Here is a 72,089-nt window from a genome sequence, read left to right as displayed (position 1 = left end):
ATACTGATATATTGGGTTTTAAAGGATAGTACAATTTTAAAAATATAATTTTCCCATAATTGAAACTAGTATCATTTTTAATTTTCCCTTTTAATATAAAAATATTGCTTAAAAAAGAATATATGTTCAGTGCAGGATATAAACATAAAAATGCACAAAAGGAAGAAATCATGTAGACATACAAGTCACACATAATGACTTTGAAAATATTTGTATATATTTGTGTGTGAATGTGAGCCTTTCTTTTAAAAACAATGTAAACATCATTACAAAATCTGCTTTTCTTTATCTAGGACTTTATACTAATTATTTTCCCACATTTAAAACTATACTTTTATGACATTTTAAAGAGTATTTTGTATTGTGTTCTATTAAAGTACAATGATTTATTTTAGTAATTCCCTGTTGTTGGACATTTAAATTGTTTCTGATTTTTCCTATTATAAATAATGCTTGTTGAATATTACATTTATCTTTATACAGCTCAGAATGAATTACTGTAAACAAGTGGTAGGTCAAAGGGTATACTACTTTTATCTTCAACAATTTTATATCACCTTCTACTATTCAAGGGCTTTGTTTATTTGTTACTTTAAATAATGCTTAATGGATGCCAACTCTATGCCAGGCACATGTTTGGTGGTAGGGGAAAATGTGTAAGGAAAATAGACACAGTCACAGGCCTGTAGATGGAAACACAGTCTAATAGAGAAAATAGGTGATTAATCAAATAATTACATCCTAATATACACTATGAAAGCAGAGTAAGGCTGTATGAGAACATATAGTGGAGAGACTTTATTTGCAGACTTTGTTAGAGACAAGGTACATTTCCCTGAAGAACTGACCAACAGGCCAACATGTGAAAGATGAATAAGGATGGATTCATTAGTTTAAGTGAGAAAGGGCTAAAAAGAAAGAATTCCAGGGGCAAGGAAGTATTCCCACCTTTCCCAAGACTTAAGATAGTTTACATCAGAAAAAGTGACAATATTATTAATTGTAAAATTAGCATTTTCCCATCACTCAGAGAATTGGAGGACTGGGGAAAAAATCAGTTATAAAGAAGAAAAAAGCTGCTTTTTCTTTGTATTATGTGTATATATTTATTCCCACTACAATGTATGCAACTTTTTCTTTTTTGTATTATTTGATTATTGGTGCAATTTAGTCATTTATAGATTATCTGGGAATGTCCTATGCCTTTTATGTTATTAGTACCAATTTTAAAATAATTTTTATATTGATAGGAATTAGTTATGTAAATACATTGGCCTTTTGTCATATTTTAAAATATTTTCCTTCTAGATTTTGAGGGAAGATTATGCTTATTTATATACAAAAATTCTATTTCATGCAGTCAAATCTATCATGTTTCCTTTATGTTTTATGACATACTTAGCATTTCCCTACTAAGATTACACAAACACTCTAACCCGTTCTTGAATTTACTGTTAGAAGTACTTATTTTTGGCTTGCTAAAAAGAATTTATACTTCTCAGGAGGTGATTTAATCTTTAGTTATATATATTTAGGCATTGTTACCACATGGCCTTAAATTATATATGGCTAACCCTTTATAATCCGTCTATAATATCTATCAAATAACAATCATACATGTGGAAATGACTTTAAAACTAATACCACTTTGTAAATCCATAGACATAACCTGGGTTGCTATTTATATCATGTGTTGGCCCTTACTCCAAGTAGCCATCCACACTTGACAGCGGATTTGCATGAACAGTCGATTGTGTTATAATGGAAAAAAACTAAGCTCCCTGCAAAGGGTTCTTTCTCAAGTCTACCATCAGCATTGTGAAATTATGGGTGTGAGTTTGACATCTGGGCCCCTAATTAAAGAAAAATTAATATCATGCCTCACCTGTTGCAAGTATTATATTATATTAGTTAATTAATTCAATAGGGATTTAGTGATTATTTTGGTATTTACTACGCTAGCTCATGGGAATGTGCATACATTAAAACAAAATCATGCACTTGAGAAACTCCAAATAAGACAAATGCAAAAATCCAAAAGACTGACCACAGAGTCTGTTCATAGGACAATGGAAGAAATGTGCTCTCAAGAATTGGAAGATGAGCTTGCATTCCCAATAGTGTAAGAGGATTCCCCTTTCTCTGCATCCTCACCAACATCTATCATTTTCTGACTTGTTAATTTTAGCCATTCTGACTGGTGTAAGATGGTATCTCATTGTGGTTTTGAATTGTATTTCCCTGATGTTGAGCATTTTTTCATGTCTCTCTTGGCCATTTGGATGTCTTTTTTGGAGAAATATTTGTTCATGTCTTCTGCCCATTGATTGACTGGATTTCTTGTTTTTTGGGTGTTGAGTTTCATAAGTTCTTATAGATCTTGGATACTAGCCCTTTATCTGATATGTCATTTGCAAATATCTTCTGACCATTTTGTAGGTTGCCTTTAGTTTTGTTGACTGTTTCCTTTGCTGTGCAGAAGCTTTTTATCTTGATGAAGTCCCAATAGTTCATTTTTGCTTTTGCTTCCCTTCCCTTTGGAGACGTGTCTAGCAAGAAGTTGCTGTGGCCGATGTCAAAGAGGTTACTGCCTATGTTCTCCTCTAGGATTTTGATAGATTCCTCTCTCACATTTAGGTCTTTCATCCATTTTGAGTTTATCCTTGTGTATGGTGTAAAAAAATGGTCAGGTTTCATTCTTCTACATGTGGCTGTCCAATTTTCCCAGCACCATTTATTGAAGAGACTCTCCTTTTTCCATTGGATATTCCTTCCTACTTTGTTGAAGATTAGTTGACCATAGAGTTGAGAATCCATTTCTGGGTTCTTAATCCTGTTCCATTGATCCATGTGTTTTTGTGCCAGTACCATACTGTCTTGATGATGACAGCTTTGTAATAGAGCTTGAAGTCTGGCACTGTGATGTGACCAGCCTTGGTTTTCTTTTTGAACAGTCCTCTGGCTATTCAGGGTCTTTCTGGTTCCATACAAATTTTGGGATTACTTGTTCCAGCTTTGTGAAAAGTTTTGATGGTGTTTTGATAGGGACTTCATTGAATGTGTAGATTGCTCTGGGTAGCATAGACATTTTAACACTATTTACTCTTCCAATCCATGAACATGGAATGTTTTCCCATTTCTTTGTGTCTTCCTCAATTTCTTTCATAAGTGTTCCCTATTTTTTGGAGTACAGATCCTTTACCTCTTTGGTTAGGTTTATTCCTAGGTATCTTACGGTTTTTGGTGTAACTGTAAGTGGAATTGATTCCTTAATTTCTCTTTCTTCTGTCTCCTTGTTAGTTTATGGAAATGCACCTGATTTCTGTGCTTTGATTTTATATCCTGTGACTTTGCTGAATGCCTGTATGAGTTCTAGCAATTTTGGGGTCTAGTCTTTTGGGCTTTCCACATAGAGTATCATGTCAGCTGTGAAGAGTGAGAATTTGACTTCTTCTTTGTGGATTTGGATGTGTTTTATTTCTTTTTGTTGCCTGATTGCTGATGCTAGGACTTCCAGTACTATGTTGAACAACAGTGGTGAGAGTGGGCATCCTTGTCGTGTTCCTGCTCTTAGGGGAAAAGCTCTCAGTTTTTCCCCACTGAGAATGATATTTGCTATGGGCTTTCATATATGGCTTTTATGATATTGAGGTGTGTTCCCTCTATGCCTACACTGTGAAGAGTTTTAATCAAGAAAGGGTGCTGCATTTTATCTTTTACTGAATCTATTGAGAGAATCATATGGTTCTTGTCCTTTCTTTTATTAATGTGATGTATCACGTTGATTGATTTGCAGATGTTGAACCACCTTGCAGCCCGGGAATAAATCCCACTTGGTCGTGGTGAATAATCCTTTTAATGTACTGTTGGATCCTATTGGCTAGTATTTTGGTGAGAATTTTTGCATTCATGTTCATCAGGGATATTGGTCTGTAATTCTCATTTATGATAGGGTCTTTGTCTGGTTTTGGGACCAAGGTAATGCTGGCCTCAAAGAACGAGTTTGGACATTTTCCTTCCATTTCTATTTTTTGAAATAGCTTCCAAAGAATAGGTATTAGTTCTTCTTTAAATGTTTGGCAGAATTACCCTGGGAAGCCATCTGGCCATGGACTCTTGTGTGTTGGGAGATTTTTGATTACTGCTTCAATTTCCTTGCTGGTTATGGGTCTATTCAGATTTTCTTTTTTTTTTTTTAAAGATTTTATTTATTTATTCGTGAGAGACAGAGAGAGAGACAGAGGCAGAGGGAGAAGCAGGCTCCCCGCGGAGCAGGGAGCCCGATGCAGGACTCGATCCCAGGACCCCGGGACCATGACCTGAGCCGAAGGCAGACGCTTAACCGACTGAGCCACCCAGGCGTCCCTCTATTCAGATTTTCTATTTCTTCCTGTTTCAGTTTTGGTAGTTTATAATTTTCCAGGAATGCATCCATTTCTTCCAGATTGCCTAACTTGTTGGCATATAGTTGCTCATAACATGTTCTTAAAATTGTATTTCCTTGGTGTTGGTTGTGATCTCTCCTTTTTACTCATGGTTTTATTAATTTGGGTCCTTCCTCTTTTCTTTTTGAGAAGTCTGGCTAGGGGTTTATTGATCTTATTAATTCTTTCAAAGAACCAACTTCTAGTTTCAAAAATCTGTTCTACTGTTCTTCTGGTTTCTATTTAATTGATTTCTGCTCTAATCTTTATAATTTCTCTTCTCCTGCTTGGTACAGCCACTCTGGAAAATGGTATGGAGGTTCCTCCAGAAGTTAAAAATAGAGCTATCTTAGACCCAAAGTTGCATTACTATGTATTTACCCCAAAGACACAGACTTAGTGAAAAGCCCAAAAGACTAGACCCCAAAATTGCTAGACTCATACAGGCATTCAGTGAAAAGAAGGGGCACATGCACCCCCATGTTCATAGCAGCAATGTCCACAATAGCCAAACTGTGTAAGGAGCTGAGATGTCCTTCAACAGATGAATGGATAAAGAAGATGGGTTCATATATACAATGGAATATACTCAGCCATCAGAAAGTATGAATACCCACCATTTGCATCAACATGGAAGGAACTGGGGCGTATTATGCTGAGCGAAATAAGTTAATCAGAGAAAAACAATTATCATATGGTTTCACTCATTTGTGGAATATTAAAAACAGGGCAGAGGACCATGGGGGAAGGGAGGGAAAACAGAATGGGAAGTCCTTAGAGAGGGAGAAAAACCATGAGAGACTCTTAACTATAGGATATCAACTGAGGATTGCTAGAGGGGAGGTGGATGGGGGGATGGGGTAATTGGGCGATAAGCATTAAGGAGGGCATGTGATGTGATGAGCACTGGGTGTTATACGCAACTGATGAATTGTTGAACTGGGTTTAATGATGTACTATAAGTTGGCTAGTTGAATTTAAATTAAAAAAAAAAAGAATGTGAAGCTGAAGCAACTCCTATGCAGAAAAATTTTGCAACATCTGTTGAAATTACAAATGCACTATCCTTTTTTTTTCTGCAATCTCACTTTTGAGAATCTATCCTGTAGATGTACCTGAACTGTACAAAATAACAAATGTATAAAGTTAATCATGTGACATTGTTTTCTTTGTAGCAAACTAAAATCTAAGGTACAACTCCATACCAAAATATTGTGCAGCATTTTTAAAAATGAGAAAAATGTCCTGATATTCAGTGATCTCAAAAAAATATTTTTAAATGAAAAAAAGCATTTGGACAGTATATTACAAAGAAGGGAAGAGAATATATATTAGTATTTCTTAGAATTTGCAAAAGGAAACACTGGGAAAATACACAAATTAAAAATGGGAGTAATTACATAGGGAGTCGGTATGATAGGACAAGACAAAGATTAGAACAAGACATCTTTTGTGTACTTTTTATAGTGCTTTGATTTTTATATGAATTATTCAAAATTTTAAAGTAATCTAAAGTAATAAAATACAGCCAAAATAAAAATACTACTTTATATGCTTATACAATGTTTACAAAATTTACAGACAACTGAAGTAAAAAATATATATAAAAAACAGAAAGAAGATCTGTAATTTATTTTTTAAGAGTATTTACCTTCATAGATGTTTTATGATGGAAGAACTTCAGACATTCATAACAATTATAAAATAATAAACATGGATGTCTTCTATACCATCTTACCCTCCTGTCTCTTGGGTATAGTTGGATTGTAAAATAGAACACATATCATAACAATGATAAAAGAATAATTTTGAGGCTGCATGGGATATAAGTTGAAAAAAAATGTTTACCTCATTTATATGACTAAGTTGAGCTTCCAGAGTTGAATCTATTTGTATATTATTAATATTGTAGAGATGGAATGTGTCAGTAGCTGTATGGTTTATTAAAAATAATGTTTAATTTTTTTGTTGCTCTGGGAAGTTTATTTTGGTTTCTTTTTATATACTTGATGAGAATTGCAAAGCTCCTTATAGAAACCAACCAAGGCTAAAATCAATAGCACCATCAGTCACTTGCTACTTTTCAGATCCAGGGTGTTCTGTTGTAGCATTCCAAGTCATGTCTGTGAGAAATGGAGCTTTAACCTTGAAAGTTAGAGCAATTGAATACTAAAATGGCTTTGACTACTTTAGAAGAAGTCTTTCAAAAGCCTTCAAGATTCTTCTGGTAACAAAACTATTTACTCCTACAAAGCTTCAACTCTGAATTGAATGAAAATGACAGACTTGGACAGAAATCATCAGGAAAATGTACAATCAAAACTGCCAACCCATGAATCACAGACAACCACAAAGCAACAGACAAGAAAACAACCATATCTATGGCCTTTATTGAAGGAAGGGTGTTGGATAATTAAGAGAGAGAAACCCATTCTGCCTAATATTACCTCACATTTTTGGTGGAGAGAAGAATGAATGTTCAAAACAAGAAAATAAAAGAGATTAAATTCTTCAAATTAGTAAAAGATGACAGAGGAAGGAGGGAGGAGGTGGGAACAGTAATTATTTAGTACATATTCAAATGATTCATTTAGCTTTCCAGCACAAATAGAACTAATTGTTTGTAGGAGGGGATCAAAGTTATAATCCAATGGCTTCATTGTTTTTCATTTAGTCTTCATTTTTTTGCTCCTTTTAAATAAGTCTTTAAAAAAAAAAAAAGGATGGGGTAGCAATAATAAAGATCTTGGCAAAGAAAATCAGTAATTTAGAGCTTGATTTACTAGCAAGTAATGGACCAGCTGAGGGATTCTACAAACAGCTGCAAGTCGCCATCTTATACATTGGTAGGGGGTTTTGATCAGCAATTAGATTTGTCAGTATCAATTCCCCAGACCTACATTTTGTTCTTTTTTCCTTGCTTGCTTTCCAGTAAAGGATCAAAACAGCAGAATTTCTTGGAAAACCATAAATAAATTAGTAGTTTCAAATAATTACTTCTAACATTTTCCTTTAATTTTTAAGCATTATTAGTCATCTGAAAGGCGATTGGGGCATCTAGTCATTATGTGTGGATTTAAATGAAATCAGTGACACTCTAAAGTGACAGATGGAACTTCAATCGTATACAGTGAGATAAAGCTGAGGGTTCTTGGTGCACTGAATTTCAATTTAGCGGTAATAAAAAAAATAAGAATTTGAAAAGTACTCATTTCTTTTTATGAAGATGGATGATTATGAAACTACATGGCTTATGTAAATTTTGAGAATTTAAGGCATTTCTAATTCATATTGAATATAGAGAGAATAAACTGACTTGGCTGCTGGGTAGCTTTATATAAAATCTTCTCTATATAAATAACATTGCCCCCCACCACAGCTGTTATTCTCTCTGCCATTGAGCTCTGAGTTTTGAGTTCGTGCCATGTATTAGAATTAGTCTTTGTAGATATATTTCTGTGTTTACATGTTCATTGTTTCTTTCTCCCTGTAAACTGAGAACTACATGATGAGAAGCATCATTTATGGTTTGTTTTTTGGGTTTTTTTTTTTTTAATTGAAGATTTAGCATAGTGTAAGTGCTCAGTAAACATTTGTTGAATTAATGATTGTTAATCAGGCAATATAATAATCAAGACAGAAAGTTTTTATGTTCTATTTGGAATCCAGATGTGAGATCATATAGTTGATGCTTTGGAGGCAAGTTTCCCAAGTTTTGGTCACTAATTTTTTTTTCTTCTGTCTTGCTTGACAGTTTTATGTACATTTTCTGCATTTATTGATTTTCAGTATAGTGTATATACTTACCTGGCACATGGAAAAGGATATGTTACACCAAGCCTTAGGAGTCCTTTTGTAATCTTCAGTATCTTTTCCAAGCTTATTATTTTTCTATTTCCAAGTTATTATTGGACAGTTAACCTCTGTCCTGAATATATGATGTTTCTCCTAAGAAAAATCATCCTGCCAAACCCTTTTTTTTTAAATGCTGAAAATATCACTTGCCCAGGAGAAGCTATGAGCTTATATTTTCCTACTGAGAAAAGGTATGCCCTTTTTGTGTCTGATTGCAGTTTATATGTAACTACTGTTTTAAAGCTCTGTGCAGACACTTTTCTAAAAATTGTATTTGTTACCACTGCTCTATTGGCTTGGGCATTATTTTCAACATTCCACAAAGGAATAAATGAAGCCTCTGAGAGGTTAAATACCTTCCCGAAATTGTTCAGCTGGTAACTGATGGACCTAACATTCAAAACCAGGTCATCAGGGCGCCTGGGTTGCTCAAGTTGGTTAAATGTCTGCCTTCAGCTCAGGTCATGATCCCAGGGTCCTGGGATTGAGTCCCATGTTGGGCTCCCTGCTCAGTGGAGAATCTGCTTCTCCCTCTCTCTCTGTTCCTCCTCTCTGCTCATGTGCTCTCTCTCAAATAAATAAATACAAATCTTTAGAAAAAACAAAAACAAACACACACACACACACACACAAAAAAAACAAAACAGGTCATCAAACTGAACAAAGCTTATACTCTTAACCACTACCTTACCGCATTTATAGTTGAAACATGTACCTCGTTTTTGTCTCTGAAATAGGTAAAGGTATGGGGTTTAAGAGTTATATTGTAACCCAGGTTTTTAATAGGTAAGACTGACGAACTGACCTCATTTAATGAGGAATATAAACAGCAATGGCCACAGATGGGTATTTGGCTGTAAAAAATAAAAAAAGATGAGGGGGGAAAACATGACTCTTTCCTACCTTTATGTCTCCGCATTATGTTTCTGACCTCAATGAAATTTCTACCTAGAAAGGAGTAATCTTGATTCAAATTGAGCAGAACTACATGAGCCTTAGTGTCCTCTGACCAATAATATGACATTGTGGCCACAGGGAGGTAATAGCCTCATTAAACCTAATTACAATGGAATTCACAGACATGTTCTCTAACAAGGACCTTGGCCATCCTTCCAATTAGTTCTTAAGGCACTTTATGTTGGTTAACTACTACCTAGATGAGAAGATGTTTCAAACAGGAAATCACTGCTGAGTCTTCATTCTAAGTGTAGAGACTCCATTTGGGCCATGTGGCTCTTTCTCTCTGCTGGCATGTTTCATTTGGAATTCATATAATCAGACATTATTGAGCACTTGCTGCATACAAAAAATTGAGTTACACAGCCCAAAAATACAAAGATGAATAGGTTATTCTAAAGCTGTTTTTAACTATTTTATATAGAAAACATAATTCATTTTCAGGGTAGCAATTTGGACACTGCAGAGGGAATCATTCCCCCCCTCCTAAAAATTCCTCTACCTTACCATTCTTGCCACAGTGTCATTCTCTGAATTACAGTTAGCAATTACTTCTCAATTAATAATTACTTCTCAGTTTCCTCCACCCAAAAATTGTTTTTGCAAGTAAGTGCTGTGTATATACATATGTATATTCATAATAAACTTATTTTATGTACATTAAACCATACCATAATGATGTTCTGCATCTTTTTCTCATTTAATGTAATAACAATAAATCTTGAAATACTCCAAAGCAGCACAGAAAGAATAAAATAAAATAGAATAATCCAATACATGGATGTGGCAAAATCACTTAATGCATTTCTATTGAAGGATATTTAAGTCCTTTATTGCAACACTGCAGTGAATATTCGTACTTATATCTTTGTGCTTTCATGCAAAAATATCTGTATGATCCAGTTTTGTTAGTGGAATTGCTGGGTCAAAGAGTATATGTCTTTTAATTCAAATAGTTATTATTAAACTGCCTACCAAATAGATTTTACCCTTTGTGCTATTTATGTGCAAGAGTGGTTGGCAAGCAACTATATAAATAGCTTTTTAATAATCAAAATAAAATATTTGCATCATTAAAAATATTTAATTATAAAGAAATATTCATAATAAAAACAAGCCATTGGTTTTTTTGTTTTGTTTTGTTTTGCATTCTCTATTCCATTTCAAAAAGGGATCAAATTTTAACCCTTTTATCTCTGTGTTAACTTATTCTGGTAATTACCTCCTTTGTTTTTGTGATTTATGATAAGAAATATATTTGGTCTTCATCCATGTTACTTGCACAGAGCTCCTAAAACCCTAAAACCCTTGAAATTTCCTAAGTAAACCAAACTATAAAGATGTCTTTGTTATGTTAATTAAGTGGCTTTTGGAAAGCATGTAAGGATGAACCTGGTTGCAAGTGAAGTCAACCATGTGCTTGAGGGTTAGAGCTTTCAGTCCTAACCCCCTGACTTTCAGGGAGGGGGAAGAGGTTGGAGTTTGAATTAATCACCAACAGCCAATGAGTTAATCAACTCTGCCTATGTAATAAATAAAGCCTCCATAAATAAACAAAATAGGAGAGGATTCAGAGAGCTTCTGGGTTGCTGAACACATGGAGGTTCTGGGAGAATGGCATGCCCAGAGAAGTCTTGACCTCGGCATCTCTCTCTTCTGGTTGTTCCTGAGTTATGTCCTTTTATAATAAAATAGTAATCTAGTAAGTACACTGTTTCTCTGAGATCTGTGAGTCTCTAGCAAATTAATCAAACCCAAGAAGAGAATCATAGGCACTTCTGATCGGTAGTCATTAGGTCAGAAGTACAGGTAAGAACCTGAGTTTGTGACTGGCATCCTGAGTGGCAGGGAGTCATTGGAACCTCTAGTTTATAGCCAGTAGGTCAGAAGCACAGGTGACAACTTAAGCTTGTGACAGGCATCTGATGGGGTTAGGGGAGAGTCTTATAGGGTTGAATCCTTAACCTGTGGAATCTGATGCTGTCTCTGGGTAGACAGTGTCAGAATTGATTTGGATGCTCTGACAGCAGTAGAGTATCCAATTGCTTAGTGGTAGTAGGAAACCTCTCCCCTCTAAGAATTGGAATTAGGCACTCCACATCTCTAAATTATGTTTTATTAAGATCACTGATTAACACATTTTAGATATTATGTAATCTACTTCTATTATGATAAATGGGGATTTTCATACATTCTTATATTCTTAGTCTCTCAAATGATTGCCAACTTCCTTTTCTCAACATAGCTGTTCCCTACAGTTAATAACTATAGTGGGTGATTTAATTGGTTAAGCATCCGACTCTTGATTTTGGCTCAGGTCATGATTTCTGGATCATGAGATCGAGGCCTGAATCGGGCTCAATGCTGGGCATGGAGCCTGCTTAAGATCCTCTCTCTCTCTCTCCTTCTGCCCCTCTCCTCCCAGCTCATGCATTCTCTCTCTCTCTCTCTCTGTCTAAACACAAACAAAACAAAACAAAACAAAAACAACCTAACAAAAAAAAAATTTTAAATAATTATACCATGTACTTCAATAACTTAATGCAGTATATAAACCTTATTTCTAGTTCTATCAAACATAGACATCTTCTCTTGAATTCACCTTTATTACTTGAAGACACTTCTCTCTTCCTTTCTTCTAGCCTTTCTACTGTCCACACATTGGGCTCTTTATTTTACTTCCATATCATAAAGATATATAATATACACATATACATAACATACACATACATAAAGATATGTAATGTAGGGCACACCTGGGTGGCTCAGTCGTTAAGCGTCTGCCTTCGGCTCAGGTCATGATCCCAGGGTCCTGGGTTCGAGCCCCACATTGGGCTTCCTGCTAGGCGGGAAGCCTGCTTCTCCCTCTCCCACTCCCCCTGCCTGTGTTCCCTCTCCCGCTGTGTCTCTCTCTGTCAAATAAATAAAATCTTAGGGGAAAAAAAAGATATGTAATATATATAATCTGTCATAACCATTTTAAGCCTCTTATATTTTGTTCATAAGCTAATTTTAGTTTTGAAAATTAACAAAGATTTCAATTATTATGACTATGAACATAGTTCGCTGTATAGCTAAAGAGTATATTGACTATATTTACTTTTGTATCAGTTTTACTTTTTCTTCTCTTTGAATATTATATCTTGTATTGTTTCTAACTTTTTCCCTTCTTTCTTTACATTTTTTGGAGTATATGACACTTCAGGCCAAATATCCCAGAGAAAATATAAATAAGAGCATGTACAAGGAGTAATACAAAAGAAGCAATCTAGATGTCCAGGATATGAATGGAGATATATATACACATAACATTACTAGCTTCTTTTACTCATTATTATGGTTGTGAGATGAATCTATGTTGTTACATGTAGCTACAGTTTATTGCTTTTATCCCTGAGTTATTATTCCATTGTTTGAAAATTGAGGAATATATCCATTCCCTCATTGAACATTTAGGTTCTTTCCAGTGTTTGCTTATTATGAAAAAAGTTGTTATGAACATTCTTGTATGTGTCCTTTGGTAGTGTAGGTAGATTATAAATTATTTATATGTTTAGCGTATTTTAATAGATATGACCAAACTGTTATGCAAAGTACCGTACCAATTTATAATTCCACTGGTAATGTAAATAAAAGAATCCCAGTTGTTCCTAATACTTGGCAGTAGTTGGTACTGGCAGACTTTTTAATTTTAACCATTCTAGTGGATGTGAAGTGGTATAGCAGGATTTTAATTTGAACTTTCCCAATAGCTAAATATGCTGAGGATCTTTTCATATACCTATTGGTTATTTGGATATTTTCTTTTATGAAGTGTCTAAGTATTTTCCTATTTTAAATGAAATTGTTGGTCTTTTGGTTTTTGACTTGTAAGAATTCTTTTTATATTCTAGATACAAGTCTTTTGTCGGATATATGTAGTATGAATATTGTGTCAGTTTACTCAGGCTGCCATAACAGAATACCAATACCATTGATTCTGTCACTTAAACAATAGAAATTTTTTTCTAATAGTTCTGGAGGCTGGAAGTCCAAGATCAAAATGCTGTTAGGGTTGGTTTCTGGTGATGTTCTTTTCTTGGCTTACAGATGGCCACCTTCTCACTGTGTCCTCATATGGCCTCTCCTTTGTGCACACAAACTCTTACTGTCTCTCTTAGAAGGAATGACCTATTAGATTAGGGATTCATTTATGATAAAGGATCGTATTTAGAAAACATAAGAGTGGCTGTATTTAAATATACAATGTGGAGAGAAAATGGGAGTGGAGTGTGGTTAAAGTATACCAGGAATCAGCAATAAAACAAACACACAAAGAATAAAGTATATATGATTATGACACATGTTAAATTGAGGAGTGTCATAGCAAGTAAATACTGTGATGGAGAAACTTAAACGGAAATTATTTTTTAAAAAAACTTGTGAAATGTCAAGAGTTTTTGCATATCTTAAAATATATTTACTATACCATCATATTTGAGTGAAAGATTTGAGTACAGATTTCACTGTTGATATTGGTTTCCTATAGTACTTTATTTATTTATTTAAATTGAGGTATAATTGATATATTGTATTAGTTTTAGGTGTACAACATAATGATTCAACATTTGTATACATTGTGAAATGGTCACCAGAGTAAGTCTAGTTAGCATCCATCACCATACATAGTTATAGAATTTTTTTTCTTATGATGAGAACATTCAAAGGAAGATACATGCACTCCAATGTTTATAGCAGCATTATCAACAATAGACAAACTATGGAGAAACCCAAATGTCCATCAACTGATTAATGGATATATATATATATATATATATATCTCACAAATGGAATATTACTCAGCCATTAAAAATAATGAAATCTTGGCATTTGCAATGACATGGATGGAGCTAGATTGTATTATGCTAAGTGAAATAAGTCAGAAAAAGACAAATCTGTATGATCTCACTCATATGTGGAATTTAAGAAAGAACACAGATGAACTTATGGGAAGGGGGAAAAGAAAAAAAAGGAGAGAGGGAAACAAGACATAAGAGACTCTTAATGACAGAGAACAAACTGAGGGTTGATGGAGGGAGATGCGTGGGGGATGGGCTAGATGGGTGGTGAGCATTAAGGAGGGCACTTGTAATGATGAGCGCTGAGTGTTGCATGTAAGTGATGAATCACTGAATTCTACTCCAGAAACCAATATTGCACTGTATGTTAACTACCTAAAATTTAAATTAAAAAATAATAAAATGAAATAAAATAAAAAATAAAAATAAAAGTTCCATAGTACTTTAAAAGGATTAATCTATTGGGTTTTAGCATCAAGTGTTTCTGGTGATATGTTTGATGCAGGACTGATTCTTTTCCTTTTGTAGACTGCATTTTTGGTTTATTTATTTCATTCATTTTGTTTAATTGTTTATTGACAGAGCTTGGTTTTTTAATTCTATACTCTAGAAGTTTGGTTCTCAAAATGCTATGTCTAGGTATGGCTTTTTGCATTACTGTCTGGGCATATGGTGAGCATGTCAATTGTACTTTAACTCTGGAACATTATCTTGTATTATATCTCTGATCATTTTTTTCCTGTTCTCGTTCTTATCTGGGGAACTCACATTTGTTATTTTGGACTTTAAGAACTGATGTTCTTTTTTTCTTTTTTTCAAACTGCATATCTAGGTGTCTCTTTTCCTGAGAGTAACTCACACAAAGACAATGCTAATCTTCTCTGTTTTGTTCCATTTCCTTCTATGATATGCCTTGTTGATATGATCACATGCTCAATGTAATCCTAGTTATTAAGTGAGATAATATATGTGATTCAAATGGTGTAGTCTAGGCACCCAATAAATTTTAATTGAATTTGTGAACAAAGATATGCATACCATATTTTACATACACATAAAATTCTATTTGTCCCTAAAGTAGTTCCAAAATAATATTTAAGTACATTCACAAATGTTGTGCATGCATATATTTAAATATATATGTACAGATATATCAGTATAGATATGAGAGTCAGACACAGAAAGAATATCTATGATTAAATGTATACACACACATGCTACTAAAGGACAATACCAACATATAATTTCCCTGTGCTTTGATTGCAGTCTTACATTCTTAATTAGTAATAGCTAGCCCAGGAGACTATACTGTAAGCTCTAAACCAGTGACAATCTGTACCCTATGTTGAAATGTTCTCTGCCAACAAGTGCTTTACCATGATATCCTATTTGAGTATATTCTCTTTTTTTTAGATTTATTTATTTATTTGAGAGAAAGAGAGAGAGAGAGAGCATGAGCTAGGGGAAGGGCAAAGGGAGAGGGAGAGGCAGAGAATCCCAAGCTGACTCCATGCTGAGTGCAGACCCCAATGTGGGACTCGATTTTATGACCTGTGAGATCATGACCTGAGCCGAAATCAAGCTGGCTGCTTAATCAACTGAGCCACCCAGGTGCCCCAAGTGTATTCTTAATATGTGTGTAGCTTCTATTGTGAGGTCTCATTCTGCCATGTATTCAGCATCCTAGCAAAGACTTTTGACTCATCAAGACTGAGAAAATACATGAAAAGAAACCCAAGAAGAGTATTCTTCTATATTTTCAAATACAAATTTTTCAGCATCTTCAGGTAGATTTAAAAAAATACAGATTAGAAGCCAAGTATAGATTGTGGGAAGACATTTGACATTATAAAGACACTTACAAACTTCCCTGGAACCTGAAAGGAATGTCAATACTTGTGTGAATCCAATACCCTGGAATTAACTTGGCTGGTTCCCCAAAGTAATTTTTTAAATTTTTAAATGGAAAAGTAATTGCCAACATATGAGGTCAGAAACAGCTCCATAGGAGCCATGGCTACTCTGGTTCAGTCCTTTCACTACTAGTAGCATTTCTCCTTTTGCCAAACAGGTGTTGTGTATTGGTTGGTTATGATTTCAAAGCAACTTCTTTATGACTCAGGTGAAGTTGTTTGCATCTAAGAGTGAATTTGTTTTCATTGAGGAAGCTGTATCAGGATGTAGTTATCAACATCTGTTCTTCTCATTAAGTACTCAATTGCTCAAATGTTAACAGGGGGCTGCTGGGGACTTACCAATAAGAACACATGGACGAGAAGCTAGGATATGGCTGATCTTTAAATTTTAAATCCCAGGAATTTGTGAGGACTCACCAAGAGTGTTCAGTCTGGGCAAGACTACCCTTTGCTGATCTATATAGCTCTCCAACAACTGTGGGGCATTTGCCCCTGCCACAGCAAGGCAGCTCTTTGCCAGTAGTGGTGAAAATCGTGCAGCGGCCCCTTGAAGGCAATCATCTTACCCACCAGCCCTGGCACCTTCATTTCCCTGGCCACCTGAACCTGCACGAGCAACGTTAGACTTTTGCTCTGGCACCAGCAGCGCTTGGTTGGCAAAGTTAACTCTTCTGAGAATCAACTTGAAAGGTACACGTCAACTAAATTTTGACTTTATTTCTTACATACACCCTTCACCTTGAACAATAGTGTAATTGATTTATTATCGGTTTGGAGTATGTTATTTTTATTGGCTTATTAAGATACATTATTGCCTTGTGAAATATTATCATAAATTATAATTCCTATGGTGAACCTGTGTTAAATTATTGGCAAAGACATTCTCAGTCTCTGAGAATAATTTGCCTTGAATAAAACAACAGGGTATATGTGAAGGAGTCCTAATACAAAAGCCAAAACATAGTTAATACGTAGGAGCCATTATTCATGAATAATAAACTTAGACATCTGAATTCTTGGACCTATGCTAGGCAACATAAAGTTCTTTCATGATTTATATCTACCCGTATTAATTACATAAGGATGTGTGTGCGTGTATGTATATACCATATACCACATTGGTCTTTTTTCTACTGGGGATGTTATTCCATCAAGCAGTTTAATAGAGAACTTAAGTATAAAAGTTGTGAGCTGAAGTATCCATATGTTAGTGAGTAAAAGGGTAAACCCCAATGTGTTTAAGTAGTAAGATGGTATAAGGATAAAGGGAATGAACAGAAGAGAATCTGGAATAAGGGCAAAGAGGCACTTGTAATAATAGAATTTAAAGTAATGCCAGAAAATATAAATTCTAAAAGCAAAAAAGAAAAAAAAAGTAGAGAAATGAGAAGTTTCTCTGAAGAGATGAGAAAATTAGCTAATTTTTTAAAGCCCATGATTCACAGGAAACAAGAAAATAAAAACTGGAGACAGTATAACAACCTAAGAAAGGAGTGCTGGCAAAGAAAATGAAGTTTGCAGAATTGGAAAGAAATGAAAAAATAACTACTGACTAAAATTCACCAGGGAATACTTTTTTAAAAAATGTGAACATACATAAACCAGCAGGACCAAATAAAATGGATCCCTGGGTGTTGAGGGAATTGACTAATGAACTTCCCAGCACAGTCACAATTGCAGCTGGAAAGTCATGGAGCACTACAGAGAACTAGAAAATTGGAAAACAACAAATGTGGCATCATTTCCTGAAAAGGGGGAAAGCATTGTTCTATCATGTATCTTCCAGTAAGCTGAATGCCAACACTCTAAAAAACAAAATAGACTATTAGAGCTGCGCTACTTGAGTTCCTCCAGGGCAAGCACTTTAGTGTGCATGGTATATGGCTCAATTTACACGACAAGGGGAAACTCCATAAATAATGCTGCCCAAGAGGGTAACTGAGTCACAGTGAACATAACCTACTTGGCAAATTCATTTTTTCCCACAAAATCATATACAGGATAACAAAAATTAAAAGCCCCATAGTTAAACATTCTTGATATTCACAGCATAAAATTATTCACCAAGAATAAGATTACTTTGTGATGCAATGGGATAGAGGCCATGAGTTTTAATTTTATTTCATCATAGAATTCTCAAGGGCTTAGATGTTTGGCTGGATTTCAGTCCCATCTCCCACAATCTGTTTTTTAACTACAGAAATTTATCATATCTCTGAGTCATAGATTGTTCATCAGTAAAATGTCTAACAATAAGGATTATTTATTCATGTGTGATGTTTTTCATAAAAAAATAGGGCAGCTACTGTGAAAATTAAAAGATAACATGAGAAAACAAGCTGATTATATAGAACAGCACCTGGAAAAATAGCAGGGATTCAATAAAATTTAGTTCCATTCCCTCTCTCCATCTCTCACACAATAACATCTTCAACTCTTTAGCACAACCATTAAGTTTTGAACATAATAATGGGATAATAAGCGGATCTCTATAGGAAAATGAAAGTTCAGCCTCTTGGTAAAATATTGCACAAACTTTTGTTAAGTCTGTTCGTCACAGAGGAACTAAATCTCTAATTGTGGTTTTAGCGTCTTGTATACATTTGGACTTGAGAGGTATCAAGAGAGAAATGTGACATATTTTAATGATAGCTGAAAAATACGGGCAGTTCATTACCGCATGCATGATAAAAATACGTATGTGTATAGTTTTTTTTCATTCTCTGTTAAAGGCAGCTATGTAAATTTGCTTTCTTTAAATTAAAGTTACTTCAGTTAATTCACAGGAAGGATAAACTATATAGAGTTCAAAGAAACTTGACTAGACTGTGCTCCCACTCAGATTTGTTTGGCTTTAATTTGTTTGGCTTTAATAAAAAGGCACTTCTAAAACTTACTTTAAAACCCTCCCAATCAACCAATGAGAACTTCAACTGTCCCAAAGGGACTGTCCCACACTGTGAAGGGCAACCAGTTGGTGTCAGTAACAATCCTCTAACTGAGGCCAAAAGTCATCCAATTTCTATACACTTCTGTTTCTACTAGTCTACCATTTTTTTGATGTCCATGTTTCCCAAAACCTCTATATAAGATCAGCAACATTCTTTGTTCAGAGATACTATATCTTCTAAGCACAACTCTCCATTGCTGAGCAAGAAATAAACAAGAGTTTTATTTCAAATATTGAGTGGCAATTTCTTCACATACTTAATAAAATCAGAAAAGTTGAAATTACTTTTTGAGTCATTTGTAAACAATTTCAGTATCTTTGAGTCACATTTTGGTACATTCTATTCACAATGATTTCAGAGACTAAATCAAAGACTAACTCTCCTAAGGTATATAAGCAACTTTATAATTTATCTCTTGCTTAAACCACAAATAAATGATATTTTTATGCACTATCTGTGAATCAGCATTTACTTAAATTCAAAGAAAGATCTATAATCCAAGAATTACACTTTTTACTATGTTAAAATTTTATCTGAAATGAAATCCTCAAGAAAAGGAACAGGAAATGGATTTGTTCAGAAAGGAGTTCTATGTGGTGCCTTTTGAGTTTCACCTCCTAACTTTACCTGGTTTAAAGGCAAAAACTAGCATCTAACCCCATCTTTGTAAGCTTTTATATGCTCAATAGTATCCCAATTTCTCCTAGGGTAATTAGGAAATCATTAGTCATCATTCAAACTTTGGGCGATACACACTGCAAAATTCATTATTTATTCACCTAATTTATATAGAAACTTTTATACTGGTGGTCACTCCACAGGATAGAAAAATTGAAATCTTCTAAATTCCTACCTGTTCAACTTCTGTCCATCACATCCTAAAATGGTAAATACTCTCTTAAACTGATGTGGTGAGGAAAATTGACACATCTGATCTTCTATGATAAGACAGATTCTAGAATTCAAGAGAGATAATTTCAAGCTAGGACCATCCATTCCAGATAAGTCAAGCAGAACTAGTATTCATTTTTTTGCCCCCTCCAGCTCTCTCTTTCCTCTCCTCTATTAAATAGGTGTTAATTTTTTCATCATATCATGTCATATAGACTTTACTGGCTTTTCCATTCCTTTTTTCCCCTCTCTGTGTTTCATTTGGGATATTTCCTACTAAGTTTCCTAATTATATGATTTTTAATAATAGTTATTAATTCCATCTGTTGTATTCTTAATTTTGTGTTTTTATATTTTAATAAGAATTTTTATTATTTCCACTTGAGAAAATGCATTCGATTTCTTATAGATTCCAGAACTTTCTTAACATTATCAATGTTTTCCTTTATTTTTTTAACAGTAATCTAAAGTTCTAGCCTGTCAATACCAAATCATCTGTCTCACCTTTGCTTAGTTATTCTGCTGGTTTTCTCTTAGTTTTGGAACATTTGGTCCTGTTTCTTAAAATTCCAAGTGTGTCAGTTACCAGTATACTGCCTATCAGCTCCCAATATACCCATCATTGCTCTGCTTGTGATACTGAAAAAGTTCTTCTTTGCCAGGTGGCATAATTTTAAGCTTTGTTAGTAGAGGGCACTAGAGGAATGCTGGAAAGGGAAGGGGAACTTCTTCCTGATTCCTTTGTGCACTCTTTTTATAGGCTTCTCATCAGGTAACAGTCATCAGTGCATTTCACCTCCCCATGGGCAGCAGTCCCCCCAAATCCCAGAAGGAATCCTTTCAGGTTTCTGCTACTGATTCAGTGAGTTCCATGAATGCCATTTCCCTGTGGACAACTCCCTTCAATACCCCCGTAGTTGCCAGTGGATTCTTGGTATGGCATCTCCCTACTGATGGCATGGTCTGGCACCCCAGAGGGCAGATCCCTAGCCACTTCCATAGAACAGAAACTTTATATGGTTGTTTTTCTCAAACCCAAAGGAGAGGTTCCTAGAGATTTCCACTAGTGCTGCAACTCAAAGAATGTCTTTACTGTCTCATGGATAATAGCTATACTGTCTCTCAGGAGGTCTGGAGCGGGAGTACTCTTACAGATTTGTTCCTTAAATATTTGCTCTGCTTTCACCTAAGAATGATGACTTCTTTTTATATCTGATACCCCTTTTTCCTTTAGAATTCTCTTTATACCTTGGTAGGTAACACCCCATTACTATAATTCCCTGTTATTGTTTAAATAATTCTTTATAAAAATATTTAGGCATTCAAATAGCTTTCTGGTTAGTCCTGATTAGCTCCTGACTAATACAGACTTGGTACTGGGAAGATAGGATTTGATCATGACTTTGGCTTCAGCATAGTTCTGAAATCCTTGCCAATCGGAAATGTGTTGCTGGTAACAGATGACATAAAGTAGGGGCACCTGGGTGGCTCAGTCGGTTAAGCATCTGTCTTCGGCCCAGGTCATGATCCCAGGGTCCTGGGACCAAGCCCTGCATCAGGCTCTCTGCTCAGCAGGGAGCCTGCTTCTCCCTTTCCTTCTGCCTGTCGCTCTGCCCACTTGGGATCCCTCTCTCTCTGTGTCAAATAAATAAATAAAATCTTTAAAAAAATAAAAAATAAAAAATAAATTTAAAAAATGACATAAAGTACTCTACAAGTAATCCAACTATAAACAATGGTTGTAATGAAACGCCCAGTGAAGCAAGTTTCTTGGGAGCCCATTTGGATGCCACATTTGACCTTTATGTTAGTCGTGATGACTATCAGGTCTGTGGTGTGCAAGGCATCAACTGAGTACATGGTGAATAGGATCACTTAGAGAAAGAAAATGACAAGATCCTTTAATTTCAATCTTAGAAACTGTCTGATAACCAGAGAACTTCCATGACAGCCCCAAATTAGTCTCTTATTTCTCCCACGCATGAGGCTAATATTGCTGAAAAACCAAACATAAAATCCAATTGTACTGGTTGCTGAATTACATTGTCAGTTGAATTCACAGTCTTCAGAATTTCTATGTGAAGGTTAACACATTCATTCTGAAAGAGAGGGATCTTGAAATGGTGAAACAATCTTGAACCCTCAAATCACTTTGATCCTTTCTTACCACTGGAAGTGCCTTGTTTTCTGAGTTAACTATCTTTCCTTTGCTCTAAAATCTATAGTAACATCACCTGGGACAGATGCCTATCTTAACCCTTGTTTGACTCATTTGGCCTTTGCAGGGATTGGGTAGGTCTCAAAATAACTGTGGACTGTTAGAAACTTAAGCAGATAGTGACTCCAATTGCAGCTGTTCTTCAAATGTGAAACTTTTAGTGGAACAAATAATGCCTTTTCGCCCATAACATTTTTCAAGGATTACCAAAAACAGTTTGCTATTGCTTGACCAGGCCAAGATGAAACCTTCAGTTTTGCCACAGACTGTGAAAATTCCCCTGTTCTATACCATAATATAGTCTACAGAGACCTTGATAATTTTTTCATTCCATAAAACATGACACCGGTCTTTTACATTAACAATATTATGCTGATTGGATCTGATGAACAGGAAATGGCAAGTATTTTAAATGCTTTCTTAAGACATGTACAGTTTATCAGATGGATGAGAAACCCTATAAACATTCAGAGGACCCACATTTCAGTGAAGTTTCCCACAATCTCACATCACTGTCTCCTGTCTAAAACTCTGGTGGTCTAGAGCATGTTGAAATGTCTCTTACACAGTAAAAGACAAACTGCTGTTCCTTATACCTCCTACCACAATAGTAGGCAAATTACTTGATAGATATTTTTAGATTTTAGAGATAACATATATGATATTTGAGTATGAGATTTAGATCTACGTAGAATGACACAAATGTCTACCAGCTTCAAGTAAGGAGCAGAGGAAGTGGAGGCTCTGCAATAAGGTCAGGCTGTACTTCAAACCACTCTACCACTTCGGCCTTAGGATCCAGCAGATCCAATGATAGTGTCTTTGGTGCATAGGAATGTTATATTGTACTTGCACAATAAGAGAATCATAGCACAGTTCTCTGATTACAAAACAGATTGGGCAGGTCCAGATGGTATAACTAACTTGCATAAGAAGTTAGCTCAGACACCTTTGATATCAATTCTTTTGGCATTGATTAATCTTCTTCAGTTTATATCCATGGGCTCTTAGGGTTTGGAGTATTCCTTAAGTCCAGTTGACTGAGGGGGGTGGGAGGGAAACCCTCAAGCCTGGTTAGGAGATGGCTCAATATGACATATCAGTATTACCCAAAAGTGGACAGATGAACATATAAGACACCATAGTCCCATTCAGGGATAATCCTTAAGAAGTATGGTAAAAATAATTAATAATAATAATAATAATAATGAAATAAATCCTCCCAATGGGAAAAACTTCAAACAATGCATTTACATTCGGTTGTCTACTTTGTCTGAGTAAGAGCCAGAAGCATGAATCCACACTAATTCGTGGGGAGTTGCTAACTGGTTGGTTAGATCATAGCCTCTTAATGCACCACTACAGTGAGTGGTGAGTTCTCTTTATACTGCTTCCTTTTTGACAACTTTCCCTTGCAATTTAGAGGGTGACTTTCACAGCACAACCGTTCCCCATATATGGCATCTCCATCATCCCCAAAGGTAGAGTCCCAGAAAATTCCACAGGGACAGATCCTCTACAGAATTTTCCTGCCTTTCTATTGGCTATAACCTTACTCTCTACATGGAAGTCTGGATGCCAACCGTTGGAGGCAGGACCCCTCTCTTAGATTTCTTTCTTGTTTTCTTAATCCTAAGGGGTAGTGGCTGCTCACAATGTCTGCTCTTCTCATATTCTTCAGAGTTCTCTTTATAACTTGATAGCAAATCTCTTGTTATAGTTCTTAATTATCATTAACATATACAAATTATTGTGTAGTTTATGTCTCCTGACTCTGTCCTGAGAAATTCACATGATACTTTCTCATTGATTGCCAGACATATGTACCAAAAATTAGAGATTTGGGAAGCTGTTAACTCTCTTCAGAGAGGTATTAATGTTCTCCTGGAAGACATATAGTATAGGGAAGGGTTGTATAATATACTTAGAAAAAATATATAACAAAACATCAGGAGTGATAAGAGATAGGAGGGAAAATTAAGTAGGGCAAGGAGATACAAAGAAACAGAGTGTGACTCTTTGGATGGGCTTGTCAAGTAATGCTTCTCTGAGGAGTGTCAAAAGAGCAGATACCTGAATGATGGAGCAATAATATTCCGAAAAAAGAACAAATGGAAAAGCCGTGAAGAAGAAAATAAACAGATAACATAGGATACAATAAACAAAGGAGGTAGATATAAACAATAAGATCAGAAAAGCAGGTGGGCTCCAGATCATGCAGGGTATATTAGGCCATATTGAAACCTCTCGTAACTATCTTAGGGTTCCTGCCAATCTCTCTTAACTACCCTTCTGTTTTTTGTTTGTTTGTTTGTTTTTTAAAGATTTTATTTATTTATATGACAGAGAGACACAGCGAGAGAGGGAACACAAGCAGGGGGAGCGGGAGAGGGAGAAGCAGGCTTCCCGCGGAGCAGGGAGCCCGATGCGGGGCTCGATCCCAGGACACTGGGACCATGACCTGAGCCGAAGGCAGACGTGTAACGACTGAGCCACCCAGGTGCCCCTTAACTACCCTTCTGTTTTGTTTTACTTTTTGTAATGTAAAATTAACATGTAATTAGAAGGAGCATTTATAAGTAATTAGTGCTAGACCTTCAAGTATCAAAAACATACAGTAAAACTCTGCTATTACAGTGTCTTAGTTTGAGTCTCTGCCAAGTCAGAGCCTGAAACAAAGACTTGGGAGCAGATAGTTTATTTAAGCAGCTGGTACCTAGCACAAGAGTGAGAAAATGAAGGAGTAAAACAAGGGAGAAATAAGAGAAGATAAAGTGTCGTTACAGAGCTAGTTACTTATATGGACAACTGGGATTCACTTCCACTGGGGAACCACTGCAGGGCAAGGGTTTACATTATGAGATTATATACTAGCTTTGCCCAGGAGTGCCTTCCAACATCCCCTCCCCTCCACGCACCCACAACTTCAGTGTATTAAATCTCGTGAACTAGGTTGCCTTGCATGGATTTGAGCAAGATCTCATGGTTTTGGAAAAACTGAGGCCAAAAAAAAAAAAAAATGGAAAGAATTGGCAGGCTTTTAAAATGGAATGCTCTCCCCCAGCATAGGAATGACTCAACACAGTTGCAGGTAAAATGAGTGTTGGACTGGGGGCACAAAAATACATGAGAAGTAGGGTTCATGAAGCACAAAACTTAAATCCAGGGTCTTATTATTGCGAAGTTAGTGAAATGCACCAGTGAAACTTGTTAAGTTGCTGGCTGGGAGTTCCAGGCCACGGATTTGGCTGAGCTATTTAAATAGCAGTCCTTCCTGCATTTGGGAGCAACCTGGTAGTCGGTTTCTGTTTAGAATTAAATATGAATGGAATGACTGTGAGTTTTCTGGCTGGCTGAGACTTGAAAAAGAGTAGCATCAATCCATTTGAAATCTTGGAACTTGTTTATTTCCAACCTTTGGCCTTATGTAGGGATATAAAGCCTAGAAAATACTGTAGACGGGGAAATCTACTTCCTGCCTCTCTGTTGATTGTCTTCTCCCTAGTCTCACTAACCCTCCCTTTCCACTAGTGCCCACCCATCCTCCAACTGCATAGCACAAGGTATTTGGAAGAGCGTTGGGTGGAGAATTCCAGCCAAACCAACTATATCCAAATTGGTATTGTTAAAAGACATGTTATGTTGGTCATCTACTATAGCTTGCATTGAATCTCTCTAAAAATTGCTTTGAAAACTGAGAACAGGGACGCCTGGGTGGCTCAGTCAGTTAAGCATCTGCCTTCGGCTCAGGTCATGATCCCAGGGTCTTGGGATCGAGTCCCGCATTGGGTTCCCTGCTCCGCGGGGAGCCTGCTTCTCCCTCTGCCTCTGTCTCTCTCTCTGTCTCTCATGAATAAATAAATAAAATCTTTAAAAAAAAAAAAAAAGAAAATTGAGAACAGTAAACATTTGCTTGATAATCTGAGATCATCACAATTAAATTCATGTGCTATTTTTTTTATGTCATTGGGTGACTGTATTATATAATATCTGGCCTCAGTTGTGGGTTTTTTTTTTTATTTTTAGGATGTTTACATTTTATTTTCAAATTTATAATTTTTGTCTTCTTCATCAATTTCTAGTTTTTCTTTTTCTTGCTCAAACTGTATGCTTCATTGTAAGACTCTCTTCAGAATGTACTTGCTAAGTTTTTTTAAGGCTGAGAAGCAGATGAGCAATAAATAGAACCTGTACTAAGGATCTAAATGAAAGTATTTTAACAGATATTTTACTCACTAGCAAATTTCTCTTCTGTTGATTTATTTTTATTGTTCCCCAATCCATATCTTTTTGTTTTGTTAACCAGGATGCCTGAGAAAAATAAAATCTGGATAAATTTCTATAGTTCAAACGTTTATTCGGTTAGTTTTTTTTTTTTTTTAACTGTTATATTTTTTAACATGTCTTACTTCACTTTTTGGTGTTTTCTCTTTCTAACACTGTCATCTTCCAAGAACATATACATATACATATTCACACACAATTTACTCCTACAAATAATACTATTTGAAGATATATATTCTTTTAGGTAAAACTGGTATTATCAAAAATATTTACGAAACTAATGTGCCTATCTACTGTTTCATGACCAAACACGTTAAAATTATTGTTCCCAGGTATTGTTCCCACTTAGAAAGAAAAGGTATTATTCAGAGGAAAGACAATTTACCATAAGAAGAACACTGTGATCTCAGAAATCTGCAAGCATCTCACAGTCAAACAAGCAAACAAAACAAAAACCTTTAATAATTATAAAATTATTATAATTTCTTATAATCCATCAGATAAAGAAAAATAAGTTATTAACAATTTAGGTCCAAGTAGGATAACACCAGCACCTTGCATTTATGATATGCTTTCGTATATTACTGCCTTTTATGTTTCACAACAAGCCTGAAAAGTGAAGGATTAGAGAAGTGAAGTTAATTAGAGAAGTAAGTATGTTTACATACTTATTTAGGGACTGGTGTAGCCAAAGATCAATTGAATGCATTTCTAACTAAAGTTAAACTTACAAATTTTCTAAAAAAAGTTGTCTTTCCACCGCCTTTTTTTTTTTTTTTTTTTTACACAGTTGCAGCCTCTTCCATTTGACTTCCAAAATAAGTATCATGGAAGTGTGAAACACTGCCTTTTTACAATAATGTATTAAATGTTCTGAATGGTCTCACTTGCAGGGAAAATTTAATTTTTTAAGCATGCTTCTTTCATTTAATTACATCTGATATAAAATATATTTCTTCAGTCAATTCTGCTTCCAACAAAGTGCTAATATAGAGTATAAATCAAATTTTGAAAATAATGGCTGTGAGGTCAGGTCCTCTAACAAGGAAAAAACTATATCTACTTCTTTACACTCACGATGACCAATAAATAAAAATTAAAAAAAAAAACACTTCTTTTGCTAATGTAAAACAAAACAAAAGCAAAGTAGTTGAACTAAATTTACTTTAATTCCTTTGAAATTCATTCGCAGGTACTGAAGAGGCATACAAGCAAAATCAGGTAACAACAGAATTAACTAGCTCCAAAAAACACATTCTCAGCATCTATTTAAGGGCATGATTTTATATTTATATTATTTATATCATATATGATATATTTATATCATATATATATGCAAATTTAAAAACACTTGAGAAAGTACATACTTTTAAAATATTTTTTGAAGGTTATATGATCAAAAATTTTCAAGGTAGCTGCTCTTCAGTACCATACACTGATTTATCCTGCCTGGTAAAGATCTGTAACTATTTTCTATTATCCATTAGCAAAATCCCTTATTTGAAATAAGTGACCAAAATAAATAGCATATACAAATATTCCCTTCTTTAATCATCATATGATTAAAAATAATCTGTTCTTGACTTTTGTTTCAATAAAATAGAGGAGGTCGTTAATTTGGAAATACCCACACATGTACAGTTCATACTTTACTAAATGAGTCAAAGTGAGGGAAAAATTAGCCTAGGCTTCAAGAGAGAATTGACTACAATTACAGATTCTTTTTCCGGCTCAGGGCAAGAATTGCTGGTAAAGTTCTTGCATTTTGCATTTGCTAAGGGAGTATTTGTTCAGAAACAACTTTTTACTTGTCAGCTGTCCCCTGGTGTTCTAGAGTGGTTTCTATGTTTGTTTGATTTGTTATGAAATACTTGAAATACACAAAACATGAAAAGAATAACATAATGAATTCCCACGTGCCTGTCACCCAGATTTAAGAAATGTTAACATTGTGCTGTTTTTGTATATTATTCTTATAGAAATAAAAGATTTACCAATACAACTTATACCTACTTTTCTCCTTACACAAAAATTACCTTCCCTTTCTCCTCAGAGAGAGTTGGTGCCTATTTCTATATTAATACCTTTACTACATATGCACATATGTATAAACATATAAAATAAAGAATATTTGGAGACTTTTAGGTTTTGCATATATTGCATCATACTATGCTGTTTTTCCCCATTTTCTTTTTCTCTGTCAACAGTATACATTCAAGCAGTATTGTTTTAGAATTAATGTAACTGTTTCTTTTTATCTACTGATTAATATTCTGTTGTATGAATTAATCACAATTTTATTTTTCCATTCTTTATAGATATTTAAGTTTCCCCCCTTCTTTATGTTTATTTATTGTTTAATTTTGGTATTACAAACTATGTTGCAATGAATACTGCTTATAAATAAAAACAAATTCAGACTTAGAAAGGAGAGGTATTATTCAGAGGAAAGACAATTTACCATAAGAAGAACACTGTGATCTCAGAAATCTGCAAGCATCCCACAGTCAAACAAGCAAACAAAACAAAAACCTTCTCATTTTATAGGGTAAACAAGAAAGGAGAGAGAAGCAGAATCTTGTAAGGGGAAGCTAGACATGTAAGGAGAAATGACCAATAGGGTCTGACAAGGAAAGGGTCTTGCTGTGGTCAGTTGAGTCCCAGGAGAAGCTGATAAGGAGTACAGATTTCATGTTTTGAGTGTTTGCGTGTGCTTGGGACATAGAGAGTTCAGGGACCTGTAAGAAGGAGAGAATCCTGACTGAAGTTTGGTTGAGACAAAGCCGAGGATAAGAAATGGGCAATAGTGAACATTTTGTCGGTTCTCCCAACTGCTTAAGATACAAATTTTGTCCTTAGACACTATTAGGAATGGAATAAGAGTCCTTGTGAGGTTGAGATTGGTCCATACAGTTTTCAGGGGTTGAGCACACTTCACATTCTTATTGGCCTGAAGGACTAAGCTATGATACATAGTGAGTGTACTGTCAGGCTGAGAACTGTTGGAAAGATATTTAATGAGAGATATATCTAGGAATAAAATTAAAAGAATAACTATTAAAGTTCAAACAAGTGAGTAAAACCAAGACATGAGATTTGGAGGAGCCAACTGAGAAGATTCCAAGATGCTGGGTCTGAAAGCATATTCATTCAGATGGTAGAATGAGGTTAGCAGTGGCAATCTGACAAATTTCCCAATTGACAGTCCGAATATTTTTGGTGATGGCATAGGACATCAGAGAGTATTCTAAAACAGGCACAGCAGTCTTCCCAAGCACTGTGTAAATGCCCCCTCAGAAGGCAAGGGGTCACGTGTGATGCCAAACAATTGTGAAGGGCAACTAGCTGGAGTCAGTGTAGTTAGCAGTGATGTTGGAACTTCTGGTAATAGCATCATGGATATTTCCTAGAGTACAGCAAAGATGCAAAAGTTTTGGCAACTTCTCAAGTGGCCTACAAAATAGTAGTTCCAGATACAGACTGTCCACCATGATTTACGGCAGCAGTCAAGTCTTTTAGGTTTGCTGTCACTCTCTTAACCTCTTCTTCTAAGGCTTCTTGAGACCCTTGTGAGAATTTCACAGCCTCCTTATAGGACTGGCAATCTGTTTCTAAGTTTCTAGTTAATATGGTTATATAGACATTTGGGCTCATCTGGTCCCTAGAAAACTTACAGGTACAGGTATCCTCACTTTTCAAAAGTTTGAATTAGGCCATTTGTCTTCTATGAAAGACCTATATTAGTACCTGTTTTCACTAACTGAAAGAAATCCAGAGGATTTTCACTTTAAAAAAAAAAAAAAAGGCAAAAGCAAAGATAGTGTTCGGTGTATTTATTTTGCCGTGAGCTGTTGCACAGAGACATTGTGCACCCCAGCAGCTACAGTGGCACCACCAAGCTCCTTTTCCAGGAACTACACTCATCGTCTCGCTGCCATAGCTTTGGACTGTGTCTATGAGCATCTGTGCTTTATCTCAATTTATTTTGTGCATCTGTTAGCAAGACGTGTCCTCAGGTATCAAAAAAACCCAAGAGAGGTTATTTTTGGGGTCTTGGAATGTTAAAAAAATTTTTCCATATAAATTAATGGTAATTGTCTTTTCACTTTGTACTGTTTAGCTTTTGAAAGGTTTTATAGGAATGCTGTATTTTCAGATAACAGAGGAAACCTGTAATGGAACAGTTAGAGTGAAAAACGAAGGCAGTCTGGCTAAAAATTTGATAAGCACTAATTAGATTAGCTAGATAACAGGATCCAGTTCAATTAGCAGGCAGATGTCAATATGCACCACTGTACCTCATTAAGGGCTATCCAGGGTTCACAAAATAAATGTCCCATGGATTTGTGTCTTGGGATTCATGTGAACCCTTTTGATAGAGGTGTCTCATCAAGCTGGGAAGAGGAAAGTGATAAGTTTGTTGCTTACAGAATAGACAGTCCCAAGCATACTGGGTAAAATTACGTTTAGAATCATCTAGGTCTATTAGATTCATATGACAGGGCAAGAAATATGTATTTTTGCTTTCTCACGGTAATAGTGTAGGTATTTGTGTTGATGGCAAAGTAGGTGTGATTGCAAATACTTAGGTCCATGGAGAACCCCTGGTCACATTACAGCATAGATTGCCTTGTTTGAAAAATATTGAAATTGAAGGAGATTCTGTTTGAACTCTGGAGTAGAAAGCAAAAGGGCCCTTGAATGATTATACAAAGGATGCCCTTAAATCTGAGACAGTATAGGACTTTATGGGAAACCAGAAGCTTCCAAAGGAAAGGAAATATATAACGAGCAAACAAAAGTAGGGTTGCAACATTCATTATACTAGAATTTTTTTTTAAAAGAAAAAACAAAGGCTATAGGATTGTGCTATAAACTGAGTAAAAGAATGCCATAGATTCTGGGGCCCTTGCAGGAATGGAGGAATTATTAAAGGAGGGACAGGTAGTGTGAGGGGGAAGAGATTATACGATATAAAGCTCATTGTGAAAAGTTATGGTTACAATGTGAGGAAGTACATGGATAGCAAAGGTGATGCAGGTACAGATAAAGAAGAATGAAGCCAAGGAGGACAATAAAAGTCATGAGAAGAGGACATAGTTAAAGGAATGGTAGGAGGCCATGTTCTGACATCTTGGGTGGAAACTGACCACTTCATGATGTCATCAGCTTGTCATAAAGATATCCATCCTGTGGTTCCCTCTGCTCCTAGGGACTCTTGAAGAGCCTCAATTTAAGGTTTCTATTTAGACTAGACTTTCATTCAGAGTAGCATTTATACCTTTTCAGTTGGAGAACATGAATCCAGGTTTGGACCACTTGAGTTGGGCAGCAGTGTTAGTGGTAATGAAGATGATATAAGGGCTTTTCCAATTGGGTGAAATACTAATTTTCAGTTGATGTCAGCTCCAGAGAAATAAGTCCCTAATTTCTAGAATGTAGAGAGTTTTGTATAGAAGAACTGGAGGAATAGAAGAAGCCTCATCCTATTAATGAAGAGCATGGATATATATAATAAATCCCCTGCAGTATTTTAGGATGTTTGAATTGATGAGGATAGAACTTTTGAGAGCCCATACAGAAAAATGAATTATCATAGGTCATCAGTTATTACGTCATATTGGTACAGTTGCTGTGATTAGTACAGTTGCTGTGTTGCTCTAGGAGAGACCTAGAAGGCAATCAGTGCTAATGGTAAAACCTTAAGCCACAGGAGATTGAGTTATTTTATCAGTTTTTCAGCTTTAATTTTAATGATCCATTGACTCTCTTGCCATTCCAAATGACAACGTCATTTTGGAGATAAGGGAAGAACTTGTTGGATTGCTTATATGACTTCACCAATGAAATGGGTCCCTTGGTCATTTGAACAAGCCAGTGGAATTCTGTTGCAGGGAATACTAGTTCCAAAACAAGTTTAGTAACAGTGATGGCAGGAGTCGTTTTACAGGGAAAGCTTCAAGCCAGTGAGAAGCCAAAGAGAAGGCTCTTGTGAGAACCATGAGGTCAGAGATCTGAGCTGACTTTGCACCAAGTGGAGACCTACACTCAATAGAATTTTGAAAATCAGAAATGACATATTCTGGTTGAAAATTTCCTTCTGAGTTATGAAGATTTGAACCATCAACAAAGAGGATAAAGTTTGGATTTGCAAGGGATTTCTAAGAGTCAGGATGGGAGAGGATTTAGGCTTGAGTGTCTATAATATAATCATGCAGTTGTCCTTCAGCTGGGAGAGGGAGCAGACTAGCAGGACTGAGATTTTGACATGGGTGGGAAAGAGAGAGCAGAAGAATTTCACAACAGGAGAACTTGAATGATCAAAAACTCAGGAAAAGGGTCCTAACTGCACAAGGGACATAAATGTTCAGGGTATGACCTAGCACAAAGTTGGATGTGGTTTGAACCCTGTTTGCACTCGTCACTACTGCCAGCAAAGCCAGGACAAAAAGCTTGAGAGGCAGGACCTAGGCTAAGACTGAAATATCTGACTGACCTCTGATTTCCATTAAGTCTTTGAGATAGAACTCCTAAGGCATGTCCTTCTCGTCCGTGAACAAATAGAAAAGCAAAGAGTAGTCAAGAAGCCCTAAGTGGGATAAAAGAAAGGGATTCAAATGATGAGACAGAAGGCACGTCTCAGAGGTTTAGATACAGTTTTTTTAGTCATGCCATATAAAGGGGATGTTATAACAGAGAAGTTAAGGATCTGCATTCTACAATGGCCAGTCAGTTCCAGAAAGCCTTGAAGTTATCTCTTGGTTTCAGATAGGAGGTTGTTAAATATGATCTTGATATGATCTGGGGGATCAGGTTTTTCCCTCAGGGAAATTTCATGACCTAAATAGTGGACTTAGGGGCAACAGAGCTGAAGGTTTTCTCTTGAAACCTTCTGGCCCTTTTGAACTAAGTCTTCTAGTAAGTATTAGATTTCACGAAAAGAGTGGCTGACTGTCTTAGAACAAAGAGGGAAGTCATCTACATATTGAATGAAGGTTGAATTACAAGGGAAGATCAAATCTTTCATATTTGCACTTAATGTTCAGGAAAATTTTGTAAAGGATTCTGTAAATTCCTGGGGCATGACTGGGGTGCAGTATACTGTTGATTTTCCCATGCAAAAGTAAATAGATACTGGGAGTTAGGATAAAAGGATATGCTGAAGAAAGCAAAATATAAGACAACAATAAAATAAGTGACATCAGAGGAGAGGTTGAGAGAGAGAATAGGGAGGGGCATAGAGGGTATACATCCACCATTAAGGACTCTGACTTAGGTAAGTCCCAAATCTGTTTTTCCATAGCCTCAAATGAATCAGAAATGTGAGTGAACATGTCTTGAATGTGGGGATTGTCAAGGGCTTGGGATCTTGAAAGGGGCAAGAAAACTGAGATCATTTATTAGAACTATCAGAGAACAAAGTTGAGTAGGAGGGGAATCCTGAATTTCAAGGATTAGTACCTCATGTGAACATGAAATACTACCATTCTAATTAGAAAGTATGTCTCTGCATATTAGATTAACTGAATTGTGGAACTTAATAAATAAAAAGCCATGTGGGGCATGATGAGGCCCGAGAGACAGAAAGAGGTTTTAAAAAGGGGCAAAATGTAGTAAGTTATCTAACTTCAATACAGAGATTGTTTGTATACTCTGAAGGATTATGGTGGAAAACTGTGAGGTGTCACGTGTAGAGCAAGTGGCCCTGGTGTCTACCAGAAAGGTAGTGGGATGCCCACTGACTGGGATTATTATTTCCTCAGTTTGCTTAAGGTATCTGGGACAGATATGAGCTGATCTCTCAGAGGAGTCATTGAGACTCTGATATTTGTGTCTTAGGGCACTTTTTTTGCCCAGTGTCCTCTCTCCTTTCAAGGGCCACAGGTGTCTCTACCAAAGCCTGGTAAAGCTGAGGGGGTATTAAGGTCTTAGAATAATTTTCCTCAAGTTGTTTTATTTAGAGTCATGAGTTTGTATTGTGTATACTTAGCTTTATCAGCCCATATATCTTCATAGTACTGTGTTAAAGCATGGATTTCAGAGACAGGGATATTTCTCCAATTAATCTAATATTCTTGAATAGCCTCTCTTATTTCTACATGGAATCCATTATTAACAAAACTGGTAACCAAAGCAGATGCCATGTGGCCATCTAGAGTTGGATCTAAATAATGTTTCCAGATATTATCAAGGAGCCTAAGAGCTTTTTTCCCATTTCCTTAGCTCTGTTATAGCCCTCCGGGTTATTTTATTTTATTTTTTTAAAGAGTATTTATTTATTTATTTGACAGAGAGACACAGCAAGAGAGGGTACACAAGCAGGGGGAGTAGGAGTGGGAGAGGGAAAAGCAGGCCTCCCACTGAGCAGGGAACCTGATGTGGGGCTCAATCCCAGGACCCTAGGATCATGACCTGAGCCAAAGGCAGACACTCAACAACTAAGCCCACCCAGGCACCCCACTCTGGGTTATTTTAATTTCTTTGTAGATCCAGTTTAGATGTTTCAAACTGTAATAAGGTGTCTCTAACCTAAAAGGAGTTGAGCCAGTTGGTAGATATGAGTCACAGAGAGGATGCCCCTAAGATTAATTCGAATTGTATAGAAACTTGTTTCTATTTTTACATGGGTCAAGAAAATTCTTCATTATAGCATACAGATCAGCTTGAGACCAATGTTAAAAAATGATCCGCGGGGGAGAGGGTAATCGGGTCTCTGTAGTTTCTTGTTCTTGGAGTCTTCACATTGTAGGAGCAGTACTAAGGTCACAGGACACTATGGGGAATTAAGAAGCTAGTAAGGTTAGGGTCAAGGAGTAGAGGATAAACACAAAATGAATGAGAACATGGTTTGTGGGAAAGACTGGTACAAATTTGGAGGAGCAGAAGGGAAAGGATGGGTGCCTGGGTGGCTCAATCGTTAAGTGTCTGCCTTCGGCTCAGGTCATGATCCCAGGGTCCTGGGATCGAGTCCCACATCGGGTTCCCTGCTCAGCAGGAAGTCTGCTTATCTCTTTCCCTTTGCCCCTCCCCCCTGCTCATGTTCTCTCTCTCTCTCTCAAATAAATAAGTGAAATCTTAAAAAAAAAAAAAAAAGGAAAGGAGTAGAAAGTGTTGAGGGCACAAGTATCTTAGAGAAGGGGAAAAACGAAGTAACATTGGAGAAGAGCAGGTGGTCCCTCAAGAGACTGAGTAGCATAGCTTCTGATAAAATAGATTGAGATTGTTGAAGGGTGTGATTGAGGTTTGATTGGGAGAACAGTTTTTTTTTTTTTTTGGCTTCTTCATACCAAAAAAAACCAAAAAACAAAAAACACAGACCATTGATTTGAAAGTATTTTAAATACTCAGGATTCTAGAGCTCCCTGAAGGTGTACTAAATTAGGGACATCTCCAAAATCCCAATGTGACCATTGCATATAATCAGGTGGAGTTAATCTACTCTCAGTCCTGGGAAATGGAGGGTTATCCATGGGAGGAACAGGATCAGGTAGAAAGAGGAGACAGGTAATAAAAAATCAGTTCCATGTACACTCCTCACTTGAGAGCCAAAGTAGTCCCTTGTGCAATCCTTGATGAGCTGAAAGACTAGCTCTGTGCAAACCTTGAACATGGAATCAAGAAAAGCAGAGAGGTATCACAAAAAAGCTGAGAATTTCCCTCCAGAAAGTCAAGTTGTAAATCCCCACTCAAAAAGAACCAAGAAAACCCCTATCCAGTAAGAGTCTCACTAGAACAAAAAAGACCCAGCAAAACTCCTGCTCAAACAGAAAAGAACCAGGAAGTCCTACCCAAATAGAAAAGAACTGGAAAGAGCTCAGTTTAATAACTTAAAGCAACTCCCTAGCATGCTACTACAGAAAAAATGTTTAGAGCACTGGATTAGGCATTGTGATTTACCATAGATCCTGATTTCCCTAGCCAGGAAGGACCAGGGGTTTGAGAAGCCAAAATGAATGCCTAGGTAAAGACAGCAGGGTGTGAGGGTCAGTCAGCACTCCATCCATGTCACGGCACCAGAAGCTATCAAATTAAAAACAAATTTAAAAAAAATGTAAATCCAGATTTAGAGGCTTTATTCAGAAAAAAAAAATAATAATACTGCAATAGGGAGAATGCTCCAATTTCAGAAATGTGCAAGCATTTCACAACCCAACAGAAAAAGCTTTTTTGTTCATAGGATCAAGGAGGGGCAAGCAGATATAAGCAGAATCTTTTAAAGGGCAGCTGGACAAGCAAAGAGAAATGACTAGTGGGGTCTGCCAAGGAAAGGGTCTTGTGATCAGTTGATTCTCTGAAGAAGCTGATAAGAGGGGCAGATTCCAGTTTTTTAGTGCTTGCTCATGCTTGGGCGCATGCAGAGTTCCTTCTGTAGAAAGCAGAGAAGACTGACTAAAGTTTAGTCAAGAAAAAAGCAGAGGGTAGGAAATGGGCATTGCAAATATTTGGTCCTCCATAAACATTTCTCCTTGTGTTTGTGTGTGAGAAATTCTCTAGAGCAAGGATCAGATAGTATTTTTTATAAAAGAGAAGACAGTAAATAATTTAGCTTTGTGGCTGTATGGTCTCTGTTGCAACTCAGCCATTGCGGGTTGAAAGTAGCCATAGACATAATGAAAGGAATGGGCAGGATTAGGCTCTAACATTACTTTACAAAACAGGTGCCTGGCAAGATGTGGCCATTGGGGCATACTTTGCCATCCCATCATTAATGGTATCTTATCAGCTAGGAATTGAATATCCTGAAATGTGGGGGGGAAAAAAACCCACGAGTAATAGTTGCTTGAACACCCTTCCTAATAACATCAGCCTGTTTCTAATTGGCCAGATCATTTCATAAAGCCGTATCTATCCACAAAGGAGCTTGAGAAATATATATACACTGAATAAGACATATCACTCCCAAACAAATTATTTGTGATTAAGAAAGAAAAACAACCAATTTCTTATTTGAGTTTGTTTTGCCTTTTGTAGTACATCTTTGATGGTCAGTTAAAAAAAAAAAAAAAAAAGGAACCTATTGTATGAGAGTTGACCTAACTTTATAATGACCAGTATTATTTAACTCAAATTTAGGTTAAGAGTAGGGAACAATTAATCTTATGTTATCTTAAAATAGAAACATGAAATATTCCTAAAAGTCTTTTTTTAATTTTGTTTTATTCATTATAGCATTTTACACAGAGTCTGAGAGAACTAGAGCTGATTTAATGATTTAAAAAAATGTAGGGGCGCCTGGGTGGCTCAGTTGTTAAGCAGCTGCCTTCTGCTCAGGTGGTGATCCCAGGGTCCTGGATTGAGTCCCACATTGGGCTCCCTGCTCTGCGAGAAGCCTGCTTCTCCCTCTCCCACTCCCCCTGCTTGTGTTCCTGCTCTCGCTATCTGTCTCTCTCTGTCAAATAAATAAATAAAAATATTTAAAATAAATGAATGAATGAATGAATGAAGTCTTCCCCAAATTACAACAAAGATAAGTAAGCCTAAAACATAAAGGGAGTTTCAAATCCTGAGGATTTTGCATGATACGCTAGAACTAAGATGGTCAGCATTTATAAACTGCTTTTCAAATTGATTTGGACTGAGAGAACATTTAAAGGTTCCATGAAATCATAATTTAGGTCATGAAAAGGGCAACATATGTCTGTTTTCCTTACCAAGAATAAGTCTGTTTGGGATTTCACTGGTACACCTCCTAAAGCCATCTCCTGTGCTCATTTACACGTTTCTGCGTGAAGACAATCCATTCTCTGGATGTGAAAGTCCCTAGTTCTTAGCTAGTTTAGTCTTTTGTATTCTGGTCATTGTCAGAATGAGAGAAATCCCCCTTGAGAATTCTTCTGGCCTTTCCAAGGCCAATCTTTATAAACTTTCTTGATTTGCTTTATCATCCTGCCCTGGAGAAGATGGATTTTTGGATTTTATTTATATATATTATATATATGATATGTATATATATAAAGTTAAACATTGTGCTTGGTTTAAAACAGTACGCTAAAATAAGGCTATTCTGTTGAATCCTCTGTTTTCACATGTCTAAGTCTTTTGCGTCCTTTCTCATTTTAATTTTTTGTTTTCCTGCCTTTCCTATCTTATGACTTTGCTGTTTTTCTCTTTATTAATTGTATTTTGTGTTTAGAATTTAAACATCAGTGATTGAGGAGATCTGTTTTGGACTAATTTTTAAAAATGATTAATTATCAGCAACTTTTGTGTTTTTTTTTCCTTTTAGCAATTATGTCTGTTTCATTTTATGGGTTTATAGGTAGACTCATTTCTTTTACCTTCTGTTATTTAAAACCATCCCATATCTAATTGTCACCAATAACTTACTTAAATCACTATTTTAATAAAAAGGTACTTACATCAGTGGGCAATAAGATGAGTTACTTTTTTTTTTTTTTGATTTTTATTTATTGAGAGAGAGAGAATGATAGAGAGCGTGAGAGGGGGGAGGGTCAGAGGGAGAAGCAGACTCTCCGCCGAGCGGGGAGCCCAATGTGGGACTCGATCCCGGGACTCCAGGATCATGACCTGAGCCGAAGGCAGTCGCTTAACCAACTGAGCCACCCAGGTGCCCCTAAGATAAGTTACTTTTTACCCTGATTCTTTTGAGGCTGAAAACCCCTTCCTCTGGCCATAGTCTGAATTGAAAATGAATAAATAAATACAAAGCATTGAGCTGCGGCATTTAATGTGTTCATGCTCTTGATTTGTGTTGGTGGCCCAGTGTTCTTCAGCTTCTATAGAAGTGGTTCTATATAATGACTTCAGAGTGTCTTGGTGACATTTCTACAATTTCATATTTCTATTAACATTATATCAAGGACTGCAAAAAAACCCCAGAATACTGCAACTTTCAAACAGCCAACTAAAAGAAAAAAGAAAAAAAAAAGTCTTATTATATTTTCATTTACAAACATGATTTGGTTTCTATATGATGTCATCAAACAGTATGATACTAATTTATTTAAACACTCAGCTGGCATCATCCAGAAGTTCTCCAAAATGTTATCTGCCTCTGTCTCATACATAGTTCCATTTTCTTACAGGTATAATACATCTAAAGGGGCATAGAAATACAAGCAAGAACATGTAATAGGCAAGTAGTTGGTTTTTCAAAGAGTATTCATGTTCCAGTTTTATTATTTTTTTATGAAATGACTCTAAATTGGATGATTATAATTATATGCCTATTGAATGATATGCATTAGCTCATTTGCCTTGGACTATATAGAATGCAGTCTTGAATTCTGTTGTTTTCAGTTGTCAAAGTTTACCTGATTTCTTGGAGATTTAAAGCAGTTTTCCATGGGCTTATGTGATATTCTACTTAATGTGATTTCTTTTAGGTAGTTTCCAAAGAACATAGAGGCTCTGATTGTCTCTCTCTATCTTAGCATTTTCTCTTCTTTACAAATATACATTTTAATAAACTATTTGGCTAACACTTTTTCGTCATGATGACTGGCTACTGTTGTTCGATCTTTGCATATATTCACTGTGTAATATTTTGTTGTTGTTGTGTTGTTTTTGCCTCTTCTCCTATATCCTGATATTTTCTTGACCTTCGAAGTATTTTCCAACCTACCTCCATGACCCCTACCTCCACTCTTAAGAAACTATTTCACTCTAGCTAGCTTTTTATGTGCTTTGATATTCAAAGGATGGAGATCTATCAGCTCTTCCCTTTTTAGTCTTCCCTAATTCTCAATAAAATTTGTCACAGCAGTTAATTTAGTAATATGTATCTACTTTGAATAAAAAAGATACAATCTAGTTGGGACTGATGATGTGAATTAAACAATTTAGGTAGAAGTATACAGTATACATTAAAATTACACACTATAGAAGAGAGACCATGTAAGGGTAAAAACAAATTCAAAAAGAAAAAAAAAATTCCCTAGCACCAAAAGGAATATTCCCCCACCTTCCCTTTCTTAGAGCATTTACTTTAGAAAACTTGTAATTATAAGGCCATTCTCTGTCTCTTTGAAATGTAGGTAAATCTTCTGGAAAACAAAGTAAATCTCTTGCTAGCTTTAGGACCCAGGAATGTCTTTCTCAAAGATTTGAGAAGCATCTCTTTGAAATGTAGTAATGAAGAAAGGTAGTGCCCTTATCTTCCAGTTTGTCTAAGACCATAGGAGCCTCACATTAGTGGGCACCTTGTTCCAAGTTGCAAAATGATCTCCTGCATAACAATAGGAGACGTTTATTTTTCTTTTTGATAAAGCCAATTAACTACCATAGATGGTCACCCCAAATACCATGCAAATTTAGGATTAACTATGTGTGATAGATGGTGCTGTCAAGTCCTTTCACTTGAAGTCTAGTTATTGTTTATCTTGAGAACATAGGTAATGGGTTGTAGCTGCTTAGCTCTAAAAGTGTGAGGTTTCTTCCTGTCTCTTATCTTATTGCCTGTGATATATACCATGTTTTGGTTTAATGCATATTTAATAATAGAAGTCTTTTCTCCTCATGGAGAGGTTTTCTGGGGTGATAGATTTTGTTTTTAGTTATATTTTTCCAATTATCAGGAACTATTTAGCATAGTACAGACTATAAATGCAAAATCAGCTTGAGAAAGGAGATCTCTGTCTCTGTTTTTGTCTCTTTCTTCAAACATATATGTATATATATGTTTATATAGAGAGAGGTACATACATATGTATGTGGTTATATATTAAAAAGTATATATACATAAAAACATATGTACACATGCCTATATACATATACAAGAGTCCTATGAGGTAAGTACAAACATTATCCTCCTTATACATACAAAAAACAAAAAAATAGTTTCTCTCTCTCTCTCACTCATATATGAGTATATATGTATATATATATTTATTTAAACACTAAGCTGGCATCATCCAATGTGTATGTTTCATATACATATATATATGAGTGAGAGAGAGAGAGAAACTATTTTTTTGTTTTTTGTATGTATAAGGAGGATAATGTTTGTACTTACCTCATAGGACTCTTGTGACAAAGAGCTAATATAGATGAAGTGTTAAACATAGTGAATGCTTTTACTACAGTAAATACACAGCACTGTTATGATTTACAGCAAGGCAGAGACATCAGTATGAAGGTTCTTTGAGTCAAGAGAAACTGGATCCCTCTCCCCTTACTTCCTACAAGGTCTGATCAAATAAACATCACTGACTGGTTCACGGGTTCCTCAACTGCACAATAAAGATGAGAAGAGTATTCAAGTATGAATATCATATGAAATACATAGTAATTATTTTATGAATACTTGTTCCCTTTTTTTAAAACATTGCGTGCAAGGAGGAAGGGAAAAATGTAAGGAAGACAGACAAGGGGAAGAGAGGGAAGATGGAGGCAGAAAAAGAAAATCATGCTGATCAGGAAATCAGAAAGACTAATATCAAACTTGTTTGTGTAGGGGAAACATACTCTCTAAAGTCCTATTTAAAAATGGTGCCAGATGATCAGGAACTTGAAAAGCATTCCAAACACTTTATTAATACATAGTTGGTAATGGGAAGTATCTTCTCTCTAGTTCTTATATTCTGTACTGTGAAGTGTATTTGTAGTGTTTGTCCTTTCTTCCATTAGATTTTCTTTCTCTTTTCATTGATTTATAGGATTTATAGATTAACTTTAATCCTTTGTATAGACATTAAAAATAGGATTACATATTCTATATACAATGTGTTTTTTGACAAATACATTTAATTGTATCTTTTCACTCTGCAGCTTGCCTTTTTATCCTATTAATGAAATATTTAGATGAACAAAAGTACTTAATTCTCCTAAACTTTTCAGTTTATCATTTTTTTCCACATGGATAACACATTTTGTATCTTGTTTAAGAAATCTTTGCTACTTCAAATTCACAAAGATCTGATTTTATGCTAGCTTTTGAAAACTTTCTAATTTTTATATTTCAGATTTCATATCTGAAATCCAAGTGGAACTTATTTTTGTGTATGTTGTGAAGTAGGAGCCCAGATAGCTATTTTTCCTTTATGGATTTTTATTTGATCCAGGAACATATGTTGAAATATGTCCCCTAATTTCACTTTCTAAAAATAAATCAAGTGACTATATGGGACTGGGTCTGTTTCTATAATCTACTTTGTTCCCAGGGTCAGTATATCTAAACTTGTGCCAATCGTAAACTCTTCCAATTCCTGTGGCTTTATCATAGGTCTTGATATCTGACAGTGTACCTTATCTAGCTTTGTTACTATTTTCAAAATTGTCTTATCTTTGCTTGGCTCTTTGCATTTCCATAAATTTTAGAATGAATTTATCCATTTCCATGCAATAAAAAAGCTGCATAGATTTTTTTTTTGAGATTGGACTTTTCCATAGATCAATTGGTGAGATTTGGTATCTTTACAATATTGAGTCTTCCAATACATAAGTATAGTATAAGCTGGTTTATATAGGTGTTCTGTTTTGTTTTATTTTGTAGTTTTCTGAGTAGACGTCTCTCACAATGTCTCAATTTATGTAAAGGAGTTTGAATTTTTCTGCTATTTTAGTGGCATTATTCTAATATTACCATGCTACAAGAATAATTCTAAAAAACCACACTCTGACTTTAGCAAAACTAAATATAAATTATACTGAGATGTTTTAAAAATTCTCTAACCCATAGCCAGTAAGTCTTTTTACAGATCTTAAGGGGAAAACATCTAGTTTCTCACCATTATGTATGGTATTAGCTGTAGGTGTTTGTAGATATTCTTTATCAGGTTCAGAAAGGTCCCCTTTATTTCTAGTTTGCTGAGAGATTATCATGAATAGGTATCGGGTTTTGTCAAACTCATTTTCTGCACGTATTGGTATGATAATTTCTTTTTAGTCTATTGATGTGAAGGTTATATTATGTGACTTTCAAATGTTGAAACAGCCTTGCATCACTGGGCTAAGTCCCACTTGGTTATGTTGTATAATTATCTTTATACGTTTTGGATTTGATTTACTAATTTCTTTTTTTTTATTCTTATGTTAATCCCCATACATTACATCATTAGTTTTAGATGAAGTGTTCCATGATTCATTGTTTGTGCACAACACCCAGTGCTCCATGCAGAATGTGCCCTCCTCAATACCCACCACCAGGCTAACCCATCCTCCCACCCCCCTCCCCTCTAGAACCCTGTTTGTTTTTCAGAGTCCATCGTCTCTCATGGTTCGTCTACCCCTCCGATTTCCCCTGCTTCATTCTTCCCCTCCCGCTACCTTCTTCTTCTTCTTCTTTTTTTTTTTTTCTTAACATATATTGCATTATTTGTTTCAGAGGTACAGATCTGAGATTCAACAGTCTTGCACAATTCACAGCGCTTACTAGAGCACATACCCTCCCCTGTGTCTATCACCCAGTCACCCCATCCCTCCCACCCCACCCCCCACTCCAACAACACTCAGTTTGTTTCCTGTGATTAAGAATTCCTCATATCAGTGAGATCATATGATACATGTCTTTCTCTGTTTGACTTATTTCACTCAACATAATACCCTCCAGTTCCATCCACGTCGTTGCAAATGGCAAGATCTCATTCCTTTTGATGGCTGCATAATATTCCATTGTATATATATACCACCTCTTCTTTATCCAGTCATCTGTCGATGGACATCTTGGCTCTTTCCACAGTTTGGCTATTGTGGACATTGCTGCTATAAACATCGGGGTGCACGTACCCCTTCAGATCCCTACTTTTGTATCTTTGGGGTAAATACCCAGTAGTGCAATTGCTGGATCATATGGTAGCTCTATTTTCAACTTTTTGAGGAACCTCCATACAGTTTTCCAGAGTGGCTGCACCAGCTTGCATTCCCACCAACAGTGTAGGAGGGTTCCCCTTTCTCCGCATCCCCGCCAACATCTGTCGTTTCCTGACTTGTTAATTTTAGCCATTCTGACTGGTGTGAGGTGGTATCTCATTGAGGTTTTGATTTGGATTTCCCTGATGCCGAGCGATATTGAGCACTTTTTCATGTGTCTGTTGGCCATTTGGATTTCTTCTTTAAGGGTTTTGCATCTATGTTCATGAGAACTATTGGTTTTATAATGTTCCCTTCTTGTATTGTCTTGTCATTACCTGATTTTGATATTAGAAAAATGCTTGCTTCATACAATGAGTCTGCTTCCATTTTCTGGAAGATATTATAGAAAATTATAATTAACTTCAATTCCTTCCTTAAATGTGTTGTGGTATTCCACCATCGAAGCCATGTGGACATACTGCTTTCTTGTTTAGAGGGTTATTAATTATTGATTCAATTTCCTTAAATAAATATACATTTATTCAGATTATCTACTATTCCTTGTGTGGGTTTTGGTCATTTTGATATTACAAGGAATTGGTCAATCTCATCTAAGTCATTGATTTTTAGTTTCCTCAGCATTTTTCTTTTGGGAAGGGCAGAAGTGGTGACTTCCATCCTCTGTAGATATCAGAGTTAAAGCCAGATATTAGTCCCCTCTTTTGTTCAGATTGCATATTTAATATTGATTAATGAGCAACATCATTAACTCTCTTCTGCTATCCCAATTTCACTGTGAGATCCATCTAGTGAATGTTTTATTTAAATAGTATGTACTTAAGTTCTAGAATTTCCGTTTGGTTCTTTTGTATATTTTCTGTTCCTCTGATGAGGTTTTACTACTTTTCACTTATTATGACCATATTTTTCTTTATCTAATTGAGTATCATTATACGATTGCTTTAAAACCCTTATCTGTTGGGATGCCTGGGTGGCTCAGTTGGTTAAGCATGTGCCTTTGGCTCAGGTCATGATCCCAGGGTCCTGAGATCGAGTCCCACATCAGGCTCCTAGCTTAGCAGGGATCCTGCTTCTCCCTCTGCCATCTGCTCCCCCTGCTTGTGCTCTCTCTCTCTCTGACAAATAAATAAATAAAATCTTATTTAAAAAAATCCTTGTCTGTTAATTCCAATATCTGTATCATCTTGGGGTTGGTCTTCATTGATTGCCCTTCTCTTGTGAATAGACATGTTCTTCTGTTGGGAAATTTTAGACTGCATTCTGTACATACATTTTAGAAACTCTGAATTCTATTATGTTCTTCTGAAGAATATTTCTCTTTTTCTTTGGCTATTTTTGTGTGTTTTTCTGGTTTGGTTTTGTTTTTATACAACAGACACATAACTTGGATAAACTCTGCAAACTCTCTGAACCTGTGGTAGGAAGCAGCTCAAAACACATTATCTTTTTTTTTTTTTTTTTTTTTCTCCAGTTTATCTGCTTGGGCTCTTCCCTCTGCATTTACAGTTTATGTCTTAGTCATTAGTTTGGGCAGAATTTGCAGCAACAATTGAGACTTCTTTTTCTCCCTATCATCTTTCTTGAATTTCATTGTCTCAGTTTCTAGTCACTGTGGTTTCCATAACCACAGAACTTCAGTTCTTCAAGCCAGCACATTTTCTAATGGAATTCAACAGGCTGTCCTTAGAATAAAAGTTGTAAACAGAAGAAATTCACTCAGTGCCATTTCCTTCTTCAAAATGTCAACTTCCCTCCTTCCCACCAATATCTGCCTGCTACTGGATACTCCCCTGTGCTTTCTAGTAGCTTTTTTATTTTTTTTATTTTTTGTCTACTGTTTTTAGTTGTCAGGGGAAGTTGGTTTGATAGAAGGTAATTGGCCATACAAGAAGTAAAACTCCTAGAACACGATTGATTTTGAAATTTGATCTTGGCTAGAGTGTTGAATTTATAGAGCTGTGTGTATAGTGATTTATATCTTTGCTAAGTAAAGACAATCTTGACTCTATCATTTGGATGCTATACTTCTATTTCTTGGTTCCTCTAACTTAGTACTTAGTCTACGATTTTCAGTATATGTTGAAAAATAGTGAATAATGTACTTTTTTTTCCCTTAGAGGTAATATGTCTTGTGTTAATTATTTTTATCGTATCAGGCTTGTAGTTGATATGGTGCATGTGTCTGCACGCACACACATTTGGTAGGTAAATTTAAAAAATAAAGCAATTTGCTTAGTTTTGAATAATTTTTTCATCATGACTTGGTGTTTGAGGTATATTATCATTTTGGGAAAATTATTACATGGTTTTCCTCCTTCACACAACTTTTGTGGCAAATTATATTACCAGAATTTTAAGACATCACATCATGCTTGCATTCTAGAGATAAAACATAAGGGAATGTGATAAATGTTAATACATTTTTGGAGTCAAATAGTGTGGAAGTAAACATATCTTTTTGTAAAAAAAATTATTCAATGAGAAATATATTTGTCTCCATTTATACAGATAAGATTAAAAATAAATTTAAAACTAAAGAAACATCTTAGAGTAGCTGATTAATCATCTGATGGGAGATTCCTTGCTCTATATTACAGTAAAAACAAAAACTACTTATTGGGTGTATAATTCCTTCTATTCAATTTGTCAAAATACTTTCAATGTGTAGGTGTCAAAAAGCACCTACGATGTAATTTTTATGTTTGAAAAGATAACAGATTCTTGGCACATGCTTTGTACACAAAAGATATCTTTAGCGTGTAAAATATCTTTTCTTCTGGTGGTAATTGTTTTAGAATAAAGAAGTGACTGGTATTTTTCTAATTTAAACACACATTAAACATTCTTAATACCACTGAAAGTTAATATTTTACTTTGAAATTTTACATCTTTATCATAAATGAAATGAGCCTATGCTTTTCTATTCCCATGCTATCCTCTTCTGGTTAGAAATTAGAATTTTAAATATGCTTTATAAATTAGGTGAATGTATTTTGACCTTTTCTCTTGTGATGGTTAATTATATATGTCAAGTTGGAGGGTATTTTTGGATGAGATTAACATATAAATTGGTGGATTTTGGGTAAAGCAGATTGATCCCCATGATGTGGATGGGTCTCAGCCAATCATTTGAAGATTTGAAAGACTGAATAGGCAAAAAAAAAAAAAAAGAACCCAAAACAAACAACAACAACAACAAAACACCCCTTTTCAACCCCAAGGAGCAAAATGGAATTCTTCAGAAGATTGCTTTTGGACTTCATTTGCATCATCATTTCTCCTGGTCTCCAGCTAGTAAGCCCACACTGCAGATTTTGGACTAGCTAACCTTCATAAGCCAGCCTCCTCCATGTGAGCTAATTCTTTATAATTGGTTCTATTTTTTCTGTGAACCCTAAATAACTACACTTCTTTTCTCTAACAGTGTATAAAAGAAAGAGGCTATCTATTTTTAGAAACTTTGGAAAAATTTATCTGTAAAAATATGTGGGCCTAGAATATTTTATTGATAAATAAAGCAAAAGTTAGTATTCCATTATCATTCATTTGATCTCTTGGCTATTAGTCTATTTAAATTTTTAAGTAGTCTTCATTTGGTAATTTCCTACAACTGTTTACTTCTGCTTAATTTTTCCATCACTTTTACTTATCTGGGGTTATTTATAACACTTTATTTTGATTTGGCAGAGAAGGTCTATTCAGTTAAATTTTTCTTTTTGTCCTGTTCTTTTTTTGCTTTCTTATTCACTCATCTGCTTGTTTGTTTATTCATTTGTTTATTTATTTATTTCCTAGTCTGTGTATCTCTAGTTTTATCCTGTGAGTTCATACTTTTTTGGGAATAACAGCTATATTGGCTGGGAATGCATTAGTCCCAGGAAGAATTATATTATCCAGACTCTGAATTAAACTTTCCAAGGTTAATTTAGGAAGTGAGTGTGGAGAATGTGTCTCAAGGTGGAGTTGCTCTTTTCTTGCAATATGAGTTCACCAACTCAACCCATTTTACTGCCCTCAACACATAAGCAACCAGGAGAATTTCTGCACTTCTGCTCCTGGCAGGCAATACTCACACCCAAGGGTTTCTTCTCTGAATTCCAAAAACCTAAATGACTGAGGGCAGAGGGGATGATGGACAGAAAGGAGTGAAATAGCAGAGGCTGATTCCTTTACCCCATCTCTTCTTAGTTGTCCTCCAGCACAGCCAGCTTTGTTATCCCCCAATTCCTGTCTCTCCTTTTTCACTTATTATTCTCTTTTTTGATCTTGTCAGTGATGGAACAGGCAGCAGTAATACCCTCAGGCAGTTTGGAGAAGAGGGAGAAAAAAAAAAAAAAGGAACAACAATAATCTTCTTCTTCTCTCAGTCCAGCAATGGTGCCTCTGGCTTTCTAAGCCAGGACCAGAAAACTAGCATCTTTGCCTCTCTGGGAATTCTTCAAGGTTTTACTGTTCTGAGTTTAGTCCACTTCCCTTTTGCTTTCATGGCATCTCCAAGGTTAAACTCTGGGAAAGGAGCCAGATCCCTGCACTCGTTTGCCATCTTGTCAGGAGCCAGAAGTCAAAGATACTTTTTCCCTGAGTTCTTTTTTTTTTTTTTTTTTTTTAACTCAAATATCCACTCTCCCACTGAGGCAGTTTAAAAGTTAAATCTGAAAAATAGAACAATTAGGATTAAAAACAAATGGAACTTTTTGAACAGGAACAGAGAATGTCTCCCTGCCTTGAGAGGAGCTGATAAATATGCCTAAGCTCAGAATTTGATTCTATATCTCCTACAACCTAATAAAATGGCAAAGTTGGCTCTATTTCATAGACCTACATAAATCTATTTGCAGGGGCATTTTTTCTGAGAGATTCTCTGAATCTCCCTGGTACTTAATCCCCTATGGTAATCACTAGAGAGCTCTTTCCTTCTTGGGGATTCCAAATGCTCTGAGTAATAGGATCCTAGGTTCCTTTTGGGCCAGTTACTGAGGTGAGATATGTCCGCTATTTATTCCATAATGAAAAGTATTTATTTTAAGGTTTTCTCTGAATCTCTCATTTCCCCCCATTATTTGTTAATGAACCCATAGTAGGATAGACATAGCATTTTGTAGTGGATCTAGATACAGATTAAATCTGCTGACATCTTAAGCACTAGATGGTTTGCTCAGTAACAAGCCCTCCCAGTTTATCCAGGATAGGATGGTGTTTCTGGGATATACTACTTTCAATTTTAAAATCAGGTAAATCCCAGGCAAAGCAGGAAGAATTGGTCCCCACAAATGTTTTTAAGACTTAGTTTCCATATTAAGAAAAAATTCTGAAAATACTTACCTACCAATACTGAGATTTGGTAGAATCAACATAGATATTGGACAGAGAACTAACCTTCATGTCCTAACATTCTGTCTAATGGAATGTGGACAGTGTTAAACTATCCTTTACAGACTTGTATATTCCCCTATGAGCCTTCCCCCACATTCTTTCTTCACTGGTTTCCTGACTAGAGGCTAAAGATCCACTGGCCATACCAGAACAACAGAGCCCAAGTCACTGAGTCCTTTCCTAGATGGGAATCTAGCCACAAAACATTCAACTAGACTGATATGACATGAGTGAGAGATAGTCCTGTAGTTATATAAGTCACTAAAGTTTGAGATTGTTGTAACAATTAATTTAGCTTGATAGCATGGTTACCTATAACAACATTATGTATTGATTTAATTTTTTTCTTCTCTCCCTCTTTACCAATATACCATTTATTTATTTATTTATTGACATGGGCTATTTTATTGATTGATTGACTGATTGATGTAGTGTTCCATGATTCATTGTTTGCATATAACACCCAGCCTGGTGATGGGTATTAAAGAGGGCACATACTGAATGGAGCACTGGGTGTTATACCAATATACTATTTAGATAAGATGGTTAACAAAAATAAGAGCATTTTCTCAGGATTTTTGACCGTGAAGAAATATGTTGCAGTTCTTAAAGAAATGCAGTGGCTTTTGAATGAAATCTCTAATTAGAAGTGTTGAAAAATTTAAATCAAATTAAAATTGGAAAGCTGGAAATTATGGTCTTGAGGAAGTGTATTTAATTTTCTTGTCAACTGTCATATATTTATTTTATTGCTTAGAGTCTTTCAGTTGCCCCAAACATTCATAGTATTCATATTCTGTTGTTATGTAGATGAGTTTGAAAACCCATTTGTCTATAAAACTTTGAGAGAGTACAGCCTTTTTCCTGCCATGATTTTCTTGTTCCATAGTCATGTTTCTACTGAACTCCACCTATTGTATGTATAAAATGTATATAAGTACCATTTGTGTAAGTGATTCAATAGGTGACATATTTTCATCCATCATAACTAGTGATTACATTCTCTCTCACTAAAAACATAATATGTACTCAAAGACTAGAAGAAAAGAAAAATAAAATACACAGGGGGCTTCAAAGCAATAGATATCATTTAAAAAGAGAGGGTCATCTAGGAGGAAGAAGAAAAGGTAAATGATAAGTGACTTACAGATCATACCACAGCTCACATCTTCTGAAGAAAAGAATAGTTAGGGTAATTGCACAAATGCCAAATGAAAAGGATAACTAGATTCCACTGTTTTAGGTTTAAAGGTATCTTGGTGTATTTCTTGAATAATTCTAGATATAAGAAAAACAATGCAAAATATGTTATAAACAAGACACTGAAATTCAAGCATCTTAGAAAATATATAAGTTTATTATAAGTTCATATGTTTATATAGATTTAGTCACAGCCTATGGGATTAAATGTCTTGTTACCAACAAGAAAAATATTGAGGGGAAGTGTGGATCTGTTTCTGCAACTTAACAATAGAATGGAAAAACTGTGAAAGTATTTCAAATGGAATTACTGCCTGTGTCTAGACTTCTAACCAAAACAACTCCTACATTGAGAAAAATATTTTTAAAAGGTTTTATTTAGTCCTTGATAAGAAATTCTTTCTATTTTTTTCTTAAAAAGTTTAAAGAAATACGTAAAAAGTACAGACCATAAAACCATAACAACGTGTTAGCAGCAGGTATTAGTTAATTTTGGTCTTGACACATGTCTGACCTTCAGGAATAATTTTATAAATACCTTCATTAGAGCCAAAGAATGTCTATAGTAGTCATTTTAGCTATTCATCTGTGGTCAGTTCAGAAGGGAAAATGAAAAACTGCCATGACACCATTGAGTAGCTTGAAAGATGAAAATGGGTATGAAAATAAAGCTAAAAATATAAAAAATTAACTTTTCAATACAGTGTAACTATGTTATTCACTAACTTTCTAGGACCAGAAGTGACTATATGAAATCCTTATTTCAAGTTAAAATTGGTTATTTAACAAAGTAATGAACAAATAAACCTGCTGCATCGCATTATGGGAAATGTACATAGAATATCATAACCAGAAGAGACTTTAAGAATCACCTTCTCTAGCTAAGTCATTCAACAGATGAAATAGGACCTGAAAGAGTAAGCAATTTACACCACATTCCATATCCACTAATTTAGCAAAAGTTGGATCAAAATCCAATTCTCTTCACTCTCAACCTCTCCCTGTTATCTCTGGCCAATGGTCTTTTGATTACATAATAATCATCCAGATTTTTAATATTAATTTTAACAATAACTTAATTTTCATTCCTCAAAGAACAAAATAATTGAATCATTTTGCATGAGCATGCAAGAGATTGAGTTTGCTCCCATCAAACTGATGATATCCTTCCTTGCCACATAGTAAAAGTATATAAATTCCAGAGTATTTTGCTCCCTCAAAAGCATTTACTACATTGTAAATTCTGTGACTCCAAAGGTATTCATAACACACACACACATACATACGCACTAACACATATTTTAGTTCTTACTTACACAGCTATCATGTGATGAACCTGTAGGTCAAGAGGGAAGTCATGTGGGAATTAGTAAGCTACTATTTCTCAATTTCAAACCCATTGATCTGCATTCCACTTTGATGCTACTGTTAAGACAGCAAACCAGTGTCCCCTTTACCAGGTGGTTTCATTTTAAATTCTGTCAGTAGGAAGCCCTATAAAGAAACTGGGTAACTGGAGGATTAAAGTTAAAGAACTTGTTCTTTTTTGTTAGTTTCCAATTCTTACTTGCATCACTGCTTCAGTGGTTCTTCCTTCTGGTAGAGACCCGTGGTTCCAGTTGCAGCAATTAATTTCCAGCTTTTCTCTGGTTCCTAGTACCAGCTGCACCACATCCATAGGGACAGGAACATCATAAGACTTATACCCTCTCCTCAGAGGTCTAATCCTAGCTCTAGTTGGTTCATTCTCTTAGTTCCTGAAGCACCAGCACCAGCAGGGAAATACCTCCTCTCAGAGTTGGGTCTTCAGAACCCCTCCTCCAAGCTTCTAACAACCCACTGCTTTTCTTTGCTTACCCCATCCTAGGGATGAGGTTGTTGCTTTCTGTACTTATAGTTTCTATAGAAAGTCAGAGTTTTCATTATTAGCTTTCAATACCTGGCTAAATAAATATTTATATTAATAATTTTTCTGCTGCAATAGCTGCTGTGCTTTCTATTTTCTTGACTGAACCTTAACAGACAGAAATAAAAATTTGGCAATGATAGAGTATCTATCATGTATGCATCAGGCCTCACTGATACATTTCTTATTTTTCAAAATTTTCTTCAATATACGTAGTAACTTCACTATTCCTTTTTTAAACATTTTATTTTTTTATCATGATAAATGTATTCTTTAATCCCCATCCACTATTTCATGCTCCCCCCCACCCTTCTGTTAACTATCAGTTTGTTTTCTATAGTTAAGAGTCTGTTTCTTGGTTTGTTTCTCTCTCTCTTTTTTTTTCTTTGCTTGTTTGCTTTCTTAAATTCCACATATGAGTGATATCATATGGTATTTGTCTTCTGTGACTGATTTATTTCGACCACTCTGAGCACCCATGAAACCAGCCTGAGATGTAAGAAGATCTGGATCTCTACAAACAGAATATCGCAGGCAGTTGGTTTTGAGGTATGAAGCGGAGAGCCATGATTCTGCGGGCAGATATCGGAGGATAAATAAATAAATTTATTTATTTATTTATATCCATGTTATTGCAAATGGCAAGATTTCATTCTTTTTTATGGCTAAATAATATTCTTTCTCTCTCTCTCTCTAGAACTCAAAGAACAAAATAATTGAATTATTTTGCATGAGCATGCAAGAGATTGAGTTTGCTCCCATCAAACTGATGATATCCTTCCTTGTCACATAGTAAAACTATATAAATCTCTCTGTCTCTCTAGAGGGAGAGAGAATATTATTTAGCCATAAAAAAGAATAACATCTTCTGTATTCATTTATCTATTGATAGACATGGGTTGCTTCCAATAGTTTGGCTATGTAAATAATGCTTCAGTAAACATAGGGATGCATGTATTCTGTGAATTAGTGTTTTTGAGGAGCCTCACACTGTTTTCCACAGTGGCTGTACTAGTTTGTATTCCCATTAACAGTGCAAAAAGTTTCCTTTTTTTTCTACATCCTCACCAACATTTATTGTTTCTTGTGTTGTTGATTTTAGCCATCCTGACAGGTATGAGGTGATAGGTCATTGTGGTTTTGATTTGCATTCCCTAATGATGAGTGATGTTGAGCCTCCTTTCATGTGTCTGTTAGCCAACTGTATGTCTTCTTTGGAGAAATATCTGTTCATGTCTTCTGTTTTTAAAATTAGATTATATATTTTTTTGGTGTTGAGTTGTATAAGTTCTTTATATATTTTGGATACTAACCCTTTATCAGATACGTCAGTTGCAAATATCTTCTCCCATTCCATAGGTTGCTTTTTAGTTTTGTTGATTGTTTCCTTCATTGTGCAGAAGCTTTTTATTTTGGTGTAGTCCCAATAGTTTTTGTTTTTATTTCCCTTGCCTAAGGAGACATAGCTAGAAAAATGTTGCCATAGCATTTTCTTTTTTTTAAAACAGCTTTATGAGGTATAATGGATATAAGAAAAACTGTGCATATTTGAAGTATACAATTTGATGAGTTTACATATATGTGTACACCCATGACAGCAGCACCAGTATCAAGGTAACAGACATACCTATCACCTCCAAAAGTTTTCTTGTGCCCATTTGGTGTTTTGTTTAGTTGTGTGTGTGTGCGTGTGTGTGTGTGTGTGTCTGTTAAGAATACATTGCACGTGATCTACCCTCAACAAACTTCTAAGTGCACAAAACCATACTGTAACTATGGGTACTACATTGAACAGCAGGTACTGTCCATATATAATGGAATACTATTCATCCTTTAAAAAGAAGGAAATCCTGCCATTTGTGACAACACGGATAAATCTGGAGGACTTTATGCTAAGTTAAATAAGTCAGTCACAGAAAGATAAGCACTGTATAATTCCACTTACATGATGTACCTAAAATAACCGAAATCATAAACACGGAAAACAGAATGGTGATTGCTAGGGGCTAGGGTAGTGGGAAATGCAAGTTTTCAGAGTATAAAGGCTGCTATGTAAGATGAATAACTACTAATTCCCTTCTAATGGAGAATGAGTTTTAGGATTACAGATCTTGCTGTAATCATAAACAAATGGTTGGAAGATACTGGAATGGGAAGATAACAGGAAAGGCTTAAATCTTTCACTATCTGCTAAAAATCTTGAAACCTTTGAAATATTACTTGAGAAATGATAATAATGATAGGTAACCGTTAATGAATATTTACTCTGATGTACTCACTCTTCTAGATGCCTAACACATAATTATTATTAGTTAATGACACGTATTGACTCATTTAAACCTCAAAACATCCCTATGAGATATTACTATTATTATCCCTACACTGAAGATGAGAAAACTAATGCACAGAGATTCAAACCAGGTAGTCTGGTTTTGTGTGTGTTCTTAATCACCAGTATGTTTTGCCTTGGGAAGTTAAAGCATAACAAATACATATAAGGATAAGCTTGTCAATGACACAAACATGAAGGGTAGATTCCCACAACCTTTTTCTTTACCATAAATAGCTTCCCATTATTTTTCTTATTCAGTTTTTTTTTTCTTCCATCCCTACTAGTTTAATATTCTTAAATCTATCCTTCTCTATATACTAATGATCCTGGAGTTATTCCAAATTTTAAGTTGTTATTTAAGAACCTTAAAAATTAGGTCCAATTTTCCAAATTCATCTCCACTGCTTTACAACAGGGATTACGCAAGACTTTCTTCAAGTATAACCTGTGTAAGCCTGCCCTTTTGGCATTCCTTGTTCTTTTTGTTTGAAATGCCTTTCCCATGACCATTATATCCTGATATAATAGTCAATTATAATTATCCTGATTAAGAAGTTATTCCTTATTGAACAGTCCATACTGATTCAATTCAACTTTTGAATTCTTAAAGCATTTATTGTCTTTATTGTAGAAATTTATTGTAAGCTGTCTTGTATTTTTACCTTTTTCTTCACATAGGTTTCATGTTATTTTTAACTAGATTTTTTAACTCTGTGAGGCCAGAGATCGTGTCATAGATTTATTTGCATCCTGGGAATTTGTGGAGTGATTTGCACACCATAATGGCCAAATAAACATCAATCATACTAAACATCTTAACCCTTCTACTCTCTTGGAGTAGGAGTCCAAACTTGAAGAAACAAACAATGCTAGAAATGAAAAATATAGAGGGCGCCTGGGTGGCTCAGTTGGTTAAGCAACTGCCTTCGGCTCAGGTCATGATCCTAGAGTCCCCAGATCGAGTCCCGCATTGGGCTCCCTGCTCAGCGGGGAGTCTGCTTCTCCCTCTGACCCTCCCCTCTCATGTGTTCGCTCTCTCATTCTCTCTCTCAAATAAATAAATAAAATCTTAAAAAAAAGAAAAATATAGAGATAATTCATCATATACATCTCTAAGTATATTAAAAATCAAATAAATAAATAAAATCTATCAGCTTGCTCCTGAGAGAAAAAGTATACTATTTTTTTTTAAGTTTAAAAATCCAGAAGTTTGGGGAGGGGGAAAGATGGCGGAGGAGTAGGGGACCCTATTTCAACTGGTCCCCGGAATTGAGCTGGATATCTACCAGACCACTCTGAGCACCCACGAAACCAGCCTGAGATGTAAGAAGATCTGGATCTCTACAAACAGAATATCGTAGGCAGTTGGTTTTGAGGTACGAAGCAGAGAGCCGTGATTCTGCAGGCAGATATCAGAGGATAAACGGCAGTGGGAGGGTGCCTGGCCGTGGGGATCCTACACTGCTGGTGAGTGATAGCCTCGCGCGCTGCGGACGGGGCACAGACTCGCAGACCGGTAGTGTCGGGAAAGGACTTTAGGGCACCCCCCGGGGGTGGAAAACCAGACCGGCGGGATCGCGCGCACGCGAACTGCAGCCCCCCCGGATAGAAACCGGAGCGACAGTCGCGCGCACACGATCTGCAGCCTCTGAGAGGTAAATCCAGTGTGCCAGGGTCGTGCGGTGAACTACAACCCCCGGGGTGGAAACCCCGAGTGGTGGAGTCGTGCACGCGAACTGGGAGCAGCTGGCGGTTTTAGAAGCACAAAGGGCAGAGACGTGCCCCCACCTGGAGGCAGGACTGGGAGCACTGCGGAGGGGCGCACAACCCAGGACGCTGTAGTTTATAGCAGCACGGACAGAAACGGAGAGGGTGTGGCCTGGAGAGCTCACTGAAGAACAGACTGAGGTCTCTCTGCTCTGAGGCAGAGGGTTGGAATTGGTCTCTTCTGCTCTGACTCGCAGAAGAGACGTGGAAAGCCACCAGGGAAAGGCGCCAGAGAACAAAAGCCCCAAAGACTGATTCCCACTGAGCCCATCCCCCGCCACAGGGGCACAGGGCAACTCAACCCAAACAGGGTTGCCTGAGTAATGGTGAGGCAGGCCCCTCCCACAGAAGACATGCTGGGAAAACAAGAGGCCAGCAACCCTAAGGTCCCAAGAAAACAGGTGCATCTTGCTTGGGTTCTGGTCAATAATTTGGACTCTATACATTCCCTCAAACACCCATCAACAGAATGACTAGGAGGAGGAGCCCCCAAAACAGAAAAGACTCAGAGATTATGACTTACGCTGCAGATTTACAAATGGATGCAGATATAACCAAGATGTCGGAGATGGAATTCAGGCTAGCAATTGTGAAGACAATGGCTAGAATGGATTAATCAATTAATGGCAACATAGAGTCTCTAAGGACAGAAATAAAAGGGGGAATTGGCAGAAATTAAAAATGCTATCAATGAGATCCAATCCAATCTAGATAATCTAACAGCTAGGGTAACTGAGACAGAAGAGAGAATAAGCGATCTGGAAGACATATAATAGATAAAAAGGGAAAAGAGGAGGCCAGGGAAAAACAACTCAGAATCCATGAAAATAGAATCAGAGAAATAAGTGACACCATGAGGCATTCCAATGTCAGAATCATTGGAATCCCGGAGGGAGTGGAGAGAGAGAGAGGGCTAGAAGATGTATTTGAGCAAATCGTAGCTGAGAACTTCCCTAATCTGGGGAATGAAACAAACATTCGAGTCCTAGAGGCAGAGAGGACCCCTCCTAAGATCAAGGAAAACAGGCCAACACCCCGGCATGTAATAGTAAAACTTGCAAATCTTAGAACCAAGGAAACCATCTTAAGGGCAGTTACGGGGAAGAGATTCCTTACATACAGAGGGAGGAACATCAGAATAACGTCAGACCTATCCACAGAGACCTGGCAAGCCAGAAAGTCCTGGCAAGACATATTCAGGGTACTAAATGAGAAGAACATGCAGCCAAGAATACTTTATCCGGCAAGGCTTTCATTTAGAATGGATGGAGAGATGCAGAGTTTCCACGACCAGCAGAAGTTGAAAGAATATGTGACCACTAAGCTGGCCCTGCAAGAAATATTAAGGGGGGTTCTATAAAAGGAGAAAGACCCCAAGAGTGATCTACAACAGAAATTTACAGGGACAATCTATAAAAACAACGTCTTCACAGGCAACATGATGACAATTAATTCATATCTTTCAATAATCACTCTCAACGTGAATGGCCTAAACACTCCCATAAAACGGCACAGGGTTGCAGATTGGATAAAAAGACAGGACCCATCCATATGCTGTCTACAAGAGACTCATTTTGAACCTAAAGATACATCCAGACTGAAAGTGAAGGAATGGAGATCTATCTTCCATGCCAGCAGACCTCAAAAGAAAGCTGCGGTAGCAATTCTATATCAGACAAATTAGATTTTAAACTAAAGTCTGTAATAAGAGACACAGAAGGACACTATATCATTCTTAAAGGGTCTATCCAACAAGAAGATCTAACAATTGTAAGTATCTATGCCCCCAACATGGGAGCAGCCATCTACATAAGCCAACTGTTAACCAAAATAAAGAGTCATATTGATAACAATACGTTAATTGTAGGAGACCTCAATACTCCACTCTCAGCAATGGACAGATCATCTAAGCAGAAAATCAACAAGGAAACAAGAGCTTTGAATGATATATTGGACCAGATGGACCTCATAGATATTTACAGAACATTCCACCCTAAAACAACAGAATACTCATTCTTCTCGAGTGCACATGGAATTTTCTCCAGAATAGACCATATACTGGGTCACAAATCAGGTCTCAACCGATACCAAAAGATTGAGATTATTCCCTGCTTATTCTCAGACCACAATGCTCTAAAACTGGAACTCAATCACAAGAAAAAATTTGGCAGAAATTCACACACTTGGAAGCTAAAGACCACTCTGCTCAAGAATGTTTGGGTCAACCAGGAAATCAAAGAAGAACTTAAACAATTCATGGAAATCAATGAGAACGAAAACACATCGGTCCAAAACCTATGGGATACTGCAAAGGCGGTCCTAAGGGGGAAATACATAGCCATCCAAGCCTCACTCAAAAAAATAGAAAAATCCCAAATTCACCAACTAACTCTACACCTTAAAGAACTAGAGAAAAAGCAACAAACGACGCCTAAGCCACGAATTAGAAGAGAAATAATTAAAATTAGAGCAGAAATCAATGAATCAGAAACCAGAAACACAGTAGATCAGATCAATGAAACTAGAAGTTGGTTCTTTGAAAGAATTAATAAGATTGATAAACCACTGGCCAGACTTATCCAAAAGAAGAGAGAAAGGACCCAAATTAATAAAATTATGAATGAAAGGGGAGAGATCACGACTAACACCAAGGAAATAGAAACAATTATTAGAAATTATTATCAGCAACTATATGCCAATAAACTGAGCAATCTGGATGAAATGGAGGCCTTCCTGGAAACCTATAAGCTGCCAAGACTGAAACAGGAAGAGATTGACAACCTGAATAGGCCAATAACCAGTAACGAGATTGAAGCAGTGATCAAAAACCTCCCAAAAAACAAGAGTCCAGGGCCTGATGGATTCCCTGGGGAATTCTACCAAACATTAAAAGAAGAAATAATACCTATTCTACTGAAGCTGTTTCAAAAAATAGAAACAGAAGGAAAACTTCCAAACTCATTCTATGAGGCCAGCATTACCTTAATCCCCAAACCAGGCAAAGACCCCATCAAAAAGGAGAATTTCAGACCGATATCCCTGATGAATATGGATTCCAAAATCTTCAACAAAATCCTAGCTAATAGGATCCAACAATACATTAAAAGGATCATCTACCACGACCAAGTGGGATTTATCCCTGGGATGCAAGGGTGGTTCAACATTCGCAAATCAATCAATGTGATAGAACACATTAAAAAGAGGAGGGAGAAGAACCATATGGTCCTCTCAATTAATGCAGAAAAAGCATTTGACAAAATACAACATCCTTTCCTGATTAAAACTCTCCAGAGTATAGGGATAGAGGGAACATTCCTCAAGCTCATAAAATCCATCTATGAAAAACCCACAGCGAATATCATCCTCAATGAGGAAAAGCTGAGAGCCTTTCCCTTAAGATCAGGAACACGTGAAGGGTGCCCACTCTCACCACTGTTGTTCAACATAGTACTAGAAGACCTAGCAACAGCAATCAGACAACAAAAAGAAATAAAACGTATTCAAATTGGCAAAGAAGAAGTCAAACTCTCTCTTTTCACAGACGACATGATGCTTTATGTGGAAAACCCAAAAGACTCCACCCCCAAATTACTAGAACTCATCCAGCAATTCAGTAATGTGGCAGGATACAAAATCAATGTACAGAAATCAGTTGCTTTCTTATACACTAACAACACAACTGTAGAAAGAGAAATTAAAGAAACGATTCCATCTACAATAGCACCAAAAACCATAAGATACCTCGGAATAAACCTACCCGAAGAGGTAAAGGATCTATACTCTAGGAACTACAAAACACTCATGAAAGAAATTGAAGAAGACACAAAAAGATGGAAAAATATTCCATGCTCATGGATCAGAAGAATAAACATTGTTAAAATGTCTATGCTACCCAGAGCAATCTATACCTTCAATGCCATCCCGATCAAAATTCCAATGACATTTTTCAAAGTGCTGGAACAAACAATCCTAAAATTTGTAAGGAATCAGAAATGTATGGCTCATGAATCGCTAAGGAGATGTTGAAAAAGAAAAACAAAGCTGGGGGCATCACGTTGCCCGATTTCAAGCTATATTACAAAGCAGTGATCACCAAGACAGCATGGTACTGGCACAAAAACAGACATACAGACCAATGGAACAGAATAGAGAACCCAGATATGGACCCTCAACTCTATGGTCAAATAATCTTTGACAAAGCAGGAAAAAACATGCAATGGAAAAAAGACAGTCTCTTCAATAAATGGTGCTGGGAAAATTGGACAGCCACATGCAGAAGAATGAAACTCGACCATTCTCTAACACCATTCACAAAGATAAACTCAAAGTGGATGAAAGACCTCAATGTGAGACAGGAATCCATGAAAATCCTAGAGGAGAACGTAGGCAGTAACCTCTTTGACATCGGCCACAGCAACTTCTTTCAAGATACATCTCCAAAAGCTAGTGAAACAAAAGCAAAAATGAACTTTTGGGACTTCATCAAGATAAAAAGCTTCTGCACAGCAAAGGAAACAGTCAACAAAACAAAGAGGCAACCCACAGAATGGGAGAAGATATTTGCCAATGACACTACAGATAAAGGGCTGGTATCCAAAATCTATAAAGAACCTCTCAAACTCAACACCCAAAAAACAAATAATCAAGTCAAAAAGTGGGCAGCAGAGATGAACAGACACTTCTCTGAAGAAGACATACAAATGGCTAACAGACACATGAAAAAATGTTCATCATCATTAGCCATCAGGGAAATCCAAACCAAAACCAAACTGAGATACCACCTTACACCACTTAGAATGGCAAAAATGGACAGGGAAAGAAACAACCAATGTTGGAGAGGTTGTGGAGAAAGGGGAACCCTCTTACACTGTTGGTGGGAATGCAAGTTGGTACAGCCACTTTGAAAACAGTGTGGAGGTGCCTCAAAAAGTTAAAAATAGAGCTACCCTATGACCCAGCAATTGCACTACTGGGGATTTACCCCAAAGACACAGATGTAGTGAAAAGAAGGGCCATATGCACCCCAATGTTCATAGCAGCAATGTCCACAATAGCCAAACTGTGGAAAGAGCCGAGATGCCCTTCAACAGATGAATGGATAAAGAAGATGTGGTCCATATATACAATGGAATATTACTCAGCCATCAGAAAAGATGAATACCCAACTTTTACATCAACATGGATGGGACTGGAAGAGATTATGCTAAGTCAAGCAGAGAAAGTCAATTATCATATGGTTTCACTTATTTGTGGAACATAAGGAATAACATGGAGGACATTAGGAGAAGAAAGGGAAAAATGGGCGGGGGGAATTGGAGGGAGAGATGAACCATGAGAGACTATGGACCTGAGAAAAAAACAGGGTTTTAGAGGGGAGGAGGGAGGGGGAATTGGTTGGCCCGGTGGTGGGTATTAAGGAGGGCATGTACTGCATGGAGCACTAGGTGTTATACGAAAACAATGGATCGTGGATCACTACATCAAAAACTAATGATGTAATGTATGGGGATTAACATAAGAATAAAAAATTAAAAAAAAAAACATTAAAAAAAAAGGCGCTCTATTGAATGTGGACATGTATGTGTTTTGTTATGATATAGGGAAAAAAAAAAAAAACTAATGATGTATGGTGACTACCATAACATAATAAAATTAAAAACTACAAAAAAATTTTTAAAAAAATCCAGAAGACCCATGTTGGGTCTGTACTCTGTGGGGAGTCTGCTTTAGATATTCTCTCTCCCTCTGCCCCTCCCCCTGCTCATGGTAAATAAATAAATAAATAAATAAATAAATAAATAAATAAATAAATAAATAAAAATAAATATTAAAAAGATATTGTATAGCCAAAAGCCATCTGCAACATACTATGATTTTTAAGATGACACATCCAAGGGGCACCTGGGTGGCTCAGTCATTAAGCGTCTGCCTTCAGCTCAGGTCATGATCCCAGGGTCCTGGGATCGAGCCCCGCATCGGGCTCCCTGCTCGGCGGGAAGCCTGCTTCTCTCTCTCCCACTCTCCCTGTTTGTGTTCCCTCTCTCACTGTGTCTCTCTGTCAAATAAATAAATAAAATCTTTAAAAAAAAAAGATGACACATCCAATACTCAAACATTCTTGGGTCCACATCTCAGCTCAACATCTGGTTAACTGTAATAGTAAATAATTTGTTTGCTCTAAGTTGACTCTATTAAAAGAGGGTAAATATAATAACTATTATATCTACCTTGCATTATTATTTTCCAGATTACATGAGATGATCTGTGAAAATGGTTAGGATGGTACCAACACCTAGAAGGTATTCAATTGCTGGTAATTATTTGCTCTTTAGTAATATGAAGTGAGCTGCATTTCTATATGTTAAATGGTTGTTAAAGAAATAAAATACAGTCTAGCGTGCTATATCACACAGACAGACCACGATCATTTGTGAGGAAAATTGCAAATAATGTGTAATGATTACAACATTAAGTGGAAGGGGTTATTCCTATTGTCTCTCGACCCCAAAATTAATAACAATTGTGGATATGAAACTTTATATTCAAAAGAGAAGGGCTTGGCACTATTAAATGACTAAGCTGATCTTTCCCCCTCACAATCTTCAACACTACCTAGGAGAGAAGTGACACTTTATTAGAGAGGGTGGAAATTTTTGGAAGAAATGTGCAGGCATAGTGAGCAGTGTCACATTTCCCCTTTCCTTCCCACTGAGTAAGAGAAGAGGGGACTCTCACCTGTGTTGCAGGAGAAGGTGCCCGAGATATCTACTGGGAGAGGTTAGGGAAACTCCCTCCTATTCTCCAGCTGCATTTGATGACCTGCAGAAAATTCTAATCTATGTTGTGCTGATATCCATGTAGTAGTATGTGGTACAATCCATTAAAAACACTTGACAGCAATTTTCCAGAGTTTGGAATGATTAAGATTGAGGACTCCTCCTCAGATGGAAAAGTCTGGAGGCAAGAGAATCTAGGCACAATAGGAGAGCAATAGAAAGAGAGAGTAGCTCTAAAATCAAGTGTAATTTCACCTCGGTTTTTTACCTATGTCAAATAATTTTACAGTGTGGAGCTGCCTCCTGAGATTTCTGAAAAACAAAACCACAAGGTTCCCCCCAAATGAATAAGCACTGGAACGCTTGCCATGAAGCAGGGAACTGAACAAAAAATGAAAAGTACAAATATTAGCTAAGTCTTATCCTTTCTTCCTGCCCTGAACTCAGTGTTCTGGATGGTGGGGGAGGGTTGAAAAAGACATAAAAAAGAAGAGATTGAGCACAAAGAAGGAAAGAAAAGGCCAAAACCATGTGTCCCTTCCCTTGTGATTCTAAAATAAGTAGGAGAGTGATGATCACTGGTCTGGCCTTTTTGATACTTAAAAATGACAGAGTTGTTATAGTTTTAAGTGCTTGGAAAGCTATGAAATCTGTCCAAGTTGTTTCCAATGGGTTGGAAAGGGAGACACATAAGAAGAGGTTTGAGGGCAGAGAGTAGAATAAGAAAATCTCTTTCTGATTTTACTGCTTTATTCATTTTAATACAGTGTGTCAAGCCCACAATAAATACCTTATGCAATATTATATGTAGAAGAATGATATGCTGGGGGTGCCTGTGTGGCTCAGTCAGTTAAGCATCTGCCTTTAGCTCAGGTCATGATCCCAGGGACCTGGGATGGAGCCCTGCATCTCAGCAGGGAGTCTGCTTCTCCCTTTCTCTTTCCCTCTGACTCCCCCTGCTTGTGCTCGTGCTCTCGCTTTATCTCTCTCTCAAATAAATAAAATCTTTTTTAAAAAAAAATAATATGCTTTTTGATGTATATTGGATCTGATTAAAGATTATGCCTATAACACTGCTCTCATTTACTTGCATTTCAATATGTTTCTTGAATGGTAGAAATGAGAGCGGATGTGGGGCTAATCATCTGAGAATTGTGCATAATTATATGATCAACTATTCATTTAAAAATATTGGGGTGCCTGGGTGGCAGGGTTGGTTAAGCCTCTGACTCTTGGTTTCAGCTCAAGTCATGATCTCAGGATTGTGAGATCAAGCCCCACATCAGGCTCCGTGTTCAGCAGGGAGTGTGCTTGAGATTCTCTCTCTCCCTCTGCTCCTCCCCCCAATCTCTCTCTCTCTCAAATAAATAAATCTTTAAAAAATATATTAATGCAACAGATCTATATTAGGGTCCATAAGTGGATCACATATATAGATGGGTGTATATGTCATTATAGAACATAGGCTAAAAATTCCTGACCCATACCTATGGTAACCAATGAGGTATCTGGGATTATTTCAAATAATTCAGGGTGAGAAAGTGGGTTGTATATAGAAAAAACAAGATTGTGAATGTATGATAATTGCAGAAGCTGGATGATAGTTGCATGGGGTTTATTATATTACTCTGTTTTCTTAGGTGTGTATTTGGAATTTCCCATATAAAATGTCAAAAAAAAAAAAAAAAGCCAAGTACTAGGAGGAAAACTCTCACTACAAAATGCATTAGTGGGCTTCTAAGAAAAATAAAGGAAATATTTAAGAATTTGTCCCATCCCTCAAAAAAAATTATATGAAACTGTATACTCTGTCAATAAGAGCACTTACTAAGTTTGGGTCCAGCAGCAGAGTCAGGGAAGATCAACCTGAGACCTCAATTTTAACTGAGTTCTTCAAAGGGAGTGGTCCCAACCTTGGGATGGGGGTGGGGTAGACATCTGATGTCTAACAGAAGCAAACATAAACCCTCCCTAGAGATAACATCCCCAAATTGAATTATTTAGCTTTCCAAACAACTTTAAGCAAAATTTAAATTAGATTTATCACAGAAATATACCCTGCCTGGCGTTCTTCCTTGGAATGGCCACAAATGGTCTATTAGTCTACCTGGCTGCCAATTTTACTGTGGCTTTCCTTCAGTAAACTTTACTTTATTCCCCTACATCTGCAGTGACATTTAGGTCACTGAATAAAACTAATTTGATCATGATACACTATAATAGAAAATAAATTACTTAGAACACAAAACAATTTTGAGCATAAACTTTGCAATGATTTTAAGAAGTACTTTTATAGGGGCACCTGGGTGGCTCAATTGGTTGAGCACCTGCTTTCAGCTCAGGTCATGGTCCCAGTGTCTTGGGAGGGAACCCTGCATCTTGGGCTCCCTGCTCAGTGGGGAGCCTGCTTTTCCTGTCCCTTTGCCCTTCTCCCTGCCTCTCCCTCCCTCTGCTCATGCTCTTGCTCTCTCTCTCTCTCAAATAAATAAATAAATGGAGTCTTTAAAAAAAACTTCCTTAAAAAAAGTACTTTTATTTTTATATATTTAACCTACTTGGCAAGTACCTCCTAAATTTTCTTTTAAATGATCAATTAATGATGAAAAATATCATTGCCTAAAAAAGTCAGCATGTCAGGTATAACAGTGGATGAATTAAACACATTAAAACTCATATTGGGTGAAAATAAACAATATAAAAGAAATATATGATACTGGGGCTGGCCCAGTTGGTAGAGCATGTGACTCTTGATATTGGGGTTGTAAGTTAAAACCCCACATTGGGTGTAAAGATTACTTAAATGTAAACACTTAAAAAAAAAAAAAAGAAATACATGGGGACGCCTGGGTGGCTCAGTTGGTTTAGCATCTGCCTTTGGCTTAGGTCATGATCTAGAGTCCTGCATCAGACTCCTTGCTCAGCAGGGAGCCTGCTTCTCCTTCTGCCTGCTGCTTCCCCTGCTTGTGCTCTCTCTCTCTCTCTGCCCCTCTTTCTCTCTCTATCTGTCTCACAAATAAATAAAATCTTTAAAAAAAGAAATACATGATGTCTAAAGTATTTATGCATACTAATTAAAATAAAAACACAGAATTTGGAAAATACACCAAGGCAGAATGAACATAGTGGGAAAGAAAAGAGAGGCAAACCAAGAAACAGACTCTTAACTATAGAAAACAAACTGAGGGTTACTAGAGGGGAAGTGGGAATGGGATGGTTAAACAGGTGATGGGGATTAAGGAGGGCCCTTGTTATGAGGACTGGGTGTTGTATGTAAGTGATGAATCACTAAATTCTATACCTGAAACTATTATTATACTGTATGTTAACCTACTGGAATTTAAATACAAATTTGGAGAAAGAAAAAAAAGTGCAGTTAGATTAATAGTTAATTAAAAAAATCCATCTAACATATATTTAAAGACTATTGCCACATAATTATAGTGGTAATCTTTAATAAAATCATTGGTCATTCTCTCCATTCTCATCACCAATGCGTGCATACACACATAAACACACACTCTTGCCAAGCTTGTTTCCTAAATACAGATCACCCCACTGCTTCCAAGGCCACAGTTATAGTGTGGTTGCTTAACAGGCTGGTATTGCTATCTAATAAGGAGGCTACATGCTGCATCCATGCTCTGGGAAGATGGCCACGCAGAGATCCTGTCTCACTTCAGTGGCTACCTGAGACAGATCTGGCAACATAAAAATGCATGATTTAAGGCCCTTGAGAGTGGACCTTACCAATGAAATATGGGTGATAGGAAGGAGTGGGTAGGGGACACATTCTTTCCCATCTTTTCCCCTGGATGCCATATTCCATCAGGCCTCTGAAGATGCCTTCCAAAACCAAAAATTAACCTCGCTTATTACTAGGCTGAAGCCATTCAAGAACATACCTCCTTATATTTACTTTCTTCCTTCCCTGCCTCATTTTGTCTCTTTGAGTCTGCCACACTGGGATTGCATTATCCAAGTGTGCATCTCTTTCTAGGAAAACACAGAGTTAAGCCTATGACAAAGTAAGCATTTTTCTGGATGATTACATATTAGGATATATATTAATATCTGCTATATTCATATATCATGGAGAAAGAAAAAAATCCATAAAAATCCCAGTAGATGCCAGATATAAATTCAATAAAAGCCAATACACATTTTTAAATAATGAATCATATAAATAATTTAAAATCCTATCAAGAGTTTTATTTCCACAAATGAATTTTTTTTTTTTTCCCAAATCAACTGCCAACACAATTTTAAAACCAGGTCACACTAAATTATTCTCATTAAAATTAGATCCAAGACTGGAATACCTACATGTATAACCATGTTACATTATTATATAAGCACTAGCTAATGAAATCCTCAGGGAAAAACAAATGAATTATACTGCCAAGATCATGTAATTAAAATCTAAAATGAATATATGTAGATATGAGAATATATAGTGCTATGTGAAAAATACCAGGAGTGATATATAGATTAATGGCCCCTCAAAAGTGGTCATGTCCTAACTCTCAGAACTTAGGTGTATGTTATGTTACATGGCAATGTAGGAATTAGGGTTGCAGATAGAATTAAGGTTGCTAGTCAGCTAACCTTGAGATGGGGAGATGATCCTGGATTATCCAGGTAGACTCCTTGTATTCACAGGGGTTCTTACAAGGCAGAAGGGTCAGTGTCAGAGTCAGAAGGAGATCTGAAGATGCTATAAGACTGGCTTTGAAGATGGAAGGAGGCCCCAAGTCAAGCAGTACTGGCAACCTAGAAAAGCTGGGAAAGACAAGGAAACTAATTTTTACCAAGAGTCCCCAGAAAACAGTGTAGCCCCACCAACACACTGGTTTCAGTGAAACCCATTTTGGACTTTGGACCTGTAGAATTGTGAGATAAATTTGAGTTGTTTCAAGAGACAAGTTTATTACAACAGCAATAGGAAATAAACATAGCAAGTATGAGAGGTATGATTCCATTTTTATGTATAAAAGCATAATATTTCAGGGTAATAATATTACACACAATTTTAAAATCCAATCTTTTTAGATTCATTTGTATTTTCTCACTTTAAAGAACATTTATAATGACTACATAAGCATCTAGATCTCTATGTAGTATGATGTTAGGGAATAAAAATAACATGTAAAGTATGATGTTTAGGTAGAAAAGCAGACAGAAAAGCATTTAGAATTTATTGGAATATTTAAATGTGGAGAGACACATACATGCAGAAGAATTTAAAGATACATAACAACCAACCATGTTATTGGTCATATTTTCAGATAAGTCATATTTCCCAGTTCCAAATAATCTTTTATTTGCTAAAGTTTTCAAAATTTCTACAATATGCCTGCAATACATGTAAAATGCTCAGAAAAAGTAATAAACATTATTCTTATTTCAAATATAACTTGGGTTTTATAGACTACTCAGAAGATGATGCAAGAAACATTAATAAACTATCTTTTAAAATCAAAGATTGATATGTGAAAATTAATGTTTCCAAATTCTCCATAGCAGAAAGGTGCATAACATATTTCAGCACAGTATTGGTAATGTCCAACATATTTTTTATCTAATTGTAAAGAAGAAAACATATGTACATATCATAATAAAAGAGGTGGTGTTTCACAGCTTGAGACAAAAAAAAGTTGGAATTAATAAAGATGTTCACATGTATTCTAAATACAATTTGAAAGGCAGACACATTAAATTAGGTAACACCTTCATTATTTTTATGTTAACAAATTTGAAGGGAAATAAATTAATTACAAACAACTAATCTCTGAAGGCTCTAAGCAGGAGTGAACCTGTTTTTCTAGACTTGTCTTCCATTTTTCTACTCTGCATTTGTATTAGTATTATATTGCTGTGTAACAAATGATCACAAACTAAATGGCTTAATGCAACATAGATGTATTATCTCATTTGTGTTTGGGGGGAGTCAGAAATCTGGGTATAGGTCCTGTGGTTTCTCTGCTTATCATCTCATCAGGCTGAAATCAAATTAACAGCCAATCCCTGTTGTCATCTGAGCTCCTCTTCAAAGATCACTTGTTATTAGAATGCAGTTCTTTGCAAATGTAAGACTGATGTCCCATTTACTTGCTGGCTATCAGTTTGGGACTCCTTTGAGCTCAGAGATGTCACCTCAGGTCTTTGCAACATGGGCTGCTGCCATAGACAGTTCAGAACATGGTTGTTTGCTTCTGCAACCGGCCAGCAGGAGGAAAATCACTGCTGCTGAGAAGCTGACTTATTGTAAGGATTGATCTGATTAGGTCAGGTTCACCCAGGTTAATCTTCCTTTTGATTTATTTAAAGTCAACTAATTAGGGACTTCATTTACATCTGCACATGTCTTTATAGCAACACCTAGATTCATGTTTGAGGAAATAACTGGTTGAATATATGTACACCAGGGCCAGAGATTCTTGGGGACCATCTTAGAATTCTACCTCCCACATACTCTTGTCATTAATCTATTTACTGTTTCTTCAAAAGGTCCTAACCTTTCTCACCTCTCTTCTGCATGGGCAGTGCCATCCTCTGAATTGAAATGTCCTTACCCTGTTTTAGTAAAATTTTTAAAATTATATTTATTTTTTAGTAGCTTTATTGAGATATAATTTATATACTGCATCATTTACCTACTTAACATGTGTAATTCAGTGGTTTTTACTGTATTAAAGAGTTGTGCAATCATCACCACAATTAATTTTAGCAAATTTTCATCACCTCAAAAAGAAACATGGTATACATTTTTTTTAAAGATTTTATTTATTTATTTGACAGAGAGAGATAGCAAGAGCAGGAACACAAGCAGGGGGAGTGGGAGAAGGAGAAGCAGGCTTCCCGCGGAGCAGGGAGCCCGATGTGGGGCTCGATCCCAGGACCCTGGGATCATGACCTGAGCCGAAGGCAGACGCTTAACAACTGAGCCACCCAGGCGCCTGAAACATGGTATACATTAACATCAATCTTCATTATCCCCTTCCAGCCCTATGCAACCACAATATACTTCCTTTCTCCATATATTTGCCTATGTGGGCATTTTATTTAAATAAAATCATATCATATGCAATTTTTGTGATTGGCTTTTTTTACTTAGCATAATGTTTTCAAGGTTCATCCATGTTGTAGCATATATCAGTACTTCATTCCTTTTTATTGCTGAATAATATTCCATTGTATGGATATACCACAGTTTTTGTATCCATTCATCAGTTGATGGAGATTTGTTATGAACATGCTGTTATGAACATGTACAAATCTTTATGTGAACATATGTTTTCATTTCTCTTGGGTATGTACCTAGAAGTGGAAGTGCTGGATCACACTGGGACTGTTGCATCTTTTAAGGAACTACAAGATTATTTTTTCAGAACAGCTGTACTATTTGTATATCTACCAGCATTATATAAAGGTTCTAATTGCTCTGCATCTTTCTCAATACTTATTAGTATATGTCTTTTTGATTATAGCCATCCTAGTGGGTATAAAGTGGTGTCTCATTGTGATTTTTATTTTCATTACCTTAATGGCTAATGATGTTGAACATCTTTTCATGTTCTTACTGGCTATTTGTATATGTTTTTTAGAACTATCAATTTTTAAAGGCCATCTCACATGCTACCTTCTGCAAAACGTCTTTTCTAATTCTGTTGGCCAGGTATGACTTCACTCTGACTTATAATAGCACTCTGCTGTGGAACTTAGTTAATTACTTTGATATGTAAGATACTATGCCATAAGTAATTAAAAATATGTTTGTGAAGCAGATATTGATAACTGGTCCCCAAGAAGTATATGACATGTCAAGTAGATAAAACATGTGCATTCAGATTATATTGCAGTTTTGTTTTTCCTTTCTGATTTGTAAAATCGGTAGCATGGAATAGCTATTTTATGGTCCAGTGACATGAAACAAGTCAACAAATATTGGTAAAATAGAACTCTAGTCCAGCCTAAATTTTGTGTAATTTTGCAGTTATTTTAAAGAGAAACTCAAGTAGCAAATCTCATTACTTAAAAATACTGCTGTAAAAAATATATATATATTGCTGGTTTATTTTTCCTCTTGAAATCTTCAAACTTGTGGGTGAAATTTTAAAATTTTATTAAAACAAGTTAGCTCAAACTACCTGATCATCTCTCTCTTCCTCTCATATGCACAAAATCGTATATAATATTCTGGAAGAGAATTATCTCAAAATGGCCTCATTCATTTCTTATGAAAAATGCAAACCCCTGGAAATTTGATCTCATTTGAATATAACATTCAACCTTCAAACTTAAGCTTAAACATCACCTTTATGAAGGCTTTCTTTTTTTTTTTTAAGATTTATTTATTTATTTATTTGAGAGAAAATGAGAGAGAGAGAGAGCACATGAGAGGGGGGAGGGTCAGAGGGGAGAAGCGGACTCCCTGCCGAGCAGGGAGCCCGATATGGGACTCGATCCTGGGCCTCCAGGATCATGACCTGAGCCAAAGGCAGTAGCTTAACCAACTGAGCCACCCAGGCTCCCCAAGACTTTCTGTTTTTGTAAAGTAGTTGATTAATCCTTCTTTCTACTCTAGCTATACTATATTTTAGGTCCATAATGTCAATCATCATGTTGAATT

This window comes from Mirounga leonina, unplaced genomic scaffold (genome assembly GCF_011800145.1).
Source record: "Mirounga leonina isolate KUSES-001 unplaced genomic scaffold, KU_Mleo_1.0 Mir_125, whole genome shotgun sequence".
NCBI lineage: Eukaryota > Metazoa > Chordata > Mammalia > Carnivora > Phocidae > Mirounga > Mirounga leonina.
Note: the sequence above shows the minus strand (reverse complement) of the source record.